Source organism: Scardinius erythrophthalmus (assembly GCF_964197995.2).
Source record: "Scardinius erythrophthalmus genome assembly, contig: HAP1_SCAFFOLD_138, whole genome shotgun sequence".
Lineage (NCBI taxonomy): Eukaryota > Metazoa > Chordata > Actinopteri > Cypriniformes > Leuciscidae > Scardinius > Scardinius erythrophthalmus.
The window spans coordinates 98,980-171,068 of record NW_028296473.1 but is presented as its reverse complement, the minus strand read 5'-3'; the positions used below and the strand labels follow the sequence as shown (position 1 = coordinate 171,068).

Here is a 72,089-nt window from a genome sequence, read left to right as displayed (position 1 = left end):
AGGCCTTTTGTGTTGTAGCAAATTAGCTCTATGAAATATGAATAATCAATAATAACTGGTTATAATTGATTATGAATATTTGGATCAGTTAATAGAATTAACTTAATGTTGTAAATTAATTTTACAATCAATTAACCTGTTAACACTATTAATTCTAAGAAATGTACATTTCCGGGGCATGGGAAATGTCTTTCTTACTTTACAGTACTACTAAGAGCAAGTAGTCAAGATCTATGATTAGAGACTCCAGATATGAGCTTGAGACACGGACAACTTTACATGTGACATGAACAAGATTGTATTAACTAGACTAACCACTTAAACTACTCTAACATACACATACATACATGCATACAGTTTACCAAGGGAAAGAGAGCTGAAGCAGAATACAGGAAAGTAAGAAGTTATAGCATTGTTTGAAATTCAGCAGATCAACAGCCTAGAGCAAACCATCAGTTTAGTTCTAACACGCCCTTTAAAAGGGGTAAGGATAATTAATGTATCAAATAATGAGACTAAGTTTGATACTTGCATGTCTCGCCCATTTGAATTAAACGGTCCTGATGCAATTTGTTTTGATCTTTGCTGATGTGGTCTTAATGAGAGAGAACCAGTGGGAGTCAGAGGATCTTTGGTGAATGGAAAGCAGTGTAACGACTGAGACAAATCAGACACAATTATTTGATATATGTACCAAAAAAATCTTTAAACTTCACTCTGGGATCTGTGGTCCCATCCCCCAAACAGGGCAAGATGGTCTTAGTTACCATGACCACGATCAGATAAGTTGGTTTTATGACTCTTAGCAAAGTGAACAGGGCCCCTGCTACAAAACCTACATATATTAGAACAGACTCTCCTGCATTCATTTATCGATGAACTGATTAACATGAAATTAACATGCATTCCAGAACATTTTATGAATGATTTACTGTCTTGTGTTGTGTCTTTTAATACTATTATCTGCTGATACTATTATCTCTTGATACTATGTATTTTATTATAGAACCAACAGTTAACGTAACCTCACGTATACCATGTTTGGTCTCTATATATGGGTACTTTGAAGATCGAAACGATTGTGTACATGATATGCCGATAACTATGCAACATATTAGTATTACAAGAATCTTTTTTAGTTTCGTCATCAGAAATCAATCCAGCGTGCCATTGCAAATGAGCACGCTTAGAACAAAAACTCATAAATCAACCACAGAAGAATCTGAACTGAACTGAACTGACTTAAGCTGGACTGTGAAGCTATTTTCTTCTAGAAAACAAACTTTCTTGCATTATTTTCCTGTTATCTCTGTAAAGCTACTTTGAAACAATCTGTATTGTAAAAAGCGCTGTATAAATAAAGGTGACTTGATATTTATTAAAAAGGTAGAAGGAACCTGAGCTTTTCTACTCCACTGAATTGAAGACTGAGGTCACTACAGTTAAAATCTCTTGCTGAGTTAATCCACCTTTAAACTATTAATGTCTATGAACAAATATGTATTTTTATGTTTGTGTGCCTCAGCATTTGTGTGCCTCAGTGAACACCGCTGGTTTACTCACTATTTTAAAGCGTACTGTCGATCACGTGATATGACGTCATGACGTGCAGCTGACGTTACCTGAAAAATCTTTCCAAGATGGCTACCCTCTCGAGCGACGTGGTATCAAGAATGAAACAACTTGTAAGTAAACCAAAACACTTCAAAACTACTTTGCTTGTAATATTGTAAGAATATCATATTACACGTGATATTTGACTGTTAGACGAGGCTATTTTTAAGTTGCAAGCGCGGTGCCGCGGGCGCGATTGCCGTCAGTCCGCCTGCTAGTTACAGAATATCCTGTGTAACGTTACTGTTAATGTCGTGGCAGGGCAATAATGTTAACGTTAGTCAATAACTCTTTTCAGCAAGCGATAGTCCTTCTGTTTTTGAGTGTGTTGCTGCTGTTTGTGTTAAGCGCCCTGCTCTAGCAAGTTCAATGTGATGTTATCTACATGCACCCAAATGAGCTAGTGGCTAACGTTAGCAGTTATGTTAACTTTTACTCAAACAAAGTTAAGGTTATGGACATAATATTTACCGAATGAACTATGCAAGTTTTTATTAAACCTTTACAAACGTCTTTTTTTTTATTATAGGTTTAAGTGGAAGGAGTGCAGTGAGCATCCCCAAAATCAAGGTGATTCAAATGTTAATTTAGGCTGTAACTATTTTTCACCATTTCTTTTATTTGGAGCCTAATTCATTAGCATCAATCAAACGTCTCTTAAAAATTAAATATCTTGCTGTCTGTTTTTGTGTGCATGTGCAGACCTACATTGTCACCAGAGAGCAACTTTATCGGTAAGTTACATTCAGTTGAAATTTTGTATCATTAATTTGTAAAGAGGTTGATTGCATAATTTGACTGGTTTCATATTGATTGTTTTATCTGTGCAGGTGAAGGACTTCTTGGGGAAATGGCCGGCTCTTCGGATTGAATCACAGGTAAAACAGACTCGCTTCTCTTTTCTGCCACTCTTCACACATATTTCTATGCTTTATTTTTTATATGTATCACATTCAAATGGAACAGCAAATGCCACTATTCACTGTGTGTAAGAACTATCACTTTGCATGTGACCATTTTAACTGAACATGTTGCATCACAAATGTGTTTTCTGTTGCAAATTGAGTATTAGTCTTTTTATATAATTATTTTTGTTTGTTTTTGGTTTTGTAGCTTTGTGCTGAGTTCCAACGCATCACAAACGTCAACATACAGAACCAGTTCTATGCTGTGCTTGACCAACATACACCTGCACTGGTGGCCTTGTATAGGCAGAAGGCGGCACGAACCGGAAAGATATCAGAGGCGCTGCGTGACGTCTTAAAGATTTATGAACTGATATGTTTTGTCTCTTATGTTTACTGTGATGGCCAACTTATTCAAACTGAAAATTCAGTTTTGTGGTTCTTGCAGATTGTGAATCCATTTAAACGCTTTTTAATTTCAAACTTTACAGGAATCTGTACGGTGCCTCCATAATTCAGAGAACAACCCACACAAATACAATCCACAAACTGGGTAAGACTGCGTATTGTATACTGTAAATGTTAGTTTAATCTACTACTATATGGATTTGAAATACCAAAACTGAATTTCATTAATGATGCCTGCAACTTTTTCCCCCAGAATAAATTCATCACACAACCTGGCTGTGACCACTTTTCTCTTCGAAGAATTAACCCCCTGAGGTCGACAATCACGCCGGCGTGATCTGCTCGTTTTTTTTTATATCAGTGTAAAATACTCTGTTGATTTTGATTTTACATACTTGTATTGTACAACATTCAAAACAGTTAAATGTCTTCTTTTATTTGTGTACACTCATAATAAAAATAAAATGTTGTGTTTTTCGCAAAACAAAGAAAATAAACATGATGCGCGTTCTGCCGTCTCTCTCAATGTGAAACTCATTCTGAAACGCGACAGAAAATGACCTGTAACTCAGCGAATGTTTGTCACACAGACTTGAAACGCATGTCTATACAACGCTTGGAATCTCTATTTTTAAAGTATGTAAATAATATAAAAAACAAATATTCTATTTTTAAGTAATCCATACGAAAGCAGCGGCATGTACAGTTTCTCAAACGCGTCCTCATTAAATTTAATTTGAACACGCCTACGAGCGCACGAGCGATTGACATGCAAATGATCCATGCGGAGAAACGCAGACCTGTAAACGCCCTCATCACCTCAAAACAAAGAAGCAGAGACTTCGTAACTTACTCCTTACTGTGTTTTAAAGACGCGCCTGAGCTTACATTTGATTTAGGTTACCTCAGAAGAAGAAGAACGCGATTTAAAGACAAGAAAGATTTAAGGTAAGACATTTTTACATATTAGTTTGTTATTGTTGCATAAATGTCACATTGCAGTTGAACTGTTGCTAGATATATGGGGAATATTATAATATTTAGACCCGTGTTTACTGTTAGGCCTACTGTTTTTGTGGATATCTGGTCAAACGTAGATATGTATGGTAACCATAATGTTTTATATTTGAGCGCGATCGCGTTTGAATGTATCAGATTTTTCAGCGCGATCGCGTTTGAATGTATCATTTGAAAATTTGAAAAGCAAAACGCACCAAACGGCTTCATGTTTTTACTATTACAGTATCTCATTTCATATCATCATAACGAATGGAAACATTTGAAGTAACATGATAATCAATATATTTTTCTCTAGCTTGGTTGTTACTGAAATATTTTGGAAGATTTATACTGCTATCTATTGTTATTATTATTTTACCCAGCACTGCGCATAGCTTATGCCTATAAGGCACAACAAACCTTGTGTTCATTATATTATATATTGTTGGAAACATTTGTGTGTGTGTGTGTGTGTGTGTGTGTGTGTGTGTGTGTGTGTGTGTGTGTGTGTGTGTGTGTGTTTTGAGAACTTTAAAAAGCAATTTTAACCAGAAAAATCTAATATTTATTTCCAAAATCGTGCAGGCCTTTCTCTTGATATCGGTATGTTCACTTTTTTTTTCAGGGCCCAGATGCCACTGAGGACTTCAACATTTACATGAGTCTCTGGAACATGAACATGGTAAAGTGAAAATCAAACACCTTGGAAATTAAAGGTATGTAGTATGTACAATGTTTTTAGGAATGGCACAAAGGTCTGTCTTTGAAGTGTTTTTTTTTTTGGCATTTGTTGTGTATCTTTGGGTTATGTTGTGTTGTAAATAAATCCAAACAATTTAAAAGCCATTCTTTTTTAAATCTCCTCATTTACAGTTTTGTGCAAGGTTGCTCAGAATGACAGGGCTATTAGGAGCTATATTAGGATAGCTCCTAATAGGGCCGTTGGGGAGGTTCTTTGTCTTTCTCAGGTGAGAAAAACTTACATATTAATGAGGTGATCACACCTTCCGCATAAGGCTTTCTAACACAAAACACGTCGTAAAAATTTTAAATCAATATATTGTCTTCTCTGAATGAGCCGTCAGGGTGATTTTCACATAGTTTTGCAGCAAATATTCTAGGCTACGTCATACAATTTTCAAAAGTCTTGTGAAGAAATAATCAGTAGGGGTTTCATGGCCTTATTTCAGTGAGAATTTTTTTTTGTATTTTCACAAACCACGCATAAATGTCATTATCTCAAAACTACAAACTTTTACATACATGCTGTTGATATATTATTGTAGCAGAGTTTGTGCTGAATACAGTGTAATTAGACTTTAGCCATGAAAATGTCACAAGTAACAGAAATAACCAGAAATGTCAGAGCATGTCAGAACACCTCCAGGGCCCAGAAAACAGCTCAGACCTCAGAGGGTTAAGGACAACTTTTACAGACGTTGACCCTGAATGTGCAAAAGGTAATCTTAAAGATGTTGTAATCATTTTAATGTCCTCTGTTTTACTTGGTTTTATTGGCATTACATTTATTTATGATTTATTCAACAGGTTGCAAGACGTATTTTGAGACTTTGCGGAGGAAGTATTCTTTGGCTCAGCCTGAAAAGGCCCAGCAAAAAGAAACACTATGAAGAACACTGCAAAGAACCATCAACGAAAGAGACGGGTAAGTTAAGAAACTGGTTAAGCAGTTTTTTTTTTTGTTTTTTTTTCAGAATGTAACTGTCCTCCTCTCTGTGTTTTAGTGGTTAAATTACTGTTATGTTTTGCAGATGCTGGAGACCAGGTCCAGTGTTGTACAAACCAACACAGAAAGGAAACTTTGGAAGACTGCAACAATAGAACTGATGTCTGATGAAGATGCTATTGTTGATGGAAGGCCAGTGTGGATGGTGAGGTCTCCACCAAACAGAACCACAGAGTTATCTCTGCTCTCTGCCAGGTACTACAAACCAGACTAGAGGCTGACCCACGCTACGTCACACCACCAGTGCATCATGGCAGTTTGAAAAAATTAATATTTACATATATTTTATATACACTTTAATTTCTATATTTATTTATTGATCTCGTTTTATATTATATACTTTGTATATTTGTTCCTTTTTGATGTGCATGTTGCTTATCTCCACGTTTCGTATTTTATTCCTTTACACCTTTGTTCACATTTCTTTTTCCCCATTCATTTTAATGTATGTTTATAATGTTCTTTGGAATGTTCATGTTATATTTGTTTTTGTTCCTTTACATTTTCATCTCCTAAAATATTTTTGTTCCCCCATTCCTTTTTAATGCTTGTTTATAATGCTCTTTGTAATGTTTTATTTACCTTAATAAAAATGTCAGACTTTCTCATTGTTCTTTGTGTGTTTTTAAAATTATATTTGAATGTATTAAAATTGGGGTAAGGGGGGTTTAGTGTATACTGAGCAATATCTGCATAGCTGGCCTATAACCAATCAAATCACTGTGCGATAAGGCCTAGGGTGGGCTATGTTCTAAAAGTAACCAATCAAATCACTTTCCTGGGTTTTCAATGTGTCCTGTCCTCCAAAAGTGGTCTGGGTAATGGGAGTGGTTTTAAAAGAAAAGGACCAATAGGGGGGAAGGCCAAAAGGTGCACAAAGGTGTGAAAATGTTCTCTTGAAAAAAAACCTTTGAGGGATTACTTGCCATGGCAACAAATGGCTGTAGCACGGAAGTATACGTCCACAGCATACATCCGATTTGGTATCATTTCGGATGTATACGGATATATACAGACCCATGGAATTTGAGCTATCCGGCCAGTATACTCCTGGATTCTTTCGAATTTCAGCAGTGTATACAGGAGTATACTGGTCCGGATACACCTTTTTTCATGCAGTGCAAGTTAAAGCCCTTTACCTCGACTGATAGCTTTTAGTGCCGACTAAAACTTAGACATGTGTGAGCGTAAAGTGTAACCTTTAAACCAAAGACTATGGACTTTGGGCCTTGGCCCTTGAAACAAAGGGATAGTGATTTGAACACGAGTAACGAGAGCCAAAGCTCCTCGAGGCTTTGAATCAAAGGAGTCAATTGCGTCACAAATGATAATTTGTTTTGAAGGGCCCTCGTTGGTGACCCCTGCTGGTCAGAACAGTGTAAGTGTAGAGAAAACTCAACTCAATGAAACACCTTTCACAAACCAATTGCAAAGGTTTGATCAAAGGTGTAATCAAGTAATGGCAATCCACAAACCATCTAATACCCTTTTAATATGAGGTGTCTTTCAAGGCACGATATCTTGGTAAACTGTAGGGCTCGTTTTATGAAAGCTTGGTCAATCAGACCAATAAATAAGAGACTATTAACTTTGCCTCTTCCCTTTATCAAATGCATCATTAAATGTGTACGAATCTATAAAAGTGATACAAGATCACATAGAAATCAACTACACACTGGTTCACGAACCATTGAAATTTAAAATAATTTTGAAACAGCTATGACGCGCAACAAAGCCCCGTTTACTGAAATCCTGTGACTTTAGCAGTCGGATACATGCTCAGAATCACTGATTTGAGACAAATAATTCACACTGGTTTCAGAGCTTCACGAAGCATGTCTCATAGGTGATTTAAACCACTCCGTCCTCTCTCTTTCTCTCTATCTCTCTCTCTCTCTCTCTCGACCCCCTCCCTTTTGGTTTCACTCTTTAGTTGGAACCCAGATACCTTGGTTTTTATTTGTTTCTTTTATTTCGACTTGAGTCTACCCCTATTTTATTTTGTGTATTTACACCTGTTGAGCCTGAATATTCATATTCAGTTAAGTTGAATTTAATTAAATTTGGAATTTAATTAAATCAGTTTGTTATTCAATTTCCCTTTTAGTTATCAGAGCTATGAGGACACTCCCTGTTTACTCTTTATTTTGATTTTATTTCAATTTATTTATTTAATTTGTTTCAGCCTGAATTTTCATATTCAGCTAAATAAAGTTTAACTAAATTTGAAATTTAATTAAATCAATTGTTTCCATTTCCTTTTAGTTTTGGAAGTAAAATCTTTACTTTACTTCTACCTTATCTTAGATATTTACTATCAACATCTTCCCTCTCTCTATAGGATTACAGTAGTTCTAGCAACTGTTGTTTCTGTAACGAGCTACCCAGGTTATTAGTATCCTAATTCCTGTCTGTGCTTTACCCCTCCTCACTCCTTAGCACCAAGCTAAGTACATGAAGTACGGTTAACGTAAACGCACAGTAGGCCCCAGACAGAACTGGAAACACTTCCCGTTGTTTCTTCTTTTGACCTTGAGGTTTGATGTGTCCCTGCTAGCTTAGTCTAACAGCAGCATAACCCATAAGTGACACCTGTTTACCTATGTCTCCTAGCTAAACTTAAATAGGTAAAACACTCCTTTCTTCCCTTTCCTTTCTGATTTCATCTTATTGTTTTATTTTGGTTTTGCTCTATTTGTTACTCTCGTAGAATAACATGTGAAAAGAACCGTCAGTATTTAGAGTAATAGTTTTATGACATGTAAAAGCCCAGTCATCAGTCGACGCTGCTTAAAGCACGTCAACTAAGATACTCAAAACCTTTTTGTTGTGTGTGCTCACCAACACTAAATTTTAGCTGCACCACATCAGCTATTCACACCTTACATGGCCCACATAGCCGTTCTCCCAGACAGATAGCTTACCACCTCTGTAGAAACTTGCATGTGCCTTTGCCATTTCTCTCTTGTGTTCCCACAAGTGTGCCAGTAGGCCTCACACATCCAGCCCTGCTCCCCACCAGGACCACCTGGAGACCCGGCAGAGCAGTGTCATGGACATCCTTCAGCCTGAAACAGGCAACAACCTACCACGGCAGAGAAAGGAACCGTTAGACGACAACGAAAGCGGACGTCTGACACCCAGCCTGAGCCACCAAGAGCTAACCAGCATCATCTTCTCCTTGGCCACGCTCCCGCAGGCCTCAAACAGGAGGTAAATGAACTAACGCTGCCAGCCACAGAATTCCACAGAGAACGAACCCTGCTCAGCGTCAGCAGGCACAGGACAGATGTAAAGACTCTAACAGAGTGGAGCAACTGAAAGAGATCACCAGTCTTCAGGCGGCTGACAGCTGCTGAGCACCTGCCAACAGACGGGTAAAGAACTGTTTCAATCAAAGAACTTAAAGAACTAGTTGAAGTCAAAGAGAGACGCTAAAGCCATCAGTGTTAAGTCCAAACACTGACTCAGCAATGCTTTAACATTATAGACAAACTCAAGGGGGTCCTGAACAGAACTGAAACAGTCCAACCACCTGCAAATGGACCCCACAAGAAAGATGTATTCTGCTAAACTTCACATCAGCCGTGTAAGCTTCCCCAGCCCTGCACAAAGGGGGGGAGGAGCCAAACCCTCGGCTTAACATTCACCCGCCAGTGTCCTGAGAACCTCTGCAGCAACAGAGGAAAAGGTTTAATTCAGACAAACCCTGAAACGGCACATGAAGTGATACTCAAAGATCTCAAGCGAATGGTCAGAAACATCCCTGCCTTTACACCAGAGCTTGCAGGAGACCACAACGTCCCTGCCAATCTACGAGACATTGATTTTCACCTGCAGTCTTCGACCGGTGTGACACACCAAGACAGACTCCATCTGCTCTGGATCACATCCAGCCCAGAGTGGCACCGCGTTCTGGCTTTGGCACTACCAGCAGCTGGAACAAGCCACCATAACAGGATTCTCAGACTTGAGAGTCTGAATGCAGACTGGGCACTGCCTCAGACACCAAACAGACCTAAAAGTGCCAGTGCTACTACCACAGACTCCGAACGAGCTTACCTTGGAGCTTGCAACGAACCTGTGACAGAGGAAGACACCAGCACCAAGAACCTTTTCCTCCAAAACCAGTTAGTCACCATTTCTGGCCGCCCCACACCATGCCTACTCAACGATGTGTGACCTGACGCAGAAGGCCTTTAACAAACAAGGCCTCATCAGAAAGGGTGCCTAAGACCACATTGACTCTGAACTGCAAACAAATCAGAAGGCACACCGCATGACCACAATGCAAGCCTCTGCTACAAAGTTCCTAGTCAGCATAGAACATAAAACTTTTAAAGTAGATGAAAATGTGTGCTCAAAAAGAAGCAGGAAGCTGCATTAGCAAAATTAGAATTTTACTGATTTAAAGAAAATCTTGAATGCATGTGTAAGCCTCACATGCCAACAGACTAAGCACTGCTTTTTGAAACATACAGACATTTGCCACCTTCTGGTTGAAATTGGCACTGCTGCATATTAGTTTCCATGACAATGACTTGTTACATGAAATACTAACTTTAAAGGTGCTCTAAGTCATGTCACGTGTTTTTTAGGCCAAAACATTTTTTGTCACATACAGCAAACATCTCCTCACTATCCGCTAGCTGCCTGTCCCCTGAACACACTGTAAAAAAACGCGGTCTCTCTAGACACCACAGGCTCCACAAACGGCAACAAAAACAAACTGGGCTCACCCGCACCACGAAACATAACAAACAGTGCTCCAGCCAATCACTGGCAAGAAGTATTTGAGGGTGGGGTCTGGGGGGCTGTGCGCATACACATGAAGGGGGTGTGGAGGAGAGAGAAGCATGAAGAGGGAAGTTTGAATTATGGCCGACACACGACCAAAGAGACAACGTTCCGATGAACAGAACAACTTGCAAGAGGGACAAGGATAAAGAACGCGCAAAGTCCCGAATTTACATCGGAAAAAACCTTTGAAAGGTGGCGAGAACTCCGCCGGCAGAAGGGATTAGCTACTATCCGACATTCAGTTGCTCTGTTTTTGCAGAACAGGTAAATCCACTTTTCTTTCTAAACTGACGTTCATGTTTGCAAAACCAACACAAGGATGTAATTAGCTAGATTTATGCAGTCAGTGTTAACTTTGGTGAATACAACATGTATGTTTCTAGCAGCGATCAATTTCTATTGTAAATGATCAAGCAAATTCACAATAGGGCGACAATTTGTGTAAGTTAACGGTTGTTTTCACCCACGGTTTGTTATGAATTTGAATGTTCATATATAGGCTAGGGCTGGGCGATAAAACGATAACGATAATTATCGCGATATAATTTTTCTCGATAAAACGATATCAAGAGGTCGATAAATGTTCGATAATGTTTATGCGCCAAAAGCGGAACGAAACTCATTTGAACCGCGCGCCACACGGACCATTTATCCGCTCGGCTCAAAGTCCAAACGGCAGCGCGAGTGCGAGCTCACTAGAGCAGATGCGTTTACTCTGTTCGGTCTCGGTCACGAAATCCAGTGAGAAGCGCTTGAGTTCAGCGAAGAACACAAATGTCTCCGTGATTTAAACCAGTTTAAAGGCAGATGAAACAGCGCTGACAAACAGGAGAAACACTGTGCGCAGCGATACAGTCTGAAGGCTTTTCCGTCTACAAATTCCCATCATTTACCATGGATTTACTGTAACGTAACGTTAGCCTAGTAATATCAACTGCACCATGAAATCTGGGATATACATATTGAATTGTATTATATTATTAATGTAGACAATGTATTAAAGGACTAATGGAATATAATTACAGTATTTAATAATGTATTTAGGCTACTGTTTTTCATACAAATACCATAGAAACCATAAAGTTACACTTTGCCATGATAGTGAGGTGCTACAGGCTATGCCTGGTTTCATCTGTGGTTGTCATGATCTAAATGCATGATACTGGATGACCAATAGTTAAGTTTAATAAAACTCAAACAGTCAGAATGTTACATTTTACCAAAAAAAAAAAAAAAAAAAATTAGCACATGCAGAAACTAAGAAATTGTGCAATAAATATATTTATTTTGTTAAGGAAAAATGACAAATGTTTGAATGTTCTACCTCAGATTTGTGAAATGATCACCTGTTTGGCAAGTGTTTGTCATGATATGTTCTGACAATAAAGAGTAGTTTAAAACCACAGTTAACGCTTTTACTTAGGAGCAAAAATATGCCTTTAAACTTGAAAGAAATAAAGATTTGACTTTTATCGTGATAAATATCGATATCGACTGATATAAAAAAATGATCGTGATTTTTTTTTTGCCCATATCGCCCAGCCCTAATATAGGCTATTGACAACTTTGACTACATTTTTTTACGACGCCGCCGTTGTTTATGCTCACTGGGAAACGCGATGCTAACGTTATCTTGCTATCATTGCGTCCTTGTATGGGAGCTAACATATAGTTATAACCTCAGGTGGCAAAACGATTTTAAGATAGCCTAATGTTTCTCTTTTTCTGTATTCTGTTCTGCAATATATAAAAGCATTTATCTAACTTGGCGACATTACACATTGAATGAAGTATCAGTAAAACTTAACTTTGTAGTGACTATTTTGACTTTCCTTTATGCCGGAAGGGAAGGGAAGGGAGGGGAGGAGACGGGATGAGGAGGAGGGAGGGTCTAGCCAGCCTCCGTTTTGTTTGACAACAATTCGAATGTCAACAAGAAGTAACGTCTCCCGACATCGCTTAGAGAACCTTTAACCCCCTGAGGTCGACGGTATCGCCGGCGATACCAGCTCGCTTTTTTTTGCGAGTGTAAAAGAAACTCATAAATACTCTGTTGACTTTGATTTTCCATAGGAGTTTCATACATCAATCGATTCTGTTAAATGTGTATTGTTTTTGTGTATACTCACAATAAAAACAAAGTTTTGTGCTTTTCGCCAAATAAAGAAAAATAAACACGAAGCGAGTTCTGCCTTCTCTCTGTCAGTTAAGTCCATTCTGAAACGCGTCCGAAAATGAACCATAACTCAGCGAATACTTCTCACACAGACACGAGAGATATGTCTTTATGAAGCTTGAAATCTCTTCTTTTAAATGAAGTAATTTATATAAAAAACAAATGTTTTCAACTCATGTAATCCGTTTGAAAGCAAGGAGAGGTACCGTTTTTCCTTCTCCCTTCATTATCTCTAAATGAGCTGAGGCCGCCCCGCCCCCGGCGCTATTCACATGGTAAATAGTTAGGTGATCTAGTATGCAGCGCACCCGCCCCCCGATCAATGCCATAAAAACAGTTTCTTCATCAGACTTACTGATAGTTCATCGCGTTTTGAGTATGGCACGCTTCTCCGATAAAGTCGCCCTTCAGATGATTCTGGACAGCGAGGAAGAATGCACCTTTTCCTCAGAGGAAGAGGAAGACTCGGACGACGAACGGCTGCATTTTGAAGAGCGAATTGATCCCGCCGAGGACACAATTTCGGAGTAAGTAAGTTACTGTTATATAATTATTTTTCTGATAATTAGGGCCCGAGCACCGATGGTGTGAGGACCCTCTTGGAATTGCTCTGTTTATTATAAGGGCCCAAGCCCTGAAAGGGCGAAGGCCCTATTGTTTTCGGTAGGATTATTGTTTATTATTATTATTATTATTATTTTTTTCTACTTCTCGGGCACTTTTGGGGCCCTTAACATGCTCAAAAACTCTTGAAATTTTGCACACACGTAAGAACCCGCGGCCATCAGGGCCGGACTGAAGCTGGTACCCGGGCGTGGCACGGGGCTCGACAGCGCCCCCTGGAATGGTGTCTGAAAACTTGGTCCATAAATCAAACACGCTTGCATGTAATAATATGAAACTCAGTACACATATAGATCTCATCGGGCCGAACAACTTCCGTGCTCTAAGTTTTACACCAGCCCAACAGGAAGTCGGTTATTATATGTTGTTTGGAAAACGCATACAATGGAATGTGAAATACTCCTCCTAGGGAATTCATCCGATCACCACCAAACTCGGTGTGAATGAAGTCAAGACATATAGGATGCTAAATTGCGGACGGATTTTTGATATCTCGAACGGTTTGGCCGTGGCAAGGACACGAATTTATGGCGAATAATGGAAACAGGAAGTGTGTTATAACTTATGCATACATTAACTGATCTTAATTAAACTTCAGCAGTGTGTTCGTTGTAAGAGGCCGATCACATGGATGTGACAATTGTGAGTCAAAGTTATAGCGCCACCAACTGGCAGCAGGAAGTGTGTCCCTTTCAAAATGCTTTGAAATCACCCTCTTATGTTTACCCAATTTGCTTCAAACTTTATGTGTATAATGTAAACACACGGCAGATGTAGACCTGTGAAAGGATTTTTGATATCTTTAATACTGTTGCCATGGCAAGGCTTCAAACTTTAATATTCTTTTTTGATGCTTTTGAGACTCTTAACATACTTGAAATTGGATGAAACTCGACAGACACATCACAATTATTAGCCCGTAGACTTGTGCAAAGTTTCAGAAACAGGCGTGGTGAGGGGCTCAGTAGCGCCACCTTTAGTCATAAGTGGGGGGGTTAGTTTTATCAACAGCAACAAAACTTGGTATGTGTATTGTTCTCATTAAGACGGACAACTTTCTAATTTACATTAACGATCTCCGACCAACAGGAAGAGAGATATTTTGGTTTGAATGTGGATTTTCTGAAGAATTTTCTCTCCCTCTCTCTGTGTCTCTTACCCCTTTTCCACCAACAAGAACCGGGTGCTGGTTCAGAGCCAGAGCCAGAGCTGGTTCAGAGTTGGTTCGACTGACGAGCTTACTAAGAACCGGTTTGCCTTTCCACCGGCTAGAGAGCCACAACAGAGCCAGATCTTACGTCACTGTATACGTCTCATGTTGCCCAGCAACTGCTAGTGCGGTAGCGCCAAACACAAACACGCCAGGCTTGTTCGAGATGCAACGGCTTCTCGCAGATCAATCGCCGCATGACATCAAAGCACTGTGATAGCGATCTAAAAGCACAAGGAGTCGTATGCTCTCCAAACACTCCCGCAGCTCCGATCGGTCCTCGCCGCTCCGATGCATCTCGAACAAGCCATCAACAATAACGGACATTGCAGTACTATGGATGCTCATGGGTTTGCAAAAATACATCGGAATCCAACGCGCTCGTGCAGCTCGCCGTAACTTACATAGACGGATATTATAATCGAGCTGCTATTAGCTCGACTAGCTGCTATTTAAAAATGGCGGTCACATAGTTTCTATTCGTCTTGTTGGTCACGGTAACCCCGCCCCCAGCCCCTGACGCAAGCGGTTCTTTCTTGGCTCCGTTCTAGACCCTGCAATGATTTGGTGCTACTTAAGAACCAGTTTTACTGGTTCGGAGCTGGTGCTTTGGCGGTGGAAAAACAAAGAACCGTTTGAAACTAGGCTCTGGCTCCGAACCAGCACCAGCTCTGCCTTGGTGGAAAAGGGGTATCTGTGTGTGTGAGGGGAGGGGGGGATTTGACTATTGCTTTTACATTGTTAATCAAGGTTTCAGGGGCTTTTGGGGTCCTAAACGTGCTCAAAAACTCTTGAAACTTTGCACACAAGTCAGAACCCCCTGCCATCAGGGACGGGCTGAAGCTGGTACCCGGGCGTGGCACAGGGGCTCAACAGCGCCCCCTTGAATGGTGTCCCAAAACTTGGTCCATAGATCAAACACGCTTGCATGAATTAATATGAAACTCGGTACACATATAGATCTCATCGGGCCGAACAACTTTCCCCCAGTCAAGTTTTACACCAGCCCAACAGGAAGTCGGCTATTATGGGTTGTTTGGAAAACGCTTGCTGTGGAATGCGAAGTACTCCTCCTAGAGAATTCATCCAATCCCCACCAAACTCAGTGTGCATGAAGTCAAGACATTGAGGATTCTAAATTGCGGATGGATTTTTGATATCTCGAACGGTTTGGCCGTGGCGAGGAAACGAATTTATGGCGAGAAAAGAGAAACACGAAGTGGAATAACTTCTGCATACATTAACTGATCTTGATGAAACTTCAGCAGTGTGTTCGTGGTAAGAGGCCGATCAGATGGATGTAACTAATGTGAGTCAACGTTATAGCGCCACCAACTGGCAGCAGGAAGTGTGTCACTTTCAACATGCTTTTGACAAAAGTGGGGGGGGTTAGTTTTAACTACAGTAAAAAAAAAATTTTTTGTATATTGTTCTCATCAAGCCGGACAACTTTCTAATTTACATTCATTAGCTCCGGCCATCAGGAAGTCAGATATTTTGGTCTGAATGTGTTTTGCAAAATCAGCCTCTGAATTTTTAGCCACTCCTCTTAAACTATTTATTTTATTCCCACCAAACTTTTTCAACATGATGAAAATACATTAAATATGCTAAATTGTGAATGGATAATAAATATCTCAAATGGTTTTGCTATGGCGAGGGATTAAAGTAATGTCAAAAAAGGAAACACTATAAATATTCTAAAAATGTAATTTTATACCATTTATTTCTATATAAAAGTATACAAATATCACAACTAAACCCATTTTATTCTGTTTTTTCAATTCAAGAAGAATGAAAAAGTTAAAAACAGGCTATTTAGTGCTATTTGGTTAAAAATAAAAAAGCAAACATAGGGCTATACTGCCCTCTTGTGTCCAAAAGGACATCAAAATAGTATATAAAACTTTTTACCAGGTAGGCCAATATTGTATTTAAATATACATTTATTAGGTATGTGTCTGAGGATATTTTCCCACCGGTTAATCGACGTGTAACACCGCTGGGGGCTTTTGAATTGCCAACTTAAAAACAAAAGTAAAATATGTTCGTCCGCACTGACATTGATAGTGATTGAGCGAGCGTTTCAAATGAATTCCTATGGAAGTAGGAATTAACTGAAAAACGTTCACTCTGTTCTGCTCGTTCCTCACCGTGGATGCGCACCGTTTTAAATCGCTAATATGAGCATTTTAGTTTAATTTTAAAATTAGCACCTTATGGGGGGAGGATTGCTTGAAATTATTTTACAAAAGCACAATGTTGTGTTTTATTGCGACTGTACACAAATATAAGTTAACACTTTGCAGTTTGAATGTCGTCCTGTATAATGACGGAGTATGTTTTTATGTGTCCACTGTTCAATCGCACCCACGCCACACACACACACACACACACACATACACACACACACACACACACACGGATTACTATCTTTTTTGGGACTCTCCAGAGACTTAATGGTTTTATACTGTACAAACTGTATATTCTATCTCCTCACACTAACCCTAGCCCTAAACCTACCTATCCCAGAAAACTTTCTGCATTTTTACATTTCCAAAAAAACTCATTCTGTATGATTTATAAGCTTGTTTACCCATGGGGACCTCTATTTAGGTCCCCACTGTGACACAAGTCCCCATGAGTCTGTGTGCATTCAGGTTGAAGTCCCCACCGGGATAAAAAAAAAACATGAACACACACACACACACACACACACACACACACACACACACACACACACACACACACACACATTCCAGCATTGTAATCTTGACATCGCAGCCTGTTCATTATAGCCTTCATAAAATATAATAATAAAATAGTCAAACTAACATATAAAAATTACACTGCTCTAAATAGTCAGTAGTACAATTCATACATTCACAGTAAGCACCGCTCCACTGTGATGTTTCCAAGCACATTTTTGCGCTTGTGAAGAGGATGATTTTTTTCCATCGATATTGGAGCACAGGTGAAGAACAAAGCCTATAATAAAGAATAGTTTAACATCCAAATACATCGCAAATGTTGAAATATTTTGATTCTAATGAGAGGGTTACGTGAGCCCAACACTGCTTTCTTTCTTTTTTATTTTTAAATTAAATTTAAAGGATTTGTTGTGGAATATTTTGAGTGTATCATAAAATCAGAATAAGGTAAGTCAAGTAATATTTTTGGTCTTATATATATATATATATATATATATATAGCTGCGAGCAGCGATGAAGGGCCAAAGCCGGCGGTAACGCCACCCCGGTGCCTTTAGGTAACTAAAGGCCCCGGGGTTGCGGTGCCACCGGCTTGGGCCCGTTATCGCTGCTCGCAGCTATATTTATTAGGGCCCGAGCACCGATGGTGAGAGGACCCTATTGTTTTTGCTCCGTTTATTATTATTATTATTATTCTTCTCCAAAGTGAATCGCTTTTTAGAGGGCCTAAACATGCTCGAAAACTCATGAAACTTTGCACACGCTTCAGAAGTGGTGAAAATTTACGTGTGATATGGTTTTCAGAATTGGGGGGGGCAAATTCGGTAAATTATTGCCCCCACATTTTGCCCCGGCTCCTGGTTTCACGTACAGGTATGAAATTTGGTACATACATGTTACGTTAAATTGCGAAGATCTAGAGTTTTCGTCGAAGGGTGTGCCCTCGGCGGCCTGACAAACGTTCACCCAATTTCGGCCTTCTGGTGATATATGCATGATCAGATAAGTTCAATATTAATGTTGAATGCAGTTCCGATGTTGCTAGGCAACCACAGACAGCCTGCAGTAATTCAGCCATACAATTTCCCATCTGTCCCAAACTTCACATGTTTGATAAGAGTCCTGTCCTGAACACGACCATGCTCATATTAGGTTATAGCAATAGCGCCACCTGCTGGTAGCAGGAAGTGTGGCAAATACAAAACATGCTCGAAAAATCATGAAACTTTGCATACGCCTCAGAAGTGGTGAAAATTTACGTGTGATATGGTTTTCAGAATTGGGGGGGGGGCAAATTCGGTAAATTATTGCCCCCACATTTTGCCCCGGCTCCTGGTTTCACGTACAGGTATGAAATTTGGTACATGCATGTATTGACCAATACCTACAGAAAAGTCTCTTGGAGCATAGCCCTAAACACAACAGGAAGTGATCTATTTTGAACTTCCTCCTAGATTTTGGACATTTTTCGTAATTTCCTGATGTTGTACTTTAACATACTCCTCCTACAGTTTTGATCTGATCCTCTTCAAATTTGGTGAGTGTAATCTTAAGGCATTTCCTAAAGGCGCCGGGTGGCGGTGGCAGGGGTGCGAGGGCCCTTTCATCGCTGCTTGCAGCTTTAATTATTAGGGCCCGAGCACCGATGGTGTGAGGACCCTCTTGGAATTGCTCTGTTTATTATTATTATTATTCTTCTCCGAATTTAATCGCATTTTTGAGGGACTAAACATGCTCGAAAACTCACAAAACTTTGCACACGCATCAGAACTGGCGAAAATTTACATCTGATATAGGTTTCAGAATTGGGCGGGGCAAAATGGCTCGATAGCGCCACCTATAAAAGTTCAACGGAGTGCGCCTCCCGCTATGTTCCACGTACGTGTACGAAATTCGGTACATACATGTAAGGACCTAATACCTACAAAAAAGTCTCTTGGAGCGTAGCCCTAAACACAACAGGAAGTCAGCCATTTTCAACTTCCTCTCAGATTTTTGTGCAGTTTTTGCCATTTTCATGCCTCGTACTTTAACGAACTCCTCCTACAGTTTTAATCTGATCATCTTCAAATTTGGTGAGTGTAATCTTAAGGCCTTTGCGATGTTAAATTGCGAAGATCTTGAGTTTTCGTCGAAGGGCGGGTCCTCGGCGGCCTGACAAATTTTGATGTTTCGCCATGAAACAGGAAGTTGCTGTAACTCAGGCATGGAATGTCCAATCTGCCCCAAACTTCACACTTTTGATAAGCGTTCTGTCCTGAACACATGACCATGCTCATATTCAGTTATAGTCATAGCGCCACCTGCTGGCAACAGGAAGTGACATGTTTAACACTGTTGTGAACTCCTGATAACATATAAAAAAGTGCCAGCAACTACTAAACATGCTAACAACATACTAGAAACATGTTAGCAAACACTTAGCTAAGTGCTAAAGCATGCTATTACTGCAATTAAATAGGAATTTGCTGTAACTCAGGCACGGAATGTCCAATCTGCCCCAAACTTCACACGTTTGATAAGAGTCATGGCCTGAACACATCTACATGAGAATATTCAGTTATAGTAATAGCGCCACCTACTGGTAACAGGAAGTGTCATGTTTAACACGTTGATGCCGTTCTAGCAACATGTTAAAAATGCCATTGACTTCTAAACATGCTAGAAACATGTTAAAACATGCTAGCAAAACTTAGCTGAGTGCTAAAGCATGCTAATTCAATGAAACAGGATGTTGTTGTTACTCAAGAAGGCAATGTCCAATCTGCCCCAAACTTCACACTTTTGATAAGCGTTCTGTCCTGAACACATGACCATGCTCATATTCAGTTACAGTCATAGCGCCACCTGCTGGCAACAGGAAGTGACATGTTAAACACTGTTGTGAACTCCTGATAACATATAAAAAAGTGCCAGCAAGTGCTAAACATGCTAACAACATACTAGAAACATGTTAGCAAACACTTAGCTAAGTGCTAAAGCATGCTATTGCTGCAAATAAATAGGAAGTTGCTGTAACTAAGGCATGGAATGTCCAATCTGCCCCAAACTTCACACTTTTGATAAGCGTTCTGTCCTGAACACATGACTATGCTCATATTCAGTTATAGTCATAGCGCCACCTGCTGACAACAGGAAGTGACATGTTTAACACTCTTGTGGACTCCTGATAACATATAAAAAAGTGCCAGCAAGTGCTAAACATGCTAACAACATACTAGAAACATGCTAAAACATGCTAGCAAACACTTAGCTAAGTGCTAAAGCATGCTATTACTGCAATTAAATAGAAATTTGTTGTAACTCAGGCACAGAATGTCCAATCTGCCCCAGACTTCACACGTTTGATAAGAGTCATGGCCTGAACACATCTACATGAGAATATTCAGTTATAGTAATAGCGCCACCTACTGGTAGCAGGAAGTGTCATGTTTAACACGTTGATGCCGTTCTAGCAACATGTTAAAAATGCCATTGACTTCTAAAAATGCTAGAAACATGTTAAAACATGCTAGCAATACTTAGCTAATTCAATGAAACAGGATGTTGGTGTTACTCAAGAAGGCAATGTCCAATCTGCGCCAAACTTCACACTTTTGATAAGCGTTCTGTCCTGAACACATGACCATGCTCATTCAGTTACAGTCATAGCACCGCCTGCTGGCAACAGGAAGTGATATGTTAAACACTGTTGTGGACTCCTGATAACATATAAAAAAGTGCCAGCAAGTGCTAAACATGCTAACAACATACTAGAAACATATTAGCAAACACTTAGCTAAGTGCTAAAGCATGCTATTGCTGCAATTAAATATGAATTTGCTGTAACACAGGCATGGAATGTCCAATCTGCCCCAAACTTAATATGTAACATGCAAGAAACATGCTAGCAACACATAGCTAAGTTCTAAAGCATGCTAGAAATGCTAAAGGAAGTTGTTGTAACTTAGGCATACAATGTCCAATCTACCCCAAACTTCACACGTTTGATAATAGTTATCTCCTGAACACAAGTCCATGCTCATATTCAGATATAGTCATAGCGCCGCCTGCTGGCAACAGGAAGTGACGTTTAACACTATTCTGGACTCCTAATAACATATAAAAAAGTGTCACCAACTGTTAAACATGTTAGCAACATACTAGAAACATGCAATCAAATACTTAGCTAAGTGTTAAAGCATCCTATTACTGCAATTAAATATGAATTTGCTGTAACTCAGGCATTCAATGTCCAATCTACCCCAAAATTAATATGTAATATGCTAGAAACATCATAAAACATGCTAGAAATGCTAAAGGAAGTTGTTGTAACTCAAGCATACAATGTCCAATCTGCCCCAAACTCCACATGTTTGATAAAAGTCCTGCACTGAACACATCTACATAGCGATATTCAGATATAGACATAGCCCCACCTACTGGCAACAGAAACTGACATGGTTAACACAGTAATGCAGTACTAACCACATAACTATTGTGTACTAAGCATGCTAAAAACATACTAAACATGCTAGCAACTACTATATATACCTCCTTAAATGCACATTGTCCAACCATGCTCTGTCTTCCTAAAGCCACCGGGTGGCGGCGGCACGGGTGCGAGGGCCCTTTCATCGCTGCTTGCAGCTTTAATTAGGGCCCGAGCACCGATGGTGTGAGGACCCTCTTGGAATTGCTCTGTTTATTATTATTATTATTATTATTATTATTCTTCTTCTCCGCATTGAATTGCATTTTTGAGGGCCTAAACATGCTCGAAAACTCACGAAACTTTGCACACGCGTCAGAACTGGCGAAAATTTACATCTGACATAGGTTTCAGAATTGGACGGGGCAAAATGGCTCGATAGCGCCACCTATAAAAGTTCAACGGAGTGCGCCTCCCGCAACATTCCACGTACGTGCACGAAATTCGGTACATACATGTAATGACCTAATACCTACAAAAAAGTCTCTTGGAGCATAGCCCTAAACACAACAGGAAGTCAGCCATTTTGAACTTCCTCTCAGATTTTTGTGCAGTTTTTGCCATTTTCAGGCCTCGTACTTTAACGAACTCCTCCTACAGTTTTAATCTGATCATCTTCAAATTTGGTGAGTGTAATCTTAAGGCCTTTGCGACGTTAAATTGCGAAGATCTTGAGTTTTCGTCAAAGGGCGGGTCCTCGGCGGCCTTACAAATTTCGATGTTTCGCCATGAAACAGGAAGTTGCTGTAACTCAGGCATGGAATGTCCAATCTGCCCCAAACTTCACACGTTTGATAAGAGTTCTGCCCTGAACACATGGCCATGCTCATATTCAGTTATAGTCATAGCGCCACCTGCTGGCAACAGGAAGTGACATGTTTAACACTGTTATGGACTCCTAATAACATATAAAAAAGTGCCAGCAAGTGCTAAACATGCTAACAACATACTAGAAGCATGCTAAAACATGCTAGCAAACTCTTAGCTAAGTGCTAAAGCATGCATATTATTGCAATTAAATAGGAATTTGCTGTAACTCAGGAATGGAATATCAAATCTGCCCCAAACTTCACACTTTTGATAAGCGTTCTGTCCTGAACACATCTACATGAGAATATTCAGTTATAGTAATAGCGCCACCTACTGGCAACAGGAAGTGTCATGTTTAACACGTTGATGCCATTCTAGCAACATGTTAAAAATGCCATTGAGGTCTAAACATGCTAGAAACATGTTAAAACATGCTAGCTTATGTTAAAACATGCTAGCAATACTTAGCTAAGTGGTAAAGCATGCTAATTCAATGAAACAGGATGTTGTTGTTACTCAAGAAGGCAATGTCCAATCTGCGCCAAACTTCACACTTTTAATAAACGTTCTGTCCTGAACACATGACCATGCTCATATTCAGTTACAGTCATAGTGCCACCTGCTGGCAACAGGAAGTGACATGTTAAACACTGTTGTGGACATATAAAAACATATAAAAAAAGTGCCAGCAAGTGCTAAACATGCTAACAACATACTAGAAACATGCTAAAACATGCTAGCAAACTCTTAGCTAAGTGCTAAAGCAGGCTATTGCTGCAATTAAATAGGAATTTGCTGTTACACAGGCATGGAATGTCCAATCTGCCCCAAACTTCACACGTTTGATAAGAGTCATGGCCTGAACACATCTACATGAGAATATTCAGTTATAGTAATAGCGCCACCTGCTGTCAACAGGAAATGACATGTTTAACACTGTTGTGGTCTCCTAATAACATATAAAAAAGAGCCAGCAAGTGCTAAACAGGTTAGCAACATACTAGAAACATGCTAGCAAACACTTAGCTAAGTGCTAAAGCATGCTATTACTGCAATTAAATAGGAATTTGCTGTAACTCAGGCATGGAATGTCCAATCTGCCCCAAACTTCACACGTTTGATAAGAATCATGGCCTGAACACATGTCTATGCTCAAATTCAGTTATAGTTATAGCGCCACCTACTGGCAACAGGAAGTGACATGTTTAACACGTTGATGCCGTTCTAGAAACATGTTAAAAATGCCATTGAGTTCTAAACATGCTAGAAACATGTTAAAACATGCTAGCAATACTTAGCTAAGTGCTAAAGCATGCTAATTCAATGAAACAGGACTTTGTTGTTACTCAAGAAGGCAATGTACAATCTACCCCAAACTTCACACGTTTGATAAGAGTTATCTCTTGAACACATGTCCATGCTCATATTTAGTTATAGTCATAGCGCCACCTGCTGGCAACAGGAAGTGACGTTTAACATTGTTCTTGACTCCTAATAACATATAAAAAAATGCCAGTAGGTGCTAAACATCCTACCAACATACTAGAGACATGCTAAAACATACTAGCAAACACTTAGCTAAGTGCTAAAGAATGATATTACTGTAATTAGGGCCCGAGCACCGATGGTGTGAGGACCCTCTTGGAATTGCTCTGTTTATTATTATTATTATTATTATTATTATTATTCTCCGAATTGAATTGCATTTTTGAGGGCCTAAACATGCGCGAAAACTCACGAAACTTTGCACACGCGTCAGAACTGGCGAAAATTTACATCTGATATAGGTTTCAGAATTGGACGGGGCAAAACGGCTCGATAGCGCCACCTATAAAAGTTCAACGGAGTACGCCTCCCGCAACGTTCCACGTACGTGCACGAAATTCGGTACATACATGTAATGACCTAATGCCTACAAAAAAGTCTCTTGGAGCATAGCCCTAAACCCAACAGGAAGTCAGCCATTTTGAACTTCCTCCCAGATTTTTGTGCAGTTTTTGACATTTTCAGGCCTCATACTTTAACAAACTCCTCCTACAGTTTTAATCTGATCATCTTCAAATTTGGTGAGTGTAATCTTAAGGCCTTTGCGACGTTAAATTGCGAAGATCTTGAGTTTTCGTCGAAGGGCGGGTCCTCGGCGGCCTGACAAATTTTGATGTTTCACCATGAAACAGGAAGTTGCTGTAACTCAGGCATGGAATGTCCAATCTGCCCCAAACTTCATACGTTTGATAAGAGTTCTGTCCTGAACACATGACCATGCTCATATTCAGTTATAGTCATAGCGCCACCTGCTGGCAACAGGAAGTGACATGTTTAACACTGTTATGGACTCCTAATAACATATAAAAAAGTGCCAGCAAGTGCTAAACATGCTAACAACATACTAGAAGCATGCTAAAACATGCTAGCAAACTCTTAGCTAAGTGCTAAAGCATGCTATTATTGCAATTAAATAGGAATTTGCTGTAACTCAGGCATGGAATGTCCAATCTGCCCCAAACTTCACACTTTTGATAAGCGTTCTGTCCTGAACATATCTACATGAGAATATTCAGTTATAGTAATAGCGCCACCTACTGGTAACAGGAAGTGTCATGTTTAACACGTTGATGCCATTCTAGCAACATGTTAAAAATGCCATTGACTTCTAAACATGCTAGAAACATGTTAAAACATACTAGCAATACTTAGCTAAGTGCTAAAGCATGCTAATTCAATGAAACAGGATGTTGTTGTTACTCAAGAAGGCAATGTCCAATCTGCGCCAAACTTCACACTTTTAATAAACGTTCTGTCCTGAACACATGACCATGCTCATATTCAGTTATAGTCATAGCGCCACCTGCTGGCAACAGGAAGTGACATGTTTAACACTGTTATGGACTCCTAATAACATATAAAAAAGTGCCAGCAAGTGCTAAACATGCTAACAACATACTAGAAGCATGCTAAAACATGCTAGCAAACTCTTAGCTAAGTGCTAAAGCATGCTATTATTGCAATTAAATAGGAATTTGCTGTAACTCAGGCATGGAATGTCCAATCTGCCCCAAACTTCACACTTTTGATAAGCGTTCTGTCCTGAACATATCTACATGAGAATATTCAGTTATAGTAATAGCGCCACCTACTGGTAACAGGAAGTGTCATGTTTAACACGTTGATGCCATTCTAGCAACATGTTAAAAATGCCATTGACTTCTAAACATGCTAGAAACATGTTAAAACATACTAGCAATACTTAGCTAAGTGCTAAAGCATGCTAATTCAATGAAACAGGACTTTGTTGTTACTCAAGAAGGCAATGTACAATCTACCCCAAACGTCACACGTTTGATAAGAGTTATCTCTTGAACACATGTCCATGCTCATATTTAGTTATAGTCATAGCGCCACCTGCTGGCAACAGGAAGTGACGTTTAACACTGTTCTTGACTCCTAATAACATATAAAAAAATGCCAGTAGGTGCTAAACATCCTACCAACATACTATAGACATGCTAAAACATACTAGCAAACACTTAGCTAAGTGCTAAAGAATGATATTACTGCAATTAAATATGAATTTGCTGTAACTCAGGCATGGAATGTCCAATCTGCCCCAAACTTCACACTTTTGATAAGCGTTCTGTCCTGAACACATGACCATGCTTATATTCAGTTACAGTCATAGCGCCACCTGCTGGCAACAGGAAGTGACATGTTTAACACTGTTATGGACTCCTAATAACATATAAAAAAGTGCCAGCAAGTGTTAAACATGCTAACAACATACTAGAAACATGCTAAAACATGCTAGCAAACTCTTAGCCAAGTGCTAAAGCATGCTATTATTGCAATTAAATAGGAATTTGCTGTAACTCAGGCATGGAATGTCCAATCTGCCCCAAACTTCACACTTTTGATAAGAGTCATGGCCTGAACACATCTACATGAGAATGTTCAATTATAGTAATAGCGCCACCAACTGGCAACAGGAAGTGACATGTTTAACACGTTGATGCCGTTCTAGCAACATGTTAAAAATGCCATTGAGTTCTAAACATGCTAGAAACATGTTAAAACATGCTAACAATGCTTAGCTAAGTGCTAAAGCATGCTAATTCAATGAAACATGACTTTGTTGTTACTCAAGAAGGCAATGTCCAATTTGCACCAAACTTCACACGTTTGATAAGAGTTCTGTCCTGAACACACATCCAAGCTCATATTCAGTTATAGTCATAACGCCACCTACTGGCAACAGAAACTGACATGGTTAACACAGTAATGCAGTACTAACCACATAATTATTGTGTACTAAGCATGCTAGAAACACACTAAACATGCTAGCAACACTTAGCTGAGTCATGAAGCATGCTATTATCACCATTATACAAAACATTTTGTAACTGACTTTGACATACTCTTACTATATATACCTCCTTAAATGTACATTTCCCAACCATGCTCTGTCTTCCTAAAGCCACCGAGTGTTGATGGCACGGGTGCGAGGGCCCTTTCATCGCTGCTTGCAGCTTTAATTATTATTATTATTCTTCTCCGCATTTAATTGCATTTTTGAGGGCCTAAACATGCTCGAAAACTCACAAAACTTTGCACACGCGTCAGAACTGGCGAAAATTTACATCTGATATATGTTTCAGAATTGGACGGGGCAAAATGGCTCGATAGCGCCACCTATAAAAGTTTAACGGAGTGCGCCTCCCGCAACGTTCCACGTACATGCACGAAATTCGGTACATACATGTAATGACCTAATACCTACAAAAAAGTCTCTTGGAGCATAGCCCTAAACACAACAGGAAGTCAGCCATTTTCAACTTCCTCTCAGATTTTTGTGCAGTTTTTGCCATTTTCAGGCCTTGTACTTTAACGAACTCCTCCTACAGTTTTAATCTGATCATCTTCAAATTTAGTGAGTGTAATCTTAAGGCTTTTGCGAAGTTAAATTGCAAAGATCTTGAGTTTTCGTTGAAGGGCAGGTCCTCGGCGGCCTGACAAGTTTCGATGTTTCGCCATGAAACATGAAGTTGCTGTAACTCAGGCATGGAATGTCCAATCTGCCCGAAACTTCACACGTTTGATAAGAGTTCTGTCCTGAACACATGACCATGCTCATATTCAGTTATAGTCATAGCGCCACCTGCTGGCAACATGAAGTGACATGTTTAACACTGTTATGGACTCCTAATAACATAAAAAAGTGCCAGCAAGTGCTAAACATGCTAACAACATACTAGAAGCATGCTAAAACATGCTAGCAAACTCTTAGCTAAGTGCTAAAGCATGCTATTATTGCAATTAAATAGGAATTTGCTGTAACTCAGGCATGGAATGTCCAATCTGCCCCAAACTTCACACTTTTGATAAGCGTTCTGTCCTGAACACATCTACATGAGAATATTCAGTTATAGTAATAGCGCCACCTACTGGTAACAGGAAGTGTCATGTTTAACACGTTGATGCCATTCTAGCAACATGTTAAAAATGCCATTGACTTCTAAACATGCTAGAAACATGTTAAAACATGCTAGCAATACTTAGCTAAGTGTTAAAGCATGCTAATTCAATGAAACAGGATGTTGTTGTTACTCAAGAAGGCAATGTCCAATCTGCGCCAAACTTCATACTTTTAATAAACGCTCTGTCCTGAACACATGACCATGCTCATATTCAGTTATAGTAATAGCGCCACCTGCTGTCAACAGGAAGTGACATGTTTAACACTGTTGTGGTCTCCTAATAACATATAAAAAAGAGCCAGCAAGTGCTAAACATGTTAGCAACATACTAGAAACATGCTAACAAACACTTAGCTAAGTGCTAAAGCATGCTATTACTGCAATTAACCCTTATGTGCTGTTGGGGATGTTTTCATCCACTATGGGGTATTTTTGAGTCTAAATTTGGCCATAACTTTTTCTTTGTTTCAGCAAATGGAATGATTTTTGGTGACAAATCTTATTTTGACACATATTTTGGGAAAATGCTTTGAAATTTTTCAAAAACTCAACAGTACACTGTGGGCAAATTTACTACCCTTTCGTTATGTTTGTGGCTGAAAACAGCCACTACTTTAAACTGCTGTAAAAATTTATCAGATAAATATTTTTTTCAAATTTTTTTGCATAAATCTATTAATCAACCTCAGTCCTGCTCAAAAATACTAAATGTTTAAAAAAAATTCAGGATTTTAACTCTTTAATTGCCAAATTTGTAAATGATGTCACTGATTTGGGAAAAAAACACACACAAAATGACTCATTTTCAATATAAAATGTGATTGTGGACTGGATTTTTTTTTACCTTTTATCACAGTCTTGGACATGTCAAAGATTAGAAACAACATTGGTTTTGATGCATTGTTAGTTTTTGTGCAGCATCAGATTTTAACTTTTTCTCCCTCATTTACTGTTCGTGGCTGTTTTTGCCCCATTGACTTCCATTATAACCTCATTTTTTGATTGCAAAGCCATGACACCATATAATCATGCATTTTTGATTGTTGGTGGTTTTCCCTGTTGGGAAGAGGTAAAATTTGTAATTTTTACTGTTGATAACCGGGTGGCACCATTAACCCTTTAGATAGGCCTGTGCCAAAAAAAGCTTAGTTTCTGGCTTTTACATGGAGTTATATGGAGTATAACAGCATAATAAAGTGTGTGTGTGTGTGTGTGTGTGTGTGTGTGTGTGTGTGTGTGTGTGTGTGTGAACTCACCTTGATGCGTCTGAGAAAATCAAAATATGCACCTCAGCTCTCAGAACTGCATGGAGTAAACAAAAACAAAGTAAGTGTATTTATGCACCTGCTGCCTTTTGATGGTGAGAAATGCAGACTAAACAAAAACAAAGCAAGTGGATTTAAACGCGTGCATGCAAGCCTGCTGGTCATTTGATGGTGAGAAGAGCAGCAAGCAACATGAGAAAGGGCTTGACTTGTAGTGAAGTTTTAGAGATGATTATGCAGCCTGACCCTTCCAGCGAGCTGCAGGATGTTTCGTCTTCTCCCTCTGACACCACAGACTCAGGAGAGTCAGATCCTGATTTGGATGTGGCACCCTCATCATCCTCTCTAGCTTCCACTGAAGGCGAGGAGGATTCGGAGGATCCTGGATCTGGGTGGATTGGGAGAAACGGCGAAGTGTGGTTTTCCACCAACGCGGAGACAACTCCCTTTCTTCAGCCTGCCAGTGGCGTGACTCCAGGGCCGACGCGCTATGCCTTCGCAAGGGTCCAGAACATGGATTCCGTGTTCAATCTGTTTTTTACGGAGGAGATGATTGACCTCATTGTCAGCATGACTTGCGTCAAGACATACATGTTTGTACAGTCATACAAACATGTATGACTATGCCTTGTGATGGCATAGCGCGTCGGCCCTGGAGTCACGCCAGAAATGACTTTGTGCAGGTTGGGATGTCACAAACAACTGCCACTGGTAAATGCAACTTTAACAGTACAAGGCGAAGTGGACTTTGAGGACGAACCAACTGACAAAGTTAGGAGGGAGGAAGAAGGGATGGATGACGACAGAAAAGTGAGTCCTGGCTACAGAGAAAGAAAAGCTACAGACATCTTTGAAGCTCCAACTACAACAAAACAGGGCACACTGAGTCATGGAGGAAGTCAAGACAGCAACCTAAGCATGAGACATCTGACCAGGACAATCCCAGACCCCACCCTCTCCAATCCTTATCATCATGCAAGTAAAGCCCTACAAGAACTTGAAGAGAGACTGCAAAAGGAGATGGAAGCTGACAGCCAACAATTCGAACCTGAGCAAGATGAGATAGAAAGAGACATACTCATAACCAAAGAACAAATCCAACGAGAGACTGAGTCCATGCGAAAGGCCTTGGAGGAAACCATGCAAAGAGAACATCAGAGACTTCAGGACTACACAAGGAACAGATTCCGCTCAGCCAGCCCTAACAAAGAATACAAGAATGTGTCAGGGACCCTCCTCTTGGAGGAACTCCCCCATAACAAACCACATTGGATAAGAGGGGACAATTTGAGAAGAAGGTCCATGAGTGGATTATGCCTACACAAAGGAGAAAGAGACCAACTGAGAGAGGAACAAACACAGTGCCCCATCCTGATTAAAGGGCAACAAGGACAGTATGTGCCATGGGCAGGACAAAATTTGGAAGGACTGATTGCTCGCCTCCCTGACATACATGAAGGGGCGGACAAATGGATTCGACTACTGGAAGAAGAGACAATGGGCAAGATCTTAGCCATCGGAGATATCAAGGCCCTGCTGGCAAAGTGTGTGGGAGGTGCAAGAACAAATGAAATCCTTGCTGACTCAGGACTTATCCAGGCAGTTGACTCTACAAGGATGGATGCCATACCACTCGACCATTACAGAACCACAATGTGGCAGACCCTCAGATGACATTATCCAACTCAGATGGACCCAAAGTTATTAAAAGGGGAACCAATGGGAGAAGAAGAAAAACCAATGTCCAGAGACAATCAAGAAGATGGAAACAAGAGCTGGAAAGAGACCCAGAACGAGACCCAGTGATTATAGTACTGTTCAGGTCTGCTATAGTGGAAGTTATGCATCCGTCAGTAAAAGCCAAACTGGAAGATGTAGTGGGACTGAATTCAAAGACAACAAAAGAATTCTGTGACCATGTGGTACATGCAGTAGAACAATACAGGAAGAATGAACAAAAGCTGAAGAATCAAGAAAGAGAACTTCAAAGAAGGCTGACACAGCTACAGCTGGATGACCTAATCAACAAAAAAAAAAAAGAAAGTCCAAGCTACCATGAAGGATGGTGAAGGTCAGTCTGCAGTAATGGCAGCGATAAACATCCCAAACCCAGCTGCACAAGTCATGCAGCCGGCACCAGCCCCTATGGGTCAGACTACACCCAACACCACAGGAAATCCACAGCAACCAAACTCACCAATTGTGATATACCTTCCTGAACAGCAAAACAGATCAAGGCCAAGTGGAGGAAGAGGAAGAGGAAGGGGAAGACAATACAACAATCAACAAAGAACATCTGACATGTGTTGGGGATGCAACCAGCCTGGACATACCAAGAGAAACTGTCCTATTAACCCATGGCCCCAAAATGAGCCTCCACAGGATCAGATGTACCAGCCATGGCAACAGACTCATTAGAACCAGCAACATCAAGTGTCAGGGCCTGTCAACCCATGGCGCGGCCCAGATCAAGGCTACTAGGGATGCCCAGAGAATCCTACAGGGAGGGGTCAGCTTCCAATGATATCATCTAATGCTTACCAAGAACCTATGCTGCGGGATGAAATAGAGGACAGGATCACACCCATTATGCTTGATACAGGAGCGACGTTTACGTACTTGAGCCCAAATTATGCCTCTCACCTCCCTAGATCTGGAAAATATGTCAAGACAGTAGGATTCTTGGGACTAACTCAGCTAATCCCAATGACGGCCCCTGTCAGCATAAAAATCAAAGACTCAGAGATAAGAATTCCCGTACTAGTGTCAGAACAAACACCAGTTAATCTCCTGGGTAGGGATGCTATATGCAAACTGAAATTACAGATATGGTGCTTTCCTGAAGGAATATACATAGATGAAACAGGCATAAAACAAATGACAGTAATAGGTAATAGTGACCTGCAGGAACCACAAGCGAACATATTTTGGTTAGGGAACATAGAAAAGAGAGTAGGAGAAACACTTGAGAAATGGGGAAAATATATAAAAGAACAGCTTAGAAAACCAAGTCCACCAGAAACAGATTTATTGTACCAAGATACAGTGCTATGCATAAGTTTAGACACCCATGCTAAAGTTGACTAAAAAGAGGAATAAAAAATCATCTTTTGGAAATTGAACTTAATGCCTTAACCCTCTGGGGTCTGAGCTGTTTTCTGGGCCCTGGAGGTGTTCTGACATGTTCTGACATTTGTGCTTATTTCTGTTACTTGTGACATTTTCATGGCTAAAGTCTAATTACACTGTATTCAGCACAAACTCTGCTACAATAATATATCAGCAGCATGTGTGTAAAAGTTTGTTGTTTTGAGATAATGACATTTATGCGTGGTTTGTGAAAATACAAAAAAAAATTCTCACTGAAATAAGGTCATGAAACCCATACTGATTATTTCTTCACAAGACTTTTGAAAATTGTATGACGTAGCCTAGAATATTTGCTCTAAAACTATGTGAAAATCACCCTGACTGCTCATTCAGATAAGACAATATATTGATTTAAAATTTTTACGACGTGTTTTGTGTGAAAAAGCTTTATGCGGGAGCTCATTAATATGTAAGCTTTTCACACCTGAGAAAGACAAAGACCCTCCCCTAACGGCCCTATTAGGAGCTATCAGGCCCTATCATTCTGAGCAACCTTGCACAAAGAATGAGGAGATTTAAAAAAGAATGGCTTTTTGATTTTTTGGATTTATTTACAACACAACATAATCCAAAGATACACAACAAATGACAAAAAAGCACTCATTGAAAACAATGATCCAAAGACAGAGACCTTTGTGCCATTCCTAAAAACATTGTACATACCTTTCATTTCCAAGGTGTTTGATTTTCACTTTACCATGTTCATGTACAGAGACTCATGTGAATGTTGAAGTCAGCAGGACTCAGTGGCATCTGGGCCCTGAAAGAAAAAAAAAAGTGAACATACTGATATCAAGAGAAAGGCCTGCACGATTTTGGGAATAAATTTGAGATTTTTCTGGTTAAAATTGCTTTTTAAAATTCACAGAATACACACACACACACACACACACACACACACACACACACACACACATAAATGTTTCCAACAATATATAATATAATGAACACCAGGTTTGTTGTGCCTTGTAGGCATAGGCTATGTGCAGTGCTGCATAAAATAATAATAACAATAACCTATAGCAGCCTATAAATCTTCCAAAATATTTCAGTAACAACTAAGCTAGAGAAAAATATATTGATTATCATGTTACTTCAAATGTTTCCATTCGTTATGATGATATGAAATGAGATAATAGTAAAAACATGAAGCCGTTTGGTGCTTTTCAATCGCGATCCAAAATATAAAACATTATGGTTACCATATCGTCGCTGCCCGATGAAAATCACGTATGTCCAAAACGGTTACTTTTCAGGAAGTGAAAAAAACACCGTAATTTAAAAGCATATGAACATAGCGTTGTCATACTTGGTATGGCATCTTTAAATGTAGCCATATTCTTGCCAGTGTAATGATATAATCCACATTTGACCAAAATCGAGTTTAAATGGACATACGCGCATATTTTACAGTAACGGTGGTCGATACGCGTTTTTCCGATCATTAATTAGAATGGCCAAGTCGCGTTTCATATTGACAGATGAATATGCTCAGTTTATTAAATAGCCTACGTCTCAATTTATTAAATACGCTCAGTTTATTAAATGTCTCTTGCAAACTATGAAGGGACAATGAATCAATACACTCATTGCTGACCCCAGGGCCGGCGCGTCCATATAACTAGGCAATTGCCTAGAGCGGCACTTTTGTAAGGGCATACATAATCAGAGAGTTGCCTTTTTCTTTTCGTTTTGAATTATTTCGTTTAAAGACTTTTCAAGCTTTGTGTATTTGATGTCTTTCTCATGTCTGTGTGAGGCATACACTGAGTTTCGTTAATGAGATGCGCTCCAGTTAACGTGCAATGCAAGTGAACGCGATGGCGCCTCCATGATTATATTGTCTGCTATATACCGGTTTTTGCTTATTTATTAAATCCATGGTTGATGAAAAATTGATTAAAATTAAGATACAATTTATACAAAACTAAATTCACTTTAAAGAAAGGTTTTCTACAAAACAAAACTTAATGAAGTGGTCAAAATCATGTCTGACCCGTCTCAAATTGTGCATCCTATTACTCGTGCTGTTCACTTTTCATACTTTCAACAGCATAGTAGACCTACAGACTCTATTTGTACAAACTGCACATTCATTTAATTCTGAATTTTGTTGAAAGGCTTCAAATCAAGTTCACGGATAATTGTGCGTGCATTTATTAATCATTATGATACTAAACTCATAACAAAGTAGGCTATGCTATGTACAAAAAAAATACAGCCATTTCTGTTTTTTTCTTTTAAACAAAAAAAAAGGAAAAAAAGCTACACCTTTTTTTTTACATTTCATCTTTCATTCCGAAATAGAATAATGAATGGACGAAAAAGTATACGGACCCAACATGTAGGCTATTAGCCTTTTTACCCGTTATCAATCTAAATTAATCTCGTTTTTAATTTAACTTAATTTCGTTTTTCTTTATTTAAATTTCGTTGTTCTTTATTTAAATTTCGTTTTTTTCTTTATTTAATTTTCGTTTTTTCTTTATTTAAATGTCATTTTCTTTATTTAAATTTAGTTTTTTCTGTATTTAAATTGAATTTTTCTTTTTTTAAATTTAGTTTTTTTCTTTATTTAAATTTTGTTTTTCTTTATTTAAATCTACCCTTTACTGTGTCAGTAATTTATTAGTCAGAAAAATATTAGACTACCTTAAAAGTATTGCTTAAGTTAACAGGCCCGTGCGTTAACATCTCCACAATAAACAGTGACAATTACTTCGTCTAGACCATTTACTGGTAAATAACAGTTGTGAATATATTGCGAATATATAATAAACTTGAACAGTTGTCAAAAACAAACGTTTGCTGATACTTTACCTCACAGAGTTATTCGGCTATCCAATGCTGAGCTTCCAGAGACGCTTAGACCGCGCGATGCCTCCACAGGGCGGGAGATACGCGGCGTGATTGACAGCTTTGACACCAAATGGATATACGTGAAAATCAGATGACATGATTTCACAACTTTTCATAGGTCATTTAGATATGTGAAGCATACTGTATACGGAAATGAACCTGGACATTCTATCCGTCGAAAAATCTCAAAATCGGCAAAATGGACATACGCGGTTTTCATCGGACAGCGACGATATACATATCTACATTTGAGCAGATATCCACAAACACAGTAACAGTAAACACGGGTCTAAATATTATAATATTCACCATATATCTAGCAACAGTTCAACTGCAATGTGAAATTTATGCAACAATAACAAACTAATATGTAAGAATTTCTTACCTTACATCTTTCTTGTCTTCAAATCGCGTTCTTCTTCTTCTGAGGTAGCCTAAATCCAATGTAAGCTCACGGCGCGTCTTTCAAACTCGACGAAAAGCAGAGACTTGTGAAGTGTTTTGGTGTTTTGTTTTTGAGGTAATGAGCGTGTTCGCGTTCCATGTGGAGATTTGCATGTCAATCTCTTTTGCGCGAGTAGGCGTGTTCAAATTAAAAATAATTAGGAAGCGTTTGAGAAGCTGGACATCTTGTTGGTTTTATACAAATTACTTAAACAGAGAATATTTGATCATTTAAAATAAATTAAAATAGCCCCACTAAATTAAAATAGCCCCACATCATCACATAGCCTTCACCATACCTAGAGATTGGCATGGTTTTATTTCAGTTAGCCTAATAGCTAGTTTGATTTTCATTGAGAGATGATCTTATGGAAAGTACCCCATGCCAATCTCTAGGTATGGTGAAGGCTATGTGATGATGTGGGGCTATTTTAATTCCAAAGGCCAAGGGAACTTTATCAGGATGCATAGTATCCTAAAATAAAAATAAAATAAAAAACTTAAAAATAAAAATCTGCCTGCCTCTATGGGAATTTAACATAGGGGTGTCCAAACTTATGCACCCTGTATTTTAAGGAAGAACATTTATTTATTTACGATACATTATTCATTCACAAAGAAAATTGGTGTCCTTAAAGGTTGGATTTTTCCTAATTTTTTAAATTAAGGCATTAAGTTCAATTTCCAAAAGATGATTTTTTATTCCTCTTTTTAGTCAACTTTAGCACGGGTGTCTAAACTTATGCATAGCACTGTATATGACCCCCTTAGAAACCCGAGATTAGAAAACGACTGGTTAGAAAAAAACAGGGGACAGAATGCATATTTGAACTCAAATTATATAATTGTAGGACCAGCAGGGGTAGTATTGCAAATTGAAGAATGTGACTTTACTAAAATGGTTTAGGGTAGATGATTCAATCCCACATGTTACTCTATACCTGAATGAAGGTTTTCAAGCGAAAGACTTAGGCCCAATGATGTTGAAAGCCACAGGAAAACAATGGGAAGCCACTGAAAACCCTTTAATTTTTCAAACACCAGATATGACACATCTTAAAATTTTATGCTAAACCACCATGTTAGGGATCCCTAAATTAATAGTAGAGACAGAAAAGAAACATGAATTGAAGTAAAAAATGGAGGACCTGATATTGGATATGGAACAAAAGCTACCAATACAGTTGTGGTCTAAGCATGACACAGATGTGGGCCAAGCATGACACAGATGTGGGCCTGGTGAAGTCACCAAATCCTGTTAGAATTAGAGTAAAATCAGGAGTACAGCTGCCAAGAAAACAACAATACCCATTAAAGCGAGAAGCAGTAGAACGAATCAGAAAAACAATCGAGGGATTATTAAAGGCTGGAGTATAGGTTGAAACTGTTAGTCATTGTAACACGCCCATTCTACCAGTTGAAAAGGCAAATAAGTCCAAATGGAGGTTAGTCGATGATTTAAAGGGTTAGTTCACCCAAAAATGAAAATTACGTCATTAATGACTCACCCTCATGTCTTTCCAAGCCCGTAAGACCTCCGTTCATCTTCGGAACACAGTTTAAGATATTTTAGATTTAGTCCGAGAGCTTTCTGTTCCTCCATTGAGAGTCAATGGACGGCATACTGTCCATGTCCAGAAAGGCAATACAGACATCATCAAAGTAGTCCATGTGACATCAGTGGCTTAATCTTAAGTTTATCAAGCGACGAGAATACTTTTTGTGCGCAAAAAGTAAACAAAAATAAAGATTTTATTCCACTATTCATTTCCTTCTCTCTGGGCCTCGAGCTATTTCACGTAGTGTTTTTGTGCAGCGCGTCTGTGTTGTACGTCACACGTAGGCTCATTATTGGCCGACGCTGGTCATGTGTGATGCGTGTGACGTACAACACAGACGCGCTACGTAAAAACACTACGTGGACTTCAGAGAGAAGGAAATGAATAGTGGAATAAAGTCGTTGTTTTTTTTTCCTTTAGCGCACAAAAAGTATTCTCGTCGCTTGATAAACTTAAGATTGAGCCACTGATGTCACATGGACTACTTTGATAATGTCTGTATTGCCTTTCTGGACATGGACAGTATGCCGTCCATTGACTTTCAATGGAGGAACAAAAAGCTCTCGGACTAAATCTAAAATATCTTAAACTGTGTTCCGAAGATGAACGGAGGTCTTACGGGCCTGGAACGACATGAGGGTGAGTCATTAATGACATAATTTTCATTTTTGGGTGAACTAACCCTTTAAGGGCAGTCAGTGAGATAGTGGAAGATTGGCCAGCACAAGTCCCAAATCCACATACACTATTGACAAATGTTCCACCTGCTGCTAATTATTTCACTGTAATTGACCTCTGCTCTGCATTTTTCAGCATCCCGTTAGCGGACGAAAGCAGACACCTTTTTTCCTTCACTTACCAAGGTAAATAATATATATACATACACTAGGATGCCCCAAGGATTTAAACACTCACCACATGTCTTGAACCAAGTCCCGAAGCTTGATTTGGAAGATCTAAGATTGGAAAAACAATTTGCATATTATAGCACCAAATTGGATAATGTTGCTCAAGGCTACCGACCATGCTATCAACAAGACTTATATTTTTATTAGACTAATATTTTCATCATAAAGTTGCTGATTTAATAGAACAAGGACGTTTTGTTTTAACCCAAGCTAGATGTTTGACATACTCCAATTTGCTAACATATCCTGATGTTACAATAAAGAGATGTACTGCAGCAAACCCAGCTAATTTTGTCCCGCTAGAGGGAGAGGGAACACCTCATGAATGTGTTTCTGCCTCTCTGGCCTTTACTCGTCTGAGACCAGATTTGGAATCAACACCTTATGTTGATGCAGACGTGGACTATTTTGTAGATGGCTCATGCTTCAGAGACCACTTAGGCAATAATGCTGGTTTTGCTGTTGTACAAAGAGATGGAGACAATTACAATTCTGTTGTGATGCAGCATTGTGAACAACCTTGCTCAGCACAATTGGCCGAACTAAAAGCACTTACTGAAGCTTGCATGTTGGCTAAAAACAAAGTGGCCAACATCTATACCAAATCTGCATATGCCAATGACGTATGCCATCTCTTAAGTGCAGTATGGAAACTAAGAGGATTCAAAAAGAGTGATGAAAAAACAGAACAATTAAGACTAAGATCAAGCAATGGATGCCTTAGGCCATCAGCTAAAATACACCAGCAAAATGACATGGCAAAACAGACAAGCTCTGAATTGGTTACTGGCAGAAAGGGGTATGTGCGATGTTTGGAACTGATTGTTGCACCTTTATTCCGAATAATACAGCCTCTGATGGAGCTTTTACTAGGGCCATGAAGAAGCTGAAGGATCTAAGACAAGAAGTTGCTGAAAATGCAGGGAGAGACAGACACGTTGGATACTGGTTTGACTCTATATTTGGGTCCTGGAAAGAATGGTTCATTAAGGTGGGAATAATAATATCTGTGGCTGTTGTCATTTTTCTTTTGTTGTTCTGCTGTGCTGTGCCTTTTCTCAGATCCATGCTAGCCAACATGGCCACCAAACAGATGATTAATGTGTCAGTCAAACCATTGGGAGTTGACATCGGGTGCACAAACTCAAGAGTGTATCCAATTGGGCCAGGACTGGACGAGCTAGACGACTTCCTGTAAGGAGTTCTGGTGAAGGAGTAAGGAATGGGGTACCTTGTTACTTTTGATTTCTAACAGTTTGATTCTGTTTTTGAAAAGAGAGGGAGGTAGTAACACTATGTATTTTATTTTTGGGGCAAAATCAGATAGATAATTAGAACATGGGTAGAGTAGGGAGTTAGTTAGAGGGTTTTTATTTGTTTCTTTGGTTTTATATAAAGGACCCCTTCCTGAATATATTTTTTTACACTTATAATCTTACTGAGAATATTTTTACATATAATCACACTAACTTTCACAAATATGAATATGTGTATGAGAGGGGACGACATAAGGTTTGAAGCAGGTCATTGCCCGTCGTACGAGGTAATGCAACCAGATATAAAGGGAAAAGATAAGATGGTTTTACTACTTTTATCACTTACTAATCACTTATTCGCTATAAAAGAGTTCTTTTAACATTTTAAAGTTTTTTATGAATTAAATGTGAAGTACATGCATTAGACCACTGGAAAATGTTTCCACGGGGTAAAAAGAGAAATTAATTACAAGTGCGGTCGCCAATAGCCGGACCAGTAAGGGCAGACTCAACTGGTGGTTTAAAAACCCGCTGTCTGCTCCAACACCAGATAGCGCTCTAGGCAGGATCAGGGCACCTCTGGCAATGATGGAGCAACCCAGATAGCACTCCAGGCCACCGGAAGCACCTTTGCAGTTCTTCTGGCACAGTGGGACAATCCTAACTTCAAGTCTGCACACTGAGATATGTTGATTACTGGAAATCAAATGTTTAAAGTAATCTATCCCTTCGGAGTGATGATCCAACTGGAAGGTGAGATATTTTACTCCACTCCAGTCAAAAGGGGGTGGAGATGTTTGGTCTCACTATTCCTCCAGAGTGTACCTTTGTGATGAAAGCCTATTGATAAGAAAGATGGATGGTCAATATTGACCATGATTGATAGATAACAGAGAGAGGCTTATTCATGAAGATACATTCTGGGACAAAAGTGAAGGTGGGACTAAAGTTAGTCCCAAAGGGGGGATTATGTTGAAGAATTTCCCTTGTCTCATGTAAAAGTCTGAATGCTGTAATGCCCAGCAGAAAATTGGTCACAAGAGATAAGAGAATGGAAAAGTACCCAAAAGTCTGTAAATGCAGGTCGTGAGCTTAGAATTATAAGGTTCTATCTCCACTTTTGGTCGAAATTGAGTTTTTGACATAATCTGATCCATTAGGTGTTTATTAATGCCTGTGTGGTGTTATTTTTGTAAAAAAATATTTTGTTAGTAGTTATTAATAAAATAAAAAGGTTCCATCTCAGTTTCGCCAGCTGGGATGTAAAAACTTTGATGCTCAATATCTCGGAACTACCCTAAACGGAGATAGAACCTTACAATTCTAAGCTCACGAGGTGTTGGGATGCGCTGGCAGAAAAACACGTTTTTTGAGATGTTCCACCAATAGACCATTTCAACGGCTATTTTTAGATGGAAGGATGTGACGTGATTGGCCCTCAGACGTTTCCGGTTAGTTATCGCGCACATTCAAAACAACAGACGGGAGGCGGTTTTTTTATGCCAATTGTTAGATTATTTTAATATTCATTCGATAAAACATGTCCAAATTTAAATTAGGAGCGTGCTGTTCGGTTGTTGGATGTTCTCTTAGGCCCGGAACTAACTTGCTTTCGGAAATCAAAGCGTTTAGATTTCCAAAAAATAAACAACAGCGTGACGCCTGGATTGCGGCCGTGAAGAGAGAAGGCTGGATACCAACTAGCAACTCTAGGATATGCAGCACACATTTTATCTCTGGTAAGTAAACTACATTTTTGTCACTAAATAATTTGTATTTCTATACGTTAACTAGTTAAGTATGATGAATCATTATTTGAGCTAGCAGTTTGGCTCCGTCATTGTTTTCATATGGGTAGATAGCATGTAACGTTAAATAGCTAACGTTAGCATTTTGGTACGTTTGCAGTGAAATAGCCAGATTTTTTTTCCGTTTCATTTCTAAATGTTATTTTAGAAACTTATCAAAGTAGCCGTACATTGTTGTCAGCTGAATGGATAGCTAACGTTAGCTAGACAACTAACGTTAGTGTATAACACTTTACAATAATGTTTTATTGTGTAACATTACTTATTCATCACTTATTAAGCTTGTTTAATGTTAATTCCAACATGCACTAATGCATTAAACAATAACAGTATGGTTATTTTTTATTTCTCATTAACCTGGTTGATTTAAACATATTCAATTTAATAATTTAGCAGACGCTTTTATCCAAAGCAACTTAAAAATGAAGAGAGCAATAAAAGCAGTCAAATCATCGTTTATTAAATATTAAAGTAATATACTTTTAACTTTTTATACTTATGTTTTTAATTACTGTGATTTTAAAGTTTTAACCCGATTTTGCCATAGGCCACTATCAAGCTGTACATTATGAACTTGTGAACAATTGTAAATGTATTAGACTTGCTGTAAAATGTTAATTGTTTGTTCATGCTACCTAAAATATTACTAATACAAGACCCTTTTTAAAGTGTTAGCGCAGTATGCAGTGGTCATACTGATATCTAGCTAGTTTATTGATGATTACATTAAAAATGCTCAATGGTCTTTGTCATCTATCTTCAACCAGTGATGTGTAAAATATATAACCTATCCCAATAATGTTTTTCTACTTGTGTCTTTAGGAAAGCCATCAGATGATCCTCTAAATCCAGATTACATACCATCAAAGCTTCCTCACAGACCTGACACCTCTAGAAAAATGGACCGATATCAGAGGTCTCTGAGACGAGCATCAGAGGTCTCTGAGATGAGCTTTGGAGTTCAGCCTACTGAGGAAGTGCAGGACATGGACATAAATGTAACACAAGTTAAGTCCTTCAATGATATGTGTGTTGGAACAGATCTCACTATGAGTGATATTGAAGATATGCAGAAACAGAACACATCCTACAAAGAGCAAGTGAGAAGCCTAGATTCAAAGGTACAAACTCTAACCCGTGAGAGGAAACAACTGAAATCTGATGTGGATTTAAACGATGATCAAGTCATTCACTTCTACACTGGCCTTCGCTCATCCAAAGTGTTTTTTGCCCTTTTGACATATCTTACCACTGCTTGGAGTCCGAGAACACAGAGTCCTTCAACACCTCTCCATTTTTACTTAGTCTTAATGAAACTGAGACTTGGCCTCACTCATAAAGATCTTGCCTTCAGGTTTCATTGCAGTTGTGCAACAATCTCTGCAATATTTCATGACTGGTTGAACGTGATGACACAGCGTTTCAGCGCTCTAATTCATTGGCCTTCTAGAGAAGAGATTAAAAAGCATCTTCCTGCCCTGTTCAAAAGCCCCCCATTCAATTCAGTGAGGTGTATCATAGACTGCAGCGAGATTTTCATTGACCGACCAACATCACTCAGTGCAAGAACAATGACATACTCCAACTATAAGTCCCACAACACCATCAAATTCCTGGTTGGCATTAGTCCAACAGGGTCAATCACATTCCTTTCCAAGTCTTGGGGTGGTAGAGCCAGTGACAAAACAATCACAAAATCATCTGGTTTAATTGATCTTTTGGAAGAGGGAGACATTGTCATGGCTGACAGAGGGTTCAGTTTCCCGGAGTATTTCGCTGCGAAAGGAGTCCAGCTACTCATACCTGCTTCAACCCGTGGAAAGACACAGCTTTCAGGACAAGAAGTATCTGTGTCACGTCAAATGTCAAGGTTGAGGATTCATGTGGAAAGAGCTATTGGTCGAATTAAAAAGTACAGCATTTTAAGACATACACTCCCAATAAACTTGGTGAAGCGAAGATCAAAAGACACAGTGGCAACTGTAGATAAAATTATTTTGGTTTGTTCTGCACTATCTAATTTGGACAAGTCATTAATTCGGTAAAAAAAAAAAAAAAAAAAAAAAAAAACATGAGACACTGACAAGTGGTTGAAAACCTTTTATTTTGTTATTGAATGATTGTGTACAGAATTATGTATATATATGTTGTATATAGAGTTCTATTGGATTTATGTTTGGTATTTAATTATTTTTTTTTTCTAACTATCTACAATTATTAAACATTTGTTTAATGAGAATATTTGTTGTCCTGCAATTGATTGAATGTATTAAATAACAAAAATAAAAATTTTAACAAATTACTTGGAAGGCTGGGTATGATTTCACATGTATCTGGATTATGGTGAACACACTGAACAAAACCATTGCTCACCAGGATGCCTTTTTAAGCCTAGACATTTCAGGTGAAACAGCTTGTGACAGACAGAGCACTGGGTGACTGATGTTTTAGACCTTCTTTTACACAAACAGGAAGTCTCTGCAATCAGAAATTGTTTCCTCAGTTTGTGTGTGCAAATTTCTGTGAGAATGTGCTGTCTGTAGAAGAGGTCCAGTTTTGTTCTGATCTGAGCCCAGTACTCTTCAGAGAACTCTACTTTCTGAATGTGGCAGTCTTCTGTTGTCCAAATGACAAAGAAAGATGTTTTGAGTTCACACACTGCCATTTGCCCCTGAACTTGTGCATAGTACGCATGGTTATGTTTGAGCTCAAAGTTTTTCCCCAGACAGAAATCTTTGCTCTTGATAGCATCAGTTATGGACATATTTGCATACTTTAAGGGGCATTTTATTTCAAGTGTTGCACGTGGACAGCACTTGCAATGGACTATTCCATCTGGGCTGGATCCTAAATGAGGAAACTTTGGATTTACTACTAACCCTATTTCTTCCACTATCAAGCTGTCATGACAAGTCATCTGGTTTGAAGTAAATGCTTCTCTAGCTAGTTTTTCATTATTCTTTCCCCAAGCTAAGGCTGGTACATTTCTGCTGGATGTGTAGCCCATGATTTTAGATGTCACGCTAGCTTGACTTGTCTTGCTTCTTATTACCTCATTAAAGTGGCTAGCGGTGATTCTGCCCTGTCTCTGCTCAAACCACTGTTCACAAGAGGACTGACCCAGTGTGTTTTCTTGGAGGTGCTTACAATTCAGTTCATTAAAGTAAGTAGGGATGGTTTGCATGATTTTATCTAGCTCATTTTGCAGTTCATCTTGTGACAATAAACTGTGCTTCTCATCAAAAAACTGTGTAAGGGGCTTTGGCAAGTTTGTTGCATCTACAGTGCTGTTGGTACAAGGTGTGTCACCCGGAACTGCTACATGTGCTTCCTCACTAGAATCTGCCTCAGCTGTAGTCAGAACATCTGCCTCAGCTGTAGTCAGAACATCTGCCTCAGCTGTAGTCAGAACATCAACCCTGTCTGTGTTCTCCTGCTCTCCCTCAGATGCAGTGTCTGTATCACTACCTACAGTTATAGTGGTAAACAGTGCACAGTCTGGGATCTCATTCTGAAATCACAATCACATTAAGTCATACTCATTGTCAAATTTATTTGTGTAGCACAAAACAGATTATAAAAAAAACATGTTAAGAGTGAATGTATATGGTGATGACGGTATAGTTACATATCTGTATTGCATTTGGTTTACATTAATTGGTAACACTTTAGAATATGGTTCCTTCGTTAACGAATAACTACACAGGAACAAATGAGTAACACAATATTAACAATCTAGTAACTAGTCAAAATCATAACTACTTTTCTATGACCTGTTTTGTCCTTAAAAAGTTCCTATTTGATGATTAAATCCATACAAATGCACACACACATATACTGTACGTGTATAGAAAAACATGAAATGTTTTTTATTTATTTCACAGATATAGTTAGATACATGTGTATATATCCATGCAAACCATCTAGAAACATGTGTTTTGCATATATTGTCATCAGGTTTCTGCAAATTCCTTACCTTCAGTGACTTAAAAAGCATGCTTGGTGAGACCGGTGTGACTACAGTGGGTAAGATGGGCTCCCTACTCTGAATTGCTCTTTGTCTGACAGGCTTGGAAAAGTCTATGTCTGCCACTGGTTTTGGATCAATCTAAAACAAAGTGGGATTATACATTTACTGCGAGTATCTACTTTTACATAAAAGCAGCAACACACCCCTTATGAAAATTAACTATGGTTATTAACCAAGTCTAGTAACCATGTTTTTGTTTCGTTTTTTTATACTCATTTGTATAACCACAGTTTTATTATAAATGCCATGGTTAAACTATGGTAAGTGTTGCAAAACTATGGTTAATTTTGTGGTTACCGTGGTTTAACTAAAATAACCATGTTTTCTATTTGCAGTAAAACCATATTTAATTTTCACAAGGGATGTGATTAGAATTAGAATTTTTATTTAATGAATTAAAACAACAACAACAAAAACACGTTAGCCAGAATTGAATTGCATGCACCTTCTTGTTTATTCGTGACCACATGCAGGTCTCAGATGTTACAGATGGAGCATTCAAACCTTCTCTAACACACTGTTCCACAGCAACCAGGATCGCAGCAACTTGGCTACACACTTCACCTAACCTAACCACAAATATTTCCAAACGTATGAAATAATTAATTATGCAATAGGTGATAATAGAACACAACAATTATTAGTAATGTAATTTATTATTTGAAAAGACATATTTACCCAGCCATGCAAGTGCAATGCCCACTAATAACCTCCCCGGTCACCTTAGCAACGAACCACGCAGAGTACGTTTTTGACAATGTCTGACTTGCTCCAACTTCACCAAATACAAGACAAACATCGTCCACACTGTAGGAACAAATGTTTCCAACTTTTCCACTAAGGAAGTAGTTGTAAGCATCTAAGCTACGATATGCCTTGACCGCTTCTCTCGTGTAGACACACTCGGTCTCAACCAGATAATGGTACACGTCTGGATACGACACTTCAGGTAAATGTTTTACGTTCTGAGTGAATAGTTGTCGCCTCAGCGTCTGATTTAAAGGGTCCGGTAATTCCACGCTATCGCCGATTTGAATTTTTTTTAAATATCTTAACTGTTCTGTTTTAGCTAGACTTAAAAAGTATGTGCTAGTCATTTTGTTTTGACAGCTGTGGTTTAAAAATGGCGCCACCGGAAGTGCTTCAGGGCCAGACATGCGCAGTAGCATTCCAACGGAATGTTATTGTTTACATCCTTGAAATGGTCTATAGAAGAAGGTTTAGGGAGAGATGTAGCTAATGGGGGCAAGGCAAGGCACCTTGTGCTGTGCACAATGCAAAGTGATCTAAAATACTTTTCCTTTAACCCCAGTTAGGGTTCTGATTTTTCACTTTCTCTTTCCTTTACTTTCAATTCTTCTCAGCTGAATTTCACCATCACTAGTTTAGGAGTAGTCCTTGCTGAGTGCTGTCGGCTAAATTTGCAGTTACCTTGTCAATTCAATCTAAATTTAATTACATGTAAACAGTGGCAGATACAGAACTTCATTAATAGGTGGGCCTGGTGAATATACGGAGGGGCCTCGTTTTTTAAGCTTATATACTTTGCTAAATCAGATATATGTACAATAACATTACGATGTCCTGCAATCGATTTAAATAGTAGGCCACATGGGGTTTAATTTGTCGTTTAATGAGATGTAGCCTAATATATGTTGTCCAGTGGTAGAACTTTCACCAACCGTGTCAGAGGTTCTGGGTTCTAATCCTCACTCGTATAGGTTTTTTTTTTCTCGTATAGTTTTTTTTCCCTCATCAAAACCGATTATGTTCATCAGTGGTTGTATATCAAACAGGGACAAGTTTGTGTGCATTATGTTTTGTGATTTCACCAGAACGACGGATTGAAGCGCGCGTCCGAGTGAAGATAGTGTGGCGTGTGCGCGAGCCACACGAGAAAACACTGTATCCGCGCCACTGATCGCAGCAGCAACGAGCACTTTGATCACTTGATTTAAAAAAACACATTTCAGCGCCAGATCGTCTCTTAAAAAACGAACAAAATGAATCTCTGCCAGTTAACTGGAGATGTTTTATTTATTTGTAGAATTGGTACATTAGTGGCGCGAGATGTTTTAAAAAGTGGTGGGGAGGGACAATATCGACCCTGGCAAAAAGTGGTGGAGACATGTCCCACCCGTCCCACCCACCCCACCCACATCACCCGCCCCACCCGCATCACCCGCAAATTACGCCTATATACACGCCTGATAAATACATCAACTATAGCAGATCGGTACTTCGGTAGTGAATTTAAATAGGCCTATGCCTTGAACTCATGTCAGTCAGCCCTCCCGGCCCGGCTGCTTTAAACCTGACGGTCATCTGTCTGTTACGTGACTCGCATGTAGACTATCACAACGTTAAGTCAGTGCGCGCACGGAGAGCGGTGTAGCGTGATAGCATCACTGGACTGACACGTGATATGCCGACATAATATTTTTCTTTTGTAGCTATTTAATAAAATTAAATTATTTATTAATTCATTATTATTATTATTAAAATTTAAAATTTAAATGTTTTTTATTAATCTGATTGGGTGGGCCACCGGTCAATCTCAACCAGGCCCACCCATAAATCCACGCCTACATGTAAACTGTGTAGCTAGAGAAGAATTCTTATAGTAAGAAGAATTTTTATCAGCATGTTGACTGAACTTTTGAAGGGACACACACACAGTGTGGTCTTGAACACACAGCAGCTGGAACACACTAGGGATTGTTGGTCCAAGCAAATCAAAAGGTCAGCCACTAGTGCTATTGATTATTCCAAATTTCAGATCATTCCTGCTGTTTTGATCACTTACTTAAGCCTTTTTTATTTTATTTTACTTTGATAATAATAGCCGTCAGCTATTCACTTGTCTATTCTTTCATTTATTTGATTTATTTATATTTCCCCTCTTGTTGTAATGTGGTTCCATTTCCCATAGGGCCCAGAAAGGAACCAGAGACACCTTTATTTGTGATTTTGTTTATTTTCAACAAGTGCACTCATTTTTATGACCCTGCAACTGTCACGGTTTACGAATTCACTGTCTCTCTCTCGTCTAGCGTGCTGTTGTGTGTGTGTGTCTATGGGCGTGGTCACTGATCATCGGTGATCAGCAGCGCCAGCTGGATTCAATTCTTTGTCCCTTTATATGTTCAGTAACTGGTGTCTCATGTTGTCAGATCGTTGTGGTTTCCCGGTGTGTTTCCTGTGCCTGTTCCTGTGTTCTTTCGTGTGGATTGGATTCCCCGTGTCTTCGTCGTGTTCGTTTCCGGATTCTCTGCACTCTGCACTGGATCACCGAGCACCGTCATGAAGGATTATTTACTGGATCTGAGCACCGTCATGAGGGATCATCATTGGACTTGAGCACCAGTACCTGTTGTCCACCAAGGTCCCTGTGTCACTGTCCACCCAGCGTTTGTGTCCGCCTACTAATAAAGAGCGTTATTGTATTTACATCCTGTTCTGTCATCCGTTACAGAACAATCTGACCACATTATGGATGTAGCAGGCGCTACGACTTGGGACGAGTTTGCGGCTCGAAGCATCGCAAGAATGGACACCCAAGAGGAGAGCATCTCCAACACAGGACGGGCGGTCCAAGCGCTTGTGACGCAGGTGTCCGAGCTCACCCAACAACTACAGCAGCTAAGAGTTCCCACTGCGCCGCCCACACCGCCCGTTCAGCCCATTCCACCAGAGCCGCACCAGCAGTGTGAACCGAGACTACCGACACCAGAGGGATATGCAGGTGAACCGGAGTTTTGCAGAGCATTTCTGACCCGATGTTCTATGCACTTTTCATTACAGCCACTGACGTTCAATCAGGAACAGACCAAGGTGGCATTTGTCCTGACGCTGCTGTCGGGCAAAGCGGCTCTCTGGGGAACGGCGGTGTGGGAGAATCAAGACCCATGCTGCGCCTCGTTCCAGGCACTCTCCGAGGAGAGGAGAAGGGTTTTCGATCGTGCGGTGGCGGGTAGGGAGGCGACCAGACTACTCGCCGATCTCCGCCAATGTAACAGCTCGGTGTCGGAATATTCTATCCAGTTCCGCACCTTGGCTGCAGAGTGCCGATGGAACGAGGAGGCGCAGTGGGATAGATTCCTGCATGGGTTGGCTGACCGTGTCCAGAGGGAGATTTGTATGCTGGACCTTCCTCCCAGTTTGAATGGACTTATTGAGCTGGCGCTACGAGTTGATGCTCGGTTGAGCAGAATGGGTCGCTTCCAACAGAACCATCCGTTTCGCGGCACGGAGACCCTGCGCTCCGACAACCTGGACACGGTCAGTCCCGTTTGCAATCCCGAGCCCATGCAGGTGGGTAGAGCTCGGCTTTCCCGGGATCCCAAGGACTGTGCCTATACTGCGGGAAGGCGAGCCACTTCATCCACTCATGCCCGTTAAAAGATCAAGCCCGGTAGTAACAATGAGGCTACTATCGGGTGGGATCTCCGCCAAGAAGACCTCATCATCACCATCATCATCTACTCTCCTTCCGGTAAGACTAAGGTGGGCAACCCACAGACACGACACCAAGGCTTTACTGGATTCGGGGGCAGAAGGTAATTTTATGGACTCAGGACTGTCTTCACATCCCTGTCTCCCCTCTCATGTACAATATTTCTGTCAATGCTCTTAATGGACAACAACTTCCCAACATTTCACACGCTACTGAACCCATCACTCTCATCACATCTGGCAACCACACTGAGACAATAACATTCCTCCTCATGAACTCACCCCTCGCACCTGTCCTACTCGGTCATCCCTGGCTTACGCAACATAATCCCAGAGTCGATTGGGGTCACAATTCTGTATCTATGTGGAGTAATACGTGTCATGAGTCGTGTCTAGTGTCTGCGTGATCGTCTGTACCTGTGTCTGTATTCCAGGAGGAGGCGGTGAATTTGTCTAACGTGCCCGAGGAGTACCAGGACCTGAGAGAAGTGTTCAGTAAGTCTTGTGCTGCTTCTCTTCCTCCACATCGTCCCTATGACTGTGCCATAGACTTAGTGCCAGGTGAGTCTCCGCCTAAAGGCAAGTTATATTCACTTTCTGTTCCAGAGAGGGAGGCTATGGAGAAATATATTTCTGATTCTCTAGCATCCAAATTCAATTAGACCTTCCTCATCTCCAGCGGGGACGGGGTTCTTTTTTGTGGGGAAGAAGGATGGGTCTCTGCGACCGTGCATTGATTACCGAGGGTTGAACAACATCACGGTAAAGAATACTTATCTTTTGCCGTTGATGTCTTCAGCCTTCGAGTGATTACAGGGAGCATCCATCTTCACAAAATTGGATTTACGTAGCGCTTATCATTTGGTTCGCATAAGGCAGGGTGATGAATGGAAGACCGCGTTCAATACCCCCAGGGGGCACTTTGAATACTTGGTCATGCTGTTCGGGCTGTCCAACTCCCCAGCGGTCTTCCAGGCACTCGTCAATGATGTGCTGAGAGATATGGTTGACCAATTCATATATGTCTACCTGGATGACATATTGATTTTTTCATCTTCTCTCCAGGAACACGTTCAGCACGTCAGACGAGTGCTTCAGAGGTTGCTAGAGAATGGGCTTTTTGTCAAGGCGGAGAAATGCGTTTTTCATGCACAGTCTGTTCCTTTTCTAGGGTACATCGTCTCGTCTGAGGGAGTGCATATGGATCCTGACAAGGTTAAGGCTGTGATAGATTGGCCAAGTCCAGATTCCTGTAAGGCCCTACAGAGGTTTCTGGGGTTTGCCAATTTTTATCTGCGTTTTATTCGCAACTTCAGCCAACTAGTCACACCTCTGACTGCCTTGACCTCCCCCAGAATGACGTTCAGGTGGTCCGATACAGCGGAGGCTGTATTTGCCAAACTCAAGAGCCACTTCTTTTCGGCTCCCATCCTCGTTGCCCTTGATCCATCACGTCAGTTCGTGGTGGAGGTCGGCACGTCAGAGGTGGGGGTAGGAGCAGTTCTTTCCCAACGTTCTGCCACAGACGACAAGATGCATCCTTGCGCGTTTTTGTCTCATCGTTTATCACCTGCCGAGCATAATTATGACATTGGTAACAGAGAATTGTTGACAGTCAAGTTAGCGCTGGAGGAATGGCGTCACTGGTTAGAAGGGTCAGGGGTACCTTTTATTGTATGGACCGATCATAAGAATCTAGAATATATTAGAACCACCAAAAGACTCAACTCTAGGCAGGCTCGGTGTTTTGACTGTCGTGGACCGATTCTCGAAGGCGGCTCATTTTATTCCCTTGCCCAAATTACCCTCCGCCAAGGAGACAGCGGTAACTGTCGTAGATCATGTCTTTCACTTACATGGCCTCCCGATGGACGTGGTTTCCGACAGGGGGCCCCAATTTGTGTCCAAATTTTGGCAAGAATTTTGTAAGTTACTGGGGGCGACTGTCAGTCTCTCTTCGGGGTTTCATCCCCAAAGCAATGGTCAAACGGAGAGAGCCAACCAAGATCTGGAGAGAGTGTTGCGATGTTTGGTTTCCAAGAATCCTTCCTCCTGGAGTCAACAACTCTCTATGGTGGAGTACGCCCACAATTCGTTACCAGTGTCATCCACAGGCCTTACTCCGTTTGAATGTAGTTTAGGTTACCAGCCACCAGTTTTTGCCAGTACGGAATCCGAAGTCGCGGTCCCCTCCGCTCACGCCTTCGTCCAGAGGTGTCGCCACACTTGGAGTAGAGCCCGTGAGACTCTTCTCCAAGTGGGGGCACGCACCACGGCTAAAGCCGATCGCCACCGGTCGAAGCCTCCCGTATACGTTGTTGGTCAAAAAATGTGGCTTTCTACCAAGAATATTCCTCTCCGATCCGTATCTAACAAGCTTGCTCCCAAATACATCGGCCCATTTCCTGTCACCAAGATCATTAGTCCGGTGGCAGTCCGACTCAAACTTCCTCCTGCTTACAGGAGAATTCATCCCGCCTTCCATGTGTTAAAAATTAAACCTGTGTTTCATGCACGCATTAATCCGCCATTCCCGTTACAGCAACACAAGTAATCTCAACGATTACAAGGGCATAACTATAGTCCTGAGGATTGATAATAAGCATAATCTGAATAGGAAAAATCCTTCAATTCGTCAAGCCCGTTGTGAACCACCAGTTAAGTCCAGAGTAATAATTTGGCCATAAGAACCATCTTAAGTCATTTATTTCCTCTCGGCTTATGCCCTTTCCAGAAAATATTCTCGGAACCACACAAGTCTTAGCCTACTAACATCCACAGACAAGATGATAAGGATACAAGACCCACAAGCTACACATGAACACCTAGCTTTATGCTACATACCTAGCTAACCTATTAAACCTTAGCTCTGAACTCTTTAGGGTCATGCATTAGTCTCTCACCCCTAGTGTGCCAAAAATGTTGCAGATCCTCTGTTTAACCTGACCCTAACCAGACAGGAGACCGAAAGGACTGACAAGCCATCGCGAGGAACACTGTTCCACCAAGGCTGCTGACATCCTACAGCACCAGAGTCAAACGTAACTACACCATGAGAGAAGAGGACCAACAACTCATGACCCAAGCCAAAGTTACAGCCACACCGGGCTGATCAAGATTATCATCTCCTTACCCCATCATAGGGGTATGAAACAGAAGGTAAACAACCTCACATAACAGATCACAGCGTCCCACAAGGAGCGGACCTGTGCTCAAAGCCTCACATACCAGCTAGAGACTGAGGTTCAAACCAGATTCAACGCAGCTGAGCATGCTGAGCATGCCCAGGACCAGCACAGAACTGTTACCATGGCAACAACCCAGGTACCAGCCAAGCCCCTTGGAGAAGCCATGGAGGACAGCACCCTCAACCTGCAAAAACCACAGGATGACCAACGGCTGTGTGACGGCCCGAGTGGTGACCGCACAAGAGCGGTAATGTGGATGTGTCAACACACCCACACACACACACACACACACACACACACACACACACACACATGCATGCACTTACACGAAGGACATGTATTTAAGAATAATCTCCATTTAAACTTACTTTGTTATTTACATTCATTTGTTTCAGTATAATGATGGATCATAACCACACCAAACAAACAATATTAATTATTTCTTTATTGGGTTTTCATATGTTTACATTTACAGCACATTTCTATATACATTGTTACTGATTTGAAGTGCACACAAATTAGTTGCGTTGTATATGTTACTTATATTTGTTTCTATTTTAAGTTTAAGTTTACCGTCCGTGATGAACTTCAGACATGGTCCGCTGCAACCGCATCCTGGCGTGACGAAGATTAGATTCCGGGCAGGAACAGAACTTAAGCGTTATTGGTTCCGCCCGAACATACCATTTGCTGGAATTGCCCGGGGGAGGAAGAAACGTTACTGTCTTTATTAATTGATTTATTTAGTTGTACATTTATGATATTTGATTACATTTAGCTTTCCTTATCTTTATTTATTATATATCTCTGTTTGATTTGATTTTGATTTATTTAAGGTTATATGTTGAATGTAAAGATGAATTGTTTCCCCTCTTAATTTGTAATGGGCCCATCCTTTCCTTTATAAGCTGTTGCTTTGTTCATTTGAGCAGGTCAGTTTTAGTTTGTTTGGATGGTTTTTGTCTAACTGTTTTGATCTCATTTTCTGTTTGTTTATTTTACTTTTGTAAGAAATGTATGAGTTTGTAAAGTTAATTTTTTTTCTTGGGTTCAAATAAAGACCCATTTTTTGTGCAAAGCTTGTGTTCCTTGTTCTTGGCTTCTCGGTCCCTCACAGGCTGAAAACGACAACATCCTCCTCCACACCCTTCACACAGGTGTCAATCGGAGGCTCCACAAGGACAGCTGGACGCACCTGACTCAGAGCTACAGGAGCTGCTGACACAAGCAAAACAGCTCCCTGAACAGGACTCACCCGAGGAGTCCTGTAATGTACAAGCTTCAGACTCCTTGCCTACCCCAGCTTAGGCAAGCTCACATCGGCATCGCCATAAGGACAGAGCAACACTTCAATCCTTCAGACTTCTCGTGACTGAGAGGTTAACAACTACCTTCTGACCTCCTGCCGCCAGCACTAGGTCGGCCTGAAAACCTCTCTATGCTACATAGAGCCCTAACCACTTCCTGCAACCGCAAGCAAACACCTGCCCCAAAACTAATTGACTTCAGAATGACAGGTAACACCCTGTCAAGGCACCTGCTGCCTCGACACCTGCTGCACCAACTCAGAGACCTGGGGCCTCATGTACAAAGACTTGCGTTGAATTCATACTAAAACATTGTGTACGGACAAAGCTGTAAATACGCACACAAAAAAACAGATGTATGAATCTCTGCGTACGAAGGATCCCACGCATATTCTCTTTGTACATTCCAATTAGCGTAAAATTGAGCGCACATGCACGAGCACAACGCCCCACCCAGTCTCCTCCCTCAATTAAATTAATTTAAATATGGTAATTAGTCCAATTTGGAAAAAAAGCAAGCAAAAAACGAAATTTCACTGAAAATGAATTAGAGGTGCTACTATCAGAGGTAGAAACAAGAAAAAATATTTTATTTGGAACTTTGTCCTCTGGAATTAACAACAAAAGAAAGAAAAAAAGAGTGGGAGAGTTTGTCTGATGCAGTCAACGCGGTAGGATCTGAGAGTCACACCGTAAATGAACTGAAGAAGAAATGGTCTGACATAAAGGTGGAAGTTAAGCGGAGAACTGCTGCGCACCGACAAAGTGTGGGCAGAACAGGCGGTGGTACAGGGGCCGATGAACTTGCACCCTTTGATCAGAGAGTTGCCTCTATTGTAGGAGACACGCTAATCTCTGGAATCATATCCGTTGATATGGGAGACTCGGATATACTACAGGACTGCCAGCAAGGTGACTAATTTAAAATGTATTTCCTTAACTTTGATACATAGCCTACAAGCCACCATTTAATTTTAAAATGCATGCAATGTATCAAAAATTACACCAGAGATTTTACGTATCCACTGCTTTTATTGCAAATGCGTGTACCCATTAATAAGGAACAGATTCAAATGACTGTTAACATGTGCCTGTGTTTATTTGGACTTAGGAACCGCAGGAACAACAGCAGGAACGTCCACTGGCACGCACTCAGAGTCCGCACCACCGGAGCAGCCAGAACCCATACAGTCCAGCGTCTCCGGTGTCTCTATTGCTCCCCCCAGTGCTGAAGCCCGTCCATCTGGCCGCGTCTTGACGCATGCTGTTCTGGAGTCACAACAGCAAATTGTTAGGGCCATTGGAGAAATTAACAGTCACCTGAAAAATGTCACTGACGCACTCACAGAAATAAGCCATTCATTAAAGGAATTGGTCAAAAAATGAACTTTGTGTCTGAGTACCATTTAAATTGTCACAATTACATGTTGACGGGCCTGAATGGCTTGTTGATTGTGCTGCACATATACTGGTCCTGGGTCAGGGTCATCTGGCGGTGCCCCCACCTCACCAAGGGGTATGCCATGCCTGTGAGCGACATTGTGCAGCACTCCACAGTCCAGTATGATGCGGTAAACCTTGTCAGGACGGTATAACAGCATCCCCCCTGTCCTGTCAAGGCAGCGCCACCGACATTTCAGCTGCCCAATCGCCCACTCCACAACTGACCGAGTGCGAGAATGGGCATCATTGTATCTGCGATCAACTGCTGCTTCTGCTGATACTGTGAATCTTAGAAATCTAAGAAAGAAATCAGAGAAAAACTTGTCGATTTAGATGATTTAACGAGTTTAGAAAATTCTTCCTCTCTTATAGCAATGAATTAATCGAATTTTCTTAGGGAGACTACAATGCACTGCCTGATGCGATACTGTAGTAGACGGTTGCATAGTTATAATTTTCTCCCTAATATTATAAATATTGTAAGTAAAGAAGTTCAAAAGTCATTACTGCTGTGCTGCTTGGAAACGTCTGGGGTTGAAGCTTTATTTTTTGTTAATTTAGCCACTGTTTCAAATAAATAACTAGAGTTTTGTTTATTTTCTTCTAAGAATGTTGAAAAATAAGCAGATCTAGCTGTTTTTAAGGCCTCTCTGTATGCAGTTGTGCTCTCTCACCATGAAATGTGAAAAAAAAAAAACTCTAGTTCTTCTAAGTTGTCTGGGATGCTGAGGAGATGAAACTGATCAGGAATATTATTAATAAAACAATCTTTAGTGGCAGAAGTGATAGGTCTAACATATTTGTAACACAGAGTCAGGTTTGCAGCCTTGGCTAAATGAAGTATACACAAGACTAGATAATGATCTGAGATGTCATCTCTCTGCTGTAGAATTTCGACGGCATCAACAATGATTCCATGTGATAATATTAGATATAAAGTATGATTATGACAATGAGTAGGTCCTGACATGTGTTGTCTAACTGCAATAGAATTAATGTCTCTAAATGCCAATCCCAATGCATCTTTTTCATTATCTACTTGTATATTAAAATCACCAACAATAAGGACTTTATCTGCAGCCTGTACTAACGCTGATAAAAAAAGCAGCAAATTCTTTGATAAAGTCTGTATGGTGCCCTGATGCCCTGTATACAGTAGCCAGCACAAATCTCAAATGTGATTTATCATTTAAACTAGATAGTGACTGAGGATATTACTATAAATTACAGCAACACCTCCCCCTTTGCCTTTCAGATGAGGCTCATGTTTATAACAGTAATCTTGGGGGGTGGACTCATTTAAAGTAATGTAATTGTCTGGTTTAAGCCAGGTTTCTGTCAAACACAGCACATCTAGGTTATAGTCTGTAATCATATCATTAACAATAAGTGCTTTTGAAGTAAGGGATCGAATATTCAGCAACCCGAGCTTTATCATTTATGTTCATCCGTATTATATTTGTTTTTTATTTGTTGAACATCAATGGGTTTGGGAGTTTTTTGTATTTCCTAATTCGGGAACAGACACAATATCTATATGATGATATCTAAGTGAAAGAGTATCTGTGTGATGGGATTTATCGGACTTCTGTGACGTGAGACAGCTAACAGACAGTCGGTTTAGCCAGTCTGTCTGCTTCCTGACCTGAGCCCCAATTTGTCACGTTTGAGCTCTAAGACTATGTGCCACATTACTAGAGAGAAGAGAAGCACCATCCCAGGATGGATGAATACCATCTCTTTTCAACAGGTCAGGTCTGCCCCAAAACCTTTTCCAATTGTCTATGAATTCTATATTATTTTGTGGACACCACTTAGAAAGCCAGCCATTGAGTGAGGACAGTCTACTAAGTATCTCATCACTCCGGCGAACAGAAAGGGAACCAGATCAAATCACAGTGTCTGACATCGTACTTGCGAGTTCACACACCTCTTTAACGTTAATTTTAGTGATCTCCGACTGGCGAAGTCGAACATCATAAGTGACGGCGGGAATAATAATCTTAGAGAATTTACGATTAGCATTAGCCAGCACTTTTACATTTGCTTTGATGTCAGGCGATCTGGCTCCTGGCAAACATGTTACTATGGTGCCTGGTGTCTCTATTTTCACGTTCCGTGTAATAGAATAGCCAATAAATAGGGCACATTCAACAGAATTCACAGTGGGTGTTTCACTGACTGGGGAGAATCGGTTTAATTTTGTAATCGGATCAGAAGAGTGGTGTTTTGTCCCACGACTACAGCGTCTCACGGTCACCCCACTGCACGGGCTCTACAGCCAGAACCGAACAATGTACAGAGTTCACTAAGCTATTTGCATTCAAAGCACTATCTAAAGCCCTTGCATTCTTACTATCCTCGATTAAAGTTTGGATGCGTGTCTCTAGTTCTGAAATATTCTCCGTCAGCCTTACAATCTCCCTGCATTTATCACATGTAAAGCTCTCGGTGCTGACAGAGAATGCTATACTATACATGTGACATGAAGTGCAAGTGAAAATAACAGGAGAAGACATACTTCAAACAGCCACGAGCGAGACTCAGTTTCCATTCATCATCAACACACCAATGTGATTAGCTTCCCAAGATGTCCCTTTCAGACACAAAAAGTCCTCCAGTGAATCAACAAGCCTGAAAACCCTCCTTTTCAGCCAAAGGACACCGACGAAGGGGATCCCCATCAAACACACAAATGCAAGTAGGTCATCCAGATTCTAAGCGAACTGGTGCATTGATAAAAAAATGTAATAACCCTGTCTAAGAAACAATAGAAGGGTTAAATTAAAGATTGATGGTCCGTTATAAAGTGAGTGCATATAGTGCTAGAAATTTGGGATTTCATCATTTCACTCTTTTAAAACTCATTCTCCATTTTCATTCTTTCTGCAACTCGTGTGAATGTATGTTTTCGTGTGTTTATGTGTTAGATATTAGTTTTATGTGTTAGAATAATCAATAAAATCAAGTTCATATTTAAAGAGAAGTGTCTTGTGTCATGTGCTTATAAATTTAATGTCTTAAACTGCTGATCTCGTTATCTTGTCTTCAGAAGCCGTTTGTTTGTATACGTGTGTAAGATGGAAATGCCACAGGTGCAGTGCGTACAGTGCAGTTTTGGTATCAGACCGGTTCTGAAAAATGGTACCATGCTGCCCTACTAAATGTGGGTGGCAGCTGGCAGTGAGGGCTTACTTTAGGGGCTGGGTCCATGCACAAGCTGCGTATGTTTTCAAACACCGTGGATGAAGTATAAATCTTGTTCTATTGTCTACTACCCACATAGCAAACAGACTTGGCCCAAATGTGGCCTCACAATGGCACTGCTGGTGTGTTGCCGGCACTGGCATGCATCATGTCAGCCAACTGTGGCCATGTGTGGCAATGATGGCACTGCATGCATGACGGCAGACAACATTTGGGCCGATTGTGGATGGGAGGTGTGTGGCCCAGATCATGTCAGCCAACTGTGGGGCAAGTGTGGCAATGATGGCACTGCATGATGGCAGACAACATTTGGGCTGATTGTGGAAGGGAGGTGTGTGGCCCAGATCATGTCAGCCAACTGTGGGGCAAGTGTGGCAATGATGGCGCTGCATGATGGCAGACAACATTTGGGCCGATTGTGGAAGGGAGGTGTGTGGCCCAGATCATGTCAGCCAACTGTGGGGCAAGTGTGGCAATGATGGCACTGCATGATGGCAGACAACATTTGGGCCGATTGTGGAAGGGAGGTGTGTGGCCCAGATCAGTGTAGCGATTATGGGCCATACTTTGTGTAGCCTACTGGACAATTATAAGTATTTAAGCCGCTACTATATATTCAAGGATTGTCCCCCCCACCACCACAATTTTTCACAGTAGAAATAAAACAGTTTAAAGTGTTGTCCATGGATGGTGCAGTTATCAAAACTACGAAAGAGATGTAATGATTTTAATCATTAATAATAATAATAATATGAATAATATGAACATAATCCATTTGACCTGAACAAAATATACATTTTCCTAACATGACAATTGAGTTACATATTTTTAATTATTTATTTTAATTTGTTTTTATGAATTTCTAATAAAAAAACTTAATTCACATACAAAATAGCCTAAGTTTTCCATACTCTTTAGTTTAAGCGCCACAAAATCATGTTAAAACTTACTATATATATATTTATATATATATATATATATATATATATATATATATATATATATATATATATATATATATATATATATATATATTCTAAATAACAGTTTATTTAAAAATATATACAGTTAACTGTGCAGTGAACTATTGTTTATTGTTGCGATCTCCGTAACAGCAGCTTTCTGTTTGGTGGATAAGGTTCACGTAATGCATCGTTTGAAATTTCTCCCGCTGAAGGGTGAAGACGACGTCTGTCAGACAACCGAACCGCTGTTCAGGTAAGTGAAGCTATGTTGTGTACGACCCTATTTTTTTTTTCAGTCTATATTGTGTACGACCTAACATTAGATGTAATACATACAGCAGATATGCAACCACATGGGTTCTCTTTTGCACTCATGCTGAAACAGATCAAGTCTGCGATGTGCTTACAGCTCTCTTATTATTTTTTTTTGTATTTTTATTTAACCTTAACCTCGATTAAAAATCGACCGTGGCGGGTACGAAGGTTATTTTGGCAGGTTATGTAATGGCAATCTTTAAAAAATAGAAGAACATCTCTTTTTTGTAGCTTTTTTAAATACCTGAATTCAAACTCGGATGTCACCTTGTTCTTTATTGAAGTGAACTTTTGCCTCTATGGTAGCTGATTCACTGCCCTGTTACCTAAATTTATTTACAGTAGGTGGATGAATATTTGTATATGTATTTATTAATTTAGTATTTTGTCTTTTAGCTGCTGTGAGGAAAAAATCGTCTGACACATGCCACTGATCAGGAGATAGAAGCAACAATACAAAGATGGATTCAGCTTGCTCCTGATAGTATCAGCCCAGATCTGGCCCAAATCTGGTTCATGTGGATTTCACACGGTCCAGATGTGGGCCGGATCTGGGCCGACACTATGTTGCTGTCTGGGGAGTGCTTGAGGAGAAAAGAGGGGCTGCAGAGCTGTACTTCACTTCCTGAGGACAGTCCTAAATAGCATCACTTTCTACCTCACACATACAAACACTCTTATGTGCAAATTTGTTTTAAGTATTTTTTTTTATTTGCTCTATGTTTGTTGAGAGTAAAATTACATTATAATATGTTTAAATTTCAGTGCTAGATTCATTGATAGATTCATTTAGTTAGAATTGAAAAATGTTGTACATAGTTGGCTGTTCAGGCAACTAAAATAATGTTCACAAATTCTAGTTTTTTTTTTTTTTTTTTTTTTTTTTTTTGCTTGTGCATTACTACAATAAGTAAACTACTGTTTAAGACAGACCAGAACATTTTGAAATTAAAGGCACTTTGAGGTGGTAATAAGATGTTAAGCTTTGAATGTGCTAAAAAATAGAAAATAATAATAATGTATTATTATTGGCTTGTGCCTATTGTTAAATAAACTATTTTTGAGAATTGAATTTTCTTGTGCCTTATTTGTTCACATTGTTTGGGTAAGATTAGGCTGGGTTATGGCTCAGTTTTGGGGTTTCTGGTTAAAGGGTGGTGTCGATATGGTTAACTTATGCACTGTAAAAAAAAAAAAGTTGGGTCAACTTAAAAAAATAAGGCAACTTATCGCAAGCTCTTTTTTGAGTAAACTCCACAAACAGGGACTGAAGTCCACGCAACTCAAAAGATTACGTTAAAGTCATAAGTTGCTTCAACATAAATAGTCATGTTTAGCTAATGAATAACAGAACAAAGTATTTTTAGTTGGCTGAACACAAATGGGCCTATTATCTTATAGGCCTATATTGATTTATTATATATTATTTAAATAGTTTAATTAAATAAGAGACAGACCATAACACGAGTCAGATAACTTTTTTTATTTAAACAGTTTGTGTCTGATGCACAACAATGACATTATCGTAGCAAGTCTTGAATTTGTTAACTCAATGCATGGTACTTACCAATGCATGTTAAATAACATTAGCCTGAAGGTTCAGTTCACCCAAAAATGAAAAGTCAGTCATCATCAATCCATATTCAGTGCATTCATGAGTCCGAACAAGCGTATACTGCTGGTAGATCTGTAATGTCCTCAAGAACAATGGCCTCTTCCAGTATTAGTTGGTCAGAGTTGGTAGTGATGTAACAGCGGCATCTTCAGCCACAGTAAGGATTCCGATCTCTACATCTTTGGTGCCGTGGTCTAAATGATCAGTATCCAGGGAGAATAATTCATGAGATAGGGGTATTAATTGAAGTGTAAATTTAAAAATAATAACAACAACAACATTATTATTATTTATGTTGTTGTGTAAATAACCTGAATACATGTAAAACATAAATAGATTAAAAAATGACCAAGAAATGAAAATGGTAATTTACCAGATGCATCCTGGGTAAACTTGTAGAGTTTTCATGCTGGAAAAGTGGCAATCCCTCAAGATCTGTTTTCTGACGTGTGGTAATGTCACTCACCTAAAAAGAAAGGAAAAAAAAAAAAAGAATTATTTTAATCTGCAGATGCACTATGACCTTAACTCTTAATAATTTAACATAGGGATCTCTATTGCTTTGGGAGTTAAATGTTACAGCACACCCAAAAATGATAATTCTGTCATCTTTTACTCTTCCTCATTTAATTCCAAATCCATATGACTTGGTCCATAACAAAGATTTTTTTAAAGAATGTACAGATTGCTCTTTTACATACAGTGGAATCAAAAAAGTAAAATCATAAAATTTGTCAATAAATCATGTACAGTTTCCCAATTGACAACTGCATGAAAAACAGACTGATGTCATAATAAAGTTTATGATATTTATAACTGATATTATAAAGTTATTTACTTACTATTTTCCTCTTTATATGTGTTCATTCAAAGTAGATTCTCATGGTCGACGTTACAGATACACGAAAACTCCATGGAGATCTGTAAAAAAACGAGTCAGTTGGAATCACCACAAAGTTTTACTACTATAAGTATTCCTAAAATGTTCTAAAGAAATAATAATTAATAATAATCTTTAGAAATAATAATTAAAATAATAATAATATTAACAGTTGCTATTAAATGGTTTACCTCATCCTTTAGAAAAAGTGCAGGTGGCAGGCCATCTCTCTCTGAACTCCTCAACTAGTGTAAATACATAATGAGCAAACATCTCATTTGATATGACAAAACATACAGTTGATTATAAAAATGATAAATACCAGACATGTTCAAGTCCCTAAAGGCCAAGTCAAGTCTTAGTTTGTACCATTTTTTTAACAACATTTCTTTCAGCTAACCTAGTAATTGTAATTAACAGTGTTTTAAACTTTCAAAACGGATTTCTACTTAAAAAATGTATAACATAGCACATCAATTATTACTTAAATCATTAATGAATTACTTTAAAATAAAAAAAAATATTCACAAAAAAAAAATATTATTTTTAAAATACATAACATTATGCCATTTGGAATGCAGGGAGAGTCACCACGAGAAAAAAACTAAAAAAAACTAAACGTGCTGTGTATTTTGAGCTATTTGAGCTGCCGTAGTTTGCTGTAGTTCTAGGCAGTGATGGGTAATGTAGTCTTCCAGAGAGCGCCGGCGGTAACAGTAAACAACACAAAGAGCAATATTCCCGTCAGTGTGTCGTTAATACATACCTGTGACTCTTTGGAAACGCTGGATTGAATAGGCAGGATAACCAGCATTGGCCTCTTCCAGTATTAGTTGGTCAGAGTTGGTAGTGATGTAACAGCGGCCTGTAAACAGTGATGGTGAATTACATCAGGCCATCAGTTTGGGAAGAGCACAAAACATCATATATGACAAATAACATACAGTCGATTATAAAAATGATTAATACATACCAGTGATTCTGCAGAAACGCTGAATTGAAGGCAGCACTTTGCTACCGACTTCTCATCCGTCTATGCTTCTCACCAGCTGCAGACAGAGACCTAACCGCCGAGTCTCACACTGCGCATGCGTTCAGGGTTCAAACTGCGCACGCGCTAACAAAAAACGCGGACTTCAATGAAAACTAAAACGATTTAGTTTGAACAACAAAACATTGTACGTTTTCATCATTTAAGTAACGAATTTGTTGAATCAACTTAGTATGATGCATGAACACTTCCAATAAAAAAATCTCAGTTCATTTTACTGTTTTATGTTTATTTGGAGAACTTTCAGTAAGTTGGCTTTTTTACATAATTGGTACCAATAATAAAACCTGTTTTGGCCCAGTTCAGGGCCAGTTAAGGGTGACTAACTGGCTGAGATTCGGGCCAGTTATGGCCCATGTGTGACCCTTGTCTTTAATCCAGTTCTGGGCCACTTCAGGGCCGTCATTCTTTGCGGTACTTGGGCCGTGGGAAAAGTGATTGTGTGGCCCGGAGCTGGGCCAGAAAAATTTTTTTATGTGGGTATGAGCTATGTGACTGCCCCTAATTTCAAGACAGCCGAAGACGGAGATGCAGAGTTCAATTAATAAGGTGATTGAGGCATTCAATTAATGTGATGTAACTCAGCTCCTGTGTGTGTGTGTGTGTGTGTGTGTGTGTGTGTGTGTGTGTGTGTGTGTGTGTGTGTGTGTGTGTGTGTGTGTGTGTGTGTGTGCGTGTGTGTGTGTGTGTGTGTGTGTCAGGATCTTGACATACACAAGGCTGAACCAGTGATGCAGTTGTGTGTGGCTACATGGTGTACCTGTGTTGATGGCTTGAACATAAGTTATGATTCTAGTTTTGAAATATGTTTCACATAGTTTGTTAAAAAAAATCTCCACTATGAAGCCCCTTCTTGGTGTCAATTTATTTGATGGAAAATTCTTTATGGTGGAAATATTTCAGTCACACTGGCTGTTCTGTAAATTGGACAGCACAACGGCAAAAAGAAATTTCCATGAAAATCAATATTAATATCTGTCTGTATGGCAGGAACATTACATGGTCACCCTTAACCTACTGTTGGTGAAATATGAAAGGAGAGAATGTTTGGAGAAATAAAGGAAACATTCATCAGACACTAATTTTGAGTGAAGAGACTGCAAGCAAACAGCATCCTTTTAATCCATTGAATAAATCAAAAGAAGGACAAAAAATAATTTAAATTAGGCAGGAATGGGATATATCCAACAAAAACTATTTTGCAAACAGCTGATATAACAAAATGAGAAGCCTAGAGGTCTGAAGCTTGTGGAGGTAACATTTTTGTTTTATAGTGAGCAGAAAAGGAAATGAAGGGGTGTTTAAAGTAAGTGAAATATCACCCAGTTATTTCCAACATTGCGACTGAAGGGACATGTACAATAAAATTTGCCCATGTCAAATGTATCTATGCCCAACTTGAGCGATATGTCGTTGAATGCTCGTGCTAGGGTGAGACGGGCATGCGATGACATATGCAAGCTAGTTTAAGCGCATCTGAAATGCTCGTTGGATTTATCGATCCACTTCATCCTTGTGGAATGAGATGCAAACAGCCTTGTCCCCATCTGTAGCAACTATGATCATGATAGTATCTGAATTGGATATGTTGTTAATTGTATACGTTTTTTGTTTGTTTGTTTGTTTGTTTTTTTTACACCAACTGTGGCTACAGTGTGCCTGTATCTTTCTCTATTGCTGTTCAATTACAAGATAGAAAGTCTAAGGCCTTCAATAGCTGTACAGCAAACCCAACTAATCTGGTGCCTATTACACGTCAAACTAAGATTGCTGTGGGGACAAAAAGTAAGACTGTTAAGTTAGCACTTTTAAACATCCGCTCACTTAAAAATAAATCACTTCTAGTCAACAACTTAATAATCACAAACAACCTGGATTTTATGCTTCTAAATGAAACCTGGCTAGAAGACAGCTGCAGTGCAACAGTCCTCAATGAAACATCCCCTCCTAACTTTACTTTTATGAGTGTCTGCAGACCTGTTAAGAAAGGTGGGGGTCTAGCTGCTCTTTTTAAAGATATCTATAAATGAAAACAAATATCATTTGGGAATTACCCGTCTTTCGAATATCTGGGTATTGTGGTAAAAGGTGCTCCACGCATTTTACTTATCATTATTTACAGGCCTCCAAAATACTCTCCAGCCTTTGCTGAGGACTTTACAGAACTGTTATCAACAATTACCTCAGAGTTTGACTGTTTTGCCATTGCTGGAGATTTTAACATTCACATAGATAATGCAGAAACCAATATGGCAAAAGAAATCAAAACTTTTGATCTGACTCAGCATGTACATGGACCCACACATAATCGTGGACACACTCTAGATTTACTTATCAGTATGGGTCTAAATATTTCATTGATTGTTATTAAGGATGTAGCACTGTCCGATCATTTCTGTATTTTCTTTGATATATTGATCTCTCCAGCCATTGAAGCTAGATCTGTGTCTTTCAAGAAGAGATGCTTAAATGAGAACACTAGTGTATTATTTATGAAGGCTATATCCTTAACACCAAGCATATCTGCTGACTCTGTTGATTTTCTCCTTGATTCTTTTAACTCAAAAGTTAAAAGTGTAATTAATGATATTGCTGGCAGACAGAGTGATAGAGTGGCAGACAAAAAGCAGTGCAAAATATGAGAAGACAATGCAGAAAAGCAGAGTGCATGTGGCGGAAGACAAGATTTGTAGTCCATTATAACATCTACAAAGACAGTATCCATACTTTCAATATGGAACTAGGCAAAGCTAGACAGACTTTCTTCTCAAATATTATAAACAGCATTTTAAACAACACACACACTCTTTTTGCTACTGTAGAGAGACTGACAAACCCCCCACGCCAGATTTCCAGTGAAATGCTCTCAGACAGCAAGTGCAGTGAGTTTGCTTCTTTCTTCTCTGAGAAAATTAATAATATCAGAAAGGTGATCAGCACATCCTTGAGTTGCGCTGGGGTCAGACAGATCAGACCACCTGAGAAAGCACAGAGACAGCGCTCATAAAGATAATAGACGATATTCACTTAAATACTGATACAGGCAAATTATCAGTGCTGGTACTACTCGACCTCAGTGCTGCATTTGACACTGTCTATTACAACATACTTCTTGACAGGCTGGAAAACTGGGTGGGGCTTTCAGGGATAGTCCTAAAATGGTTCAGGTCATACTTAGAAGGGAGAGGTTATTATGTGAGTACAGGAGACCATAAGTCTGAGTGGACATCCATGACATGCAGAGTCCTTCAAGGCTCAATTCTTGAGCCACTCCTGTTCAACCTATATATGCTCCCACTGAGCCAAATAATGAGAAAGAACCAAATTGCTTACCACAGCTATGCAGACGACACACATATCTACTTAGCCCTATCACCTAACGATTAGCCCCATTGACTCCCTGTGCCAATGCATTGATGAAGTCAACAGTCGGATGTGCCAAAACTTTCTTCAGTTAAACAAAGACAAAACTGAAGTCATTGTGTTTGGAAACAACAATGCAGTTCTCAAGGTGAACGCATACCTTCACTCTAGGGGTCAAACAACTAAAAATCAAGTCAGGAATCTTGGTGTGTCACTAGAGTCAGACCTTAGTTTCAGTAGTCATGTCAAAGCAATAACTAAATCAGCATACTATCATCTGAAAAATATTGCAAGAATTAGATGCTTTGTTTCCAGACAAGACTTAGAGAAACTTGTGCATGCTTTCATCACCAGCAAGGTGGATTATTGTAATGGACTCCTCACTGGCCTTCCCAAAAAGACCATAAGACAGTTGCAACTCATACTGTACATAACGCTGCTGCGGCTCCCAGTTAGATTTAGGATTGATTTTAAAGTATTATTATTGGTATATAAATCATTCAGTAGCCTAGGACCTCAATACATTGCAGATATACTCACTGAATATAAACCCAACAGATCACTCAGATCATTAGGATCACATCAGCTAGAAATACCAAGGGTTCACTCTAAGCATGGCGGGTCCGCTTTTAGCTATCATTCCAGCCGCAGCTGGAACCAGCTTCCAGAAGAGATCAGACGTGCTACTACAGTAGTCACATTCAAATCCAGACTCAAAACACATCTGTTTAGCTGTGCATTTAATGAATGAGCACGGTGCCACTGTTTGTCCGACTGTTTGTACTGTACTGTACTGTATTTTATTTTATTTTTCTAAACTGTTTTAATTATTCTTATTTCTTTTTATTATCTTAATTTCTTCTATGTAAAGCACTTTGAATTGGCATTGTGTATGAAATGTGCTATATAAATAAACTTGCCTTGCCTTGCCTACATCTATTTTTTTTTAATGTCTTGGTATTTCATATTTGGTTAGACAAAAATGGTAGGCATTTTTAACTGAGTTTAGCTTTTTTCCTTATGAGTTTAACTTTTAGAATTTCACCCTGGAGAGCACTCGTATACGGCAGAAATGGATATAAAGGTTTTATTGACCCATAGCCTACTACTACTACTACTGTAAGTGTGCGCATTTTATATTTGCACTGTATTTTCTCTCTTCTGATTTAACAAACACCCCCCCCACCCACCCACCCACATGGCTTACCCCGTGTCTCCCCAAGCACATGTAACCATAGCAACAATGCTGATCAATGCAATCCATGCTATCTGAGGTCAAAATAAATAAATAAATAAATAAATAAATAAAGAGAAGCAAATGAATATGTAGGTTAACAGTATTCTGGTATTCTAGTTTAGAGTGAATACAACACCTGTTTTAGCCAGATTAATTTATGAATTTTTGAGAAGTGAAAAATGGTTGATAGATAATCTAGATCTAGAATGAATAACATAAATGACCAAGTACAAAATCAAACTCAAGGATTTAATAAACTTGTGAACTGAAATAAATAAATAAATAAATAAATAAATCAATCTAAAAGGTGCCTAATCTAAATCTAAAAATGCACGGAACCATCATTTATTTTTATTTTTTTAATTAAAGTAACACTTTATAATAATGTTCCGTTGTAAGTCATTTATAAGTGGTCTGCTGGGATGGTGCTGCTCTTCTCTCTAGTAATTTGGCTCATAGTCTTAGAGATAAAAAAATGACAAATTGGTCACCAGGTCAGGAAGCAGACAGACTGGCTTAACCGACTGTCTGCTAGCGGCCTCGCGTCACCAAGGTCAGATAAATCCCATCACATATAGCCTCTTTCACCTAGATATCATCATATAGAGACTGTGTCTTTTCCCCGAATTTGGAAATCCAAAAAACGTCCAAACCTATCTAAGGTTAAAAATTTAATTGATGTTCAACAAATAAAAAAACAGATATAATACAGATGAGCAAATGCTAAAGCTTGGGTTGATGAAAATTCGATTGCTTACTCCAAAAGCACTCATTGTTAATGATATGATTTCAGATAATAACCTATGTGTTGTGTTTGACAGAAACCTGGCTAAAACCAAACGATTACATTACTTTAAATGAGTCCACCCCGCAAGATTACTGCTATAAACATGAACCTCATCTGAAACGCAAATGGGGAGGTGTTGTTGTAATTTATAGTAATATTTTCAAAACCAATAAGAAATCTAGTTTTAAATATACTTTTGAAATGTTGGTGCTTAATATAAAAATATATAGTGCAAACGATAAATCACGTTTGAGATTTGTGCTGGCTACTGTATACAGGCCACCAGGGCACCATAAATATTTTATCAAAGAATTTGCGGACTTTCTATCAGAATTAATATTGACTGCAGATAAAGTACTAATTGTTGGTGATTTTAATATACACATAGATAATGAAAAAGATGCATTAGGATTGGCATTTAAAGACATTGGGCCCTATTTTAACGATCTGAAACGCAAGTGTCAAAGCGCAAAGCGCAAGTAACTTTGTGGGCGAGTCTTGGCGCTGTTGCTATTTTCCCGGCGGGATAAATGACTCTTGCGCCAGGTGCAAATCTAAAATGGGTTGGTCTGAAGTAGCTTCATTATTCATAGGTGTGGTTTGGGCGTAACGTGAAATAAACCAATCAGAGCGTCATCTCACATTCCCTTTAAGAGTAGGCGCGCTTTGTTCGAAAGCGGATTCCTATTATAATGGCGGATTTGCCAGGCAACACTCTCGTCAGGGACGTTGGGGATGGAGAAACCCACCCAAATTAACTTCGGTTAATAAGGCGTATGATAATTTGGGTAAATGTGTAAGCTAGATGTATGCTTTTATAATACATTGTCTATCTATCTATCTATCTATCTATCTATCTATCTATCTATCTATCTATCTATCTATCTATCTATCGTAATAATGTATGATTTGCAAAAATGAAAACTGCTGCTTCTGTGTAGATGAGAGAATCAAAGTGTATGCGCGTTGTGCACACGCTACATTGATTATGGCCAAGCATGCGCCCTTAAAATAGCATGTGAATAACATGCGCAACGCGCCACTGACTTTAAACTATTTTTTCCTGGTTAGTGGCGCAATTGTTTTCTAAACCTGCAAAATAGCATGAAGGAAAGTTTGCGCCGGAACACGCCTCCTTTTTTGCGCTGAACCGCCCAGGGAGCGCAAGTTCATTCCCTAGTTTAGCGACGTGCTTCTGTGGAGGGAAAAGCGCGCTTTGCGCGGGTGCAAAATAGGAATGATACATGCGTCGGTGTACAAAGTCAATTGCGCTGGGTGCAAGATAGGGCCCATTGTAAATGTCACAGGTCGGGGTGGAGCGCCAGCGGGCCGCCCACCCCTTCGCTTGCGTGCCGCCCCTGAGGAGCTGGCCGTGGACACAAAGGGAATGGCGGACACAGAATTCAAAAATAAATATGCTCTTTATTAAATAATAAAAAAACAATATTAAAAAGTCTCTTCAGCGTTCTCTTCGCGTGTCTCAGCACCTCCAGACAGAGAGAGGAATGAACATAATTCACAGCTTCCGCGTTCTCTTCTTCGGCGTTCTCTTCGCGTGTCTCAGCACCTCCAGACAGAGAGAGGAATGAACATAATTCACAGCTTCCGCGTTCTCTTCTTCAGCGTTATCTTCGCGTAACTCAGCACCTTCGACAGAGAGAGGAATGAACATAATTCACAGCTTCCGCGTTCTCTTCTTCAGCGTTCTCTTCGCGTATCTCAGCACCTTCAGACAGAGAGAGGAATGAACATAATTCACAGCTTCCGCGTTCTCTTCTTCAGCGTTCTCTTCGCGTATCTCAGCACCTTCAGACAGAGAGAGGAATGAACAATTCACAGCTTCCGCGTTCTCTTCTTCGGCATTCTCTTCGCGTGTCTCAGCACCTTCAGACAGAAAGAGGAATGAACATAATTCACAGCTTCCGCGTTCTCTTCTTCAGCGAGCTCTTCGCGTATCTCAGCACCTTCAGACAGAGAGAGGAATGAACATAATTCACAGCTTCCGCGTTCTCTTCTTCAGCGAGCTCTTCGCGTATCTCAGCACAGCATTAGCCGGCTCTTCACTGGACTCAGGCAGAGAGAGGAATAGATACGTGTAACTCACAGCATTAGCAGGCTCTTCCAGCATTAGCAGGCTCTTCCAGCATTAGCAGGCTCTTCACTAGCCTCAGACAGAGAGAGGAATAGATACGTGTAACTCACAGCATTAGCAGGCTCTTCCAGCATTAGCAGGCTCTTCCAGCATTAGCAGGCTCTTCAAGCATTAGCAGGCTCTTCCAGCATTAGCAGGCTCTTCACTAGCCTCAGACAGAAATTGGAGGATAATGGTATTTCCCCAATGCAGCTGTAACTTCACAAGGCTCAGATAAAGGAGAGGTTAATGAACAGCTGTGACTGCGAGTGAACAGCAAAAACAATTCCCACACTCACATATCCACCACACACTGCAAGGTTCCACTCGTGCTCATTTCCACAATAAAACTGCAATTCAACAGACTCATGGTACAACCAAGGCTTCCGCCCGCAATCCAGCCGAAGTTTTCTGTCTCTCTCTCTTCCTCGCTCTCTCTCTTCCTCGCGGCCTCCCTCCGCATCAGCGGTCGCGGCCGCGGCCGCTCACGTGCCGCGTGCCTCACATGTCCTCTCTGCTCATGCCTCTCTCTCCGATCTCTCCTGCCGCCTGCCGCGGGGGCGCGCCTTCAGCGCTCCCCCCACCTCCGTCTCTCTCGAGCGTCAGCTTCTTTTATCTGCCACTCAGTCCAATCGCCTGTCGACATTTTTCCCCGTGCAGCTGCCAGCGATTATCCTCATTCGCAGCGTTTTTCCGGCTTCCGGGTATCCCCGGAACCGGCCTTGTGTTACCCCGGAAGTGCTCCCCACGGGAAACAAGTTGAAAAAAAGAAAAGGTTCCGCCCAGCCGCTTGTCACTCCGTGACATCAACTCAATTGGAGTTAGACAAGACGTGTCAGGACCTACTCATTCTCGTAATCATACTCTAGATCTAATATTATCACATGGAATAGATGTTGATGCCGCTGAAATTCTGCAGC

General features: G+C 39.9%; 1 protein-coding gene across 1 annotated transcript; it reads left to right on the top strand.

Annotated features, from left to right (window-relative positions):
• Window positions 1–40,827: 40,827 nt before the first annotated feature.
• On the top strand, window positions 40,828–48,585 carry LOC308686318 (uncharacterized protein; the record flags this gene model as incomplete). Its single annotated transcript, XM_081394714.1, has 3 exons — window positions 40,828–41,126; window positions 42,018–43,236; window positions 48,399–48,585. Exons 1-3 carry the CDS (start codon window positions 40,928–40,930, stop codon window positions 48,583–48,585), a joined length of 1,605 nt encoding a protein of 534 aa, XP_081250840.1. The 5' UTR covers window positions 40,828–40,927.
• Window positions 48,586–72,089: the final 23,504 nt, after the last annotated feature.